The sequence below is a fragment of the Zea mays genome, chromosome 2 (assembly GCF_902167145.1).
Source record: "Zea mays cultivar B73 chromosome 2, Zm-B73-REFERENCE-NAM-5.0, whole genome shotgun sequence".
Classification (NCBI taxonomy): Eukaryota; Viridiplantae; Streptophyta; class Magnoliopsida; order Poales; family Poaceae; genus Zea; species Zea mays.
The window spans coordinates 7,776,155-7,847,041 of record NC_050097.1 but is presented as its reverse complement, the minus strand read 5'-3'; the positions used below and the strand labels follow the sequence as shown (position 1 = coordinate 7,847,041).

The following is a 70,887-nucleotide window of genomic DNA, read 5'->3' as shown; positions in this document are numbered from 1 at the left end:
GGAGCACCGGACTGTCCGGTGCGCCAACGGCTCCAAATCGTCAACGGTCGGCTGCGCCAGAATAGGAAAGAAATCTGCACTGGACAGTGTCCGGTGGTGCACCGGACTGTCTGGTGGTGCACCGGACTGTCCGGTGCACCAGTCGACAGAAGGCAAGAATTGCCTTCCTGGATTGCTCTCAACGGCTCCTAGCTGCCTTGGGGCTATAAAAGGGACCCTTAGGCGCATGAAGGAGGACACCAAGCATTCTTTGATCATCTCTTAGCACCTAGACATCTCTCTAGCGCATTTGATTCATTGTGATAGCAATTTGAGCTCCTCTTGAGTTGAGAACTCCGTGTGTGATCTTAGAGCTCAAGTTGTGACTTGTGTGCGTGTTTGTGCTCGTGCTTTGAGGCTTGTGTGTGTTGCTCTTCCCACTCTTACATCTGTGCTTCTTTGTGATCATCTCATTGTAAGGGCGAGAGGCTCCAAGTTGTGGAGATTCCTCACAAACGGGAAAGAGTAAAGAAAGAAGAACACCGTGGTATTCAAGTTGATCATTGGATCACTTGAAAGGAGTTGAGTGCAACTCTCGTCCATTGGGACGCCACAACGTGGACTAGGCAAGTATTGTACTTGGCCGAACCACGAGATAAATCCTTGTGTCTCTTGTGCTTGTTCTCACTGTGTCAATTGTGGTTCACAAGAGCTCTCTTTAGCCACTTGACTTCATTGTGCTAACACTTAATCAAGTTTGTGGCTTTAAGTTTCAAGTTTTTACAGGATCACCTATTCACCCCACCCCCTCTAGGTGCTCTCAATTGGTATCGGAGCTGTTCTCTTCACGAAAGGGACTAATCGCCCGAAGAGATGGATCCTAAGGGAAAGGGGATGGTGGTCAACGATAAGGAGAAGGAGTCCATCTTCAACGAGCCGAGGGACGACAAAGCCATTGACTCCGGCTCGAGTCAAAAGAAGAAGGACGGGAAGAAGAAGAGGCGAATCAAGAAGATAGTCTACTATGATAGCGACGAGTATTCCTCTTCCCAAAAGGGCGACGAATACGAGGAGAAAAAGAAAACGGTTAACTCGGACTTTTCTTTCGATTATTCTCGTATTCCGCAAAGTTCCAATGCTTATTTGCTTTCCATTCCACTTGGTAAACCTCCTCACTTTGATGGAGAGGACTACGGATTTTGGAGTCACAAAATGTGTAGTCACTTGTTCTCTCTCCATCCAAGTATATGGGAGATAGTAGAAAATGGAATGCAATTTGATAGCACGGATAATCCCATATTTATCAATGAACAAATTCACAAAAATGCACAAGCTACTACTGTTTTGTTAGCATCATTGTGCAGGGAAGAATATCATAAGATGAGCGGCTTGGATAACGCCAAGAAGATTTGGGACACCCTCAAGATCTCACATGAGGGGAACGACGTCACCATGCTCACCAAGATGGAGTTGGTGGAAGGCGAACTAGGAAGGTTCGCGATGATCAGGGGGGAGGAGCCAACTCAAACTTACAACAGGCTCAAGACCCTGGTCAACAAAATAAGGAGCTATGGAAGCACGAGATGGACGAACCACGACGTCGTCAGGCTTATGCTAAGGTCCTTCACCATCCTTGATCCGCATCTTGTAAACTCTATTCGTGAAAATCCTAGGTACAATAAGATGACGCCCGAGGAGATACTTGGAAAGTTCGTAAGCGGGCGAATGATGATCAAGGAGGCGAGATATGTTGATGAGGCGTTAAATGACCCAATCCATGAGCCTCAAACCATTGCTCTAAAAGCAACAAGCAGCAGGGAGGCGCTACCTAGCAAGGTGGCGCAAGTTGAGGCGGCCGGACTAAATGAAGATGAAATGGCCCTCATCATCAAGCGCTTCAAGACGGCACTCAAAGGTCGCAAGGAGCATCCCAACAAGAGCAAGACGAAGGGGAAGCGCTCCTGCTTCAAGTGTGGTAAGGTTGGTCACTTTATTGCTAACTGTCTTGATAATGATAGTGACCAGGATCAAGAAAAGAAGAGGGAAAAGAAGAAGACTTACAAGAAAGCGAAGGGCGAGGCACACCTTGGCAAAGAGTGGGACTCGGATTGCTCTTCATCCGACGACGAAGGACTTGCCGCCTCGGCCTTCAACAAATCATCCCTCTTCCCCAACGAGCATCACACCTGCCTCATGGCAAAGGAAAAGAAGGTATGCACTAGGAATACTATTACATATGCTTCTTTAAGTGATGATGAATCTAGCAATGATGAAATAGACTATGCAAGTTTATTCAAAGGTTTAGATAGAACTAAAATTGATAAAATCAATGAATTAATTGATGCCTTGAATGACAAGAATAGATTGTTATAAAAGCAAGAGGATCTTTTGTATGAAGAGCATGATAAATTTGTAGATGTCCAAAAATCTCTTGCTTTAGAAGTTAAAAGGAATGAAATGCTTTCTTGTGAATTATCTACTTGCCATGAGACTATTTCTAGTTTAAAAAGTGTTAATGATGATGCTAAGCTAGAAGTAGCAAATAGATCTAGTTCTTGTGTAGAACATGTAGTGATTTGCAATAGGTGTAAGGACTTTAATGTTGATGCATGTGTTGAGCACCTTCTATTGCAAAACTAAATGGTGAAGTGGCTAGTCTTAATGCCCAACTTAAGACTAGCAAAAATGAATTTGATAAACTAAAATTTGCAAGGGATGCCTACACTATTGGTAGACACCCCTCAATTAAGGATGGACTTGGCTTTAAGAGGGAAGCCAAGAACTTAACAAGTCATAAGGCTCCCATCTCCGCCAAGGAGAAAGGGAAGGCCCCTATGGCTAATAGTGTTCAAAAGAATCATGCTTTCATTTATAGTGATAGAAAATTCTCTAGAAATGCTTATACGAATTATTCTTATGATTCATATGCTATGCCTGCTTCTAGTTCTTCTATTGTGCATCATATGCCTAGGAGAAATGTTGTTCATGTACCTAGGAAAGCAAGTAATGAACCTTCTACAATTTATCATGCTTGCAATGCTTCCTTTGCAATTTGTAGAAAGGATAAGAAAGTGATTGCTAGGAAATTAGGGGCAAAATGCAAGGGAGATAAAACTTGCATTTGGGTCCCTAAGGCTATTGTCACTAACCTTGCAGGACCCAACAAGAGTTGGGTACCTAAGACCCAAGCCTAAATTTGTCTTGCAGGTTTATGTATCCGGGGGCTCAAGCTGGATTATCGACAGCGGATGCACAAACCATATGACGGGGGAGAAGAAGGTGTTCACCTCCTACGTCAAGAACAAGGATTCCCAAGATTCAATCATATTCGGTGATGGGAACCAAGGCAAGGTTAAAGGACTAGGAAAAATAGCAATTTCATCCGAGCATTCCATTTCTAATGTGTTTTTAGTAGAATCGCTCGGATATAACTTGTTGTTCGTTAGTCAATTATGTAATATGGGGTATAATTGCTTATTTACAGATGTGTCTGTCTTTAGAAGGAGTGACGGTTCTTTAGCTTTTAAGGGTGTACTAGACGGCAAACTCTATTTAGTTGATTTTGCAAAGGAGGAGGCCGGTCTAGATGCATGTTTAATTTCTAAGACTAGCATGGGCTGGCTGTGGCATCGTCGTCTAGCACATGTGGGGATGAAGAACCTTCACAAACTTCTAAAGGGAGAACATGTGTTAGGACTAACAAATGTGACTTTCGAAAAAGATAGACCTTGTGCAGCTTGTCAAGCAGGTAAACAAGTGGGAAGTGCTCATCACAGCAAGAATGTAATGACCACATCAAGACCTCTGGAGTTACTTCATATGGACCTCTTCGGACCTGTCGCCTACCTAAGCATAGGAGGAAGTAAATATGATCTTGTTATAGTTGATGATTTTTCCCGCTTCACTTGGGTATTCTTCTTGCAGGATAAAACAGAAACCCAAGGGACCCTCAAGCGCTTCCTAAGGAGAGCTCAAAATGAGTTTGAGCTCAAGGTGAAGAAGATAAGGAGTGACAACGGGTCCGAGTTCAAGAACCTTCAAGTGGAGGAGTACCTTGAGGAGGAAGGAATCAAGCACGAGTTCTCCGCTCCCTACACACCACAGCAAAATGGTGTGGTAGAAAGGAAGAACAGGACGCTCATTGACATGGCAAGGACGATGCTTGGAGAGTTCAAGACCCCCGAGCGGTTTTGGTCGGAAGCCGTGAACATGGCTTGTCATGCCATAAACCGGGTCTACCTTCATCGCCTCCTCAAGAAGACGTCGTACGAACTCCTAACCGGTAACAAACCCAATGTGTCATACTTTCGTGTTTTTGGGAGCAAATGATATATTCTAGTGAAGAAAGGTAGAAATTTTAAGTTTGCTCCCAAAGCTGTAGAAGGGTTTTTGTTAGGATATGACTCAAATACAAAGGTGTATAGGGTCTTCAACAAATCATCGGGTTTGGTTGAAGTCTCTAGCGACGTCGTATTTGATGAGACTAATGGCTCTCCAAGAGAGCAAGTTGTTGATCTTGTTGATGTAGATGAAGAAAACGTTCCAACGACCGCAATACGCACCATGGCAATTGGAGATGTGCGGCCATAGGAACAAAAGGAGCAAGATCAACCTTCTTCCTCAACAATGGTGCAACCCCCAACTCAAGACGATGAACAGGTTCATCAAGAAGAGGCGTGTGATCAAGGGGGAGCACAAGATGATCATGTTATGGAGGAAGAATCACAACATGACCCTCCAACTCAAGTTTGAGCGACGATTCAAAGGAGTCATCCCATTGACCAGATATTGAGTGATATTAGCAAGGGAGTAACTACTCGCTCTAGATTAGTTAATTTTTGTGAGCATTACTCTTTTGTCTCTTCTATTGAGCCTTTCAGGGTAGAAGAGGCCTTGCTAGATCCGGACTGGGTGTTGGCCATGCAGGAGGAGCTCAACAATTTCAAGAGAAATTAAGTTTGGACAATGGTGCCACGTCCCAAGCAAAACGTTGTGGGAACCAAGTGGGTGTTCCGCAACAAACAGGACAAGCACGGGGTGGTGACAAGGAATAAGGCACGACTTGTGGCAAAAGGTTATGCCCAAGTCGCAGGTTTGGACTTTGAGGAGACTTTTGCTCCTGTGGCTAGGCTAGAGTCAATTCGCATATTGTTAGCCTATGCCGCTCACCATTCTTTCAGGTTGTTCGAAATGGATGTGAAGAGTGCTTTCCTCAACGGGCCAATCAAGGAGGAGGTGTACGTAGAGCAACCCCCTGGCTTTGAGGATGAACGGTACCCCGACCACGTGTGTAAGCTCTCTAAGGCGCTCTATGGACTTAAGCAAGCCCCAAGAGCATGGTATGAATGCCTTAGAGACTTTTTAATTGCTAATGCTTTCAATGTTGGGAAAGCCGATCCAACTTTATTCACTAAGACTTGTGATGGCGACTTATTTGTGTGCCAAATTTATGTCGATGACATAATATTTGGTTCTACTAACCAAAAGTCTTGTGAAGAGTTTAGTAGGGTGATGACTCAAAAGTTTGAAATGTTGATGATGGGCGAGTTGAACTACTTCCTTGGGTTCTAAGTGAAGCAACTCAAGGACGGCACTTTCATCTCCCAAACAAAGTACACGCAAGACTTGATCAAGCGGTTTGGGATGAAGGACGCCAAGCCCGCAAAGACTCCAATGGGAACTGACGGACACGTCGACCTCAACAAAGGAGGTAAGTCTGTTGATCAAAAAGCATACCAGTCTATGATAGGTTCCTTGCTTTACTTATGTGCTAGTAGACTAGATATTATGCTTAGTGTATGCATGTGTGCTAGATTTCAATCCGATCCAAGGGAGTGTCACTTAGTGGTCGTGAAGCGAATTCTTAGATATTTAGTCGCTATGCCTTGCTTCGGGATCTGGTATCCAAAGGGGTCTACCTTTGACTTGATTGGATATTCAGACTCCGATTATGCTGGATGTAAGGTTGATAGGAAGAGTACATCAGGGACGTGCCAATTCTTAGGAAGGTCCCTGATGTCTTGGAGTTCTAAGAAACAAACTTCCGTTGCCCTATCCACTGCTGAGGACGAGTATGTTGCCGCAGGACAGTGTTGTGCGCAACTACTTTGGATGAGGCAAACCCTCAGGGACTTTGGCTACAATCTGAGCAAAGTCCCACTCCTATGTGACAATGAGAGTGCAATCCGCATGGCGGACAATCCTGTTGAACACAGCCGCACAAAGCACATAGACATCCGGCATCACTTTTTGAGAGACCACCAGCAAAAGGGAGATATCGAAGTATTTTATGTTAGCACCGAGAACCAGCTAGCCGATATCTTTACCAAGCCTCTAGATGAGTCAACCTTTTGCAGGCTGCGTAGTGAGCTAAATGTCTTAAATTCGTGGAACTTAGATTGATTTATATCATACATGTGTTTTATGCCTTTGATCATGTTCCTTTATGCATATTGTTGTTTATTTATGGTGCTCAAGTTGTACAAGCACTCCCCGGACCTCACAAGTCCATTTGCAAGTAATGCACATATTTAGGGGGAGATGTGCTACAACTTGACTCTTTGAGACTAACCATGTGTTAGAGCTTGCTTGATTTAGTCTCAAAGGTGGATTGAAAGGGAAAGATGGACTTGGACCATGAAAGACTTCCACTGCACTCCGATGAGAGGGTAACTAACTCCAAGTTCATTTCCATGCTCTTATTGCCTCTTTACTCTAAGTTGAAGATTTTGGTGAGGTAATGAGGTTTAAGGGCCAAAAATGATCCCGTTTTGGTGCTTGATGCCAAAGGGGGAGAAATTAAGGCTAAAGCAAATGGATCAGCTACCACTTGAGAATTTTGAAAATAATAGAGTTAGAACTTCTGTTTTATCAAAATACTCTAAGTGTCTCTTTTTTGTCAAAAGTTGGTCTCTTGTGGGGAGAATGTTTGATTATGGGAAAAAGGGGGAGTTTTTGAATCTTTGATCAATTTCTCTTGGAATACCTCTCTCTATGCCTCAACAAGTGAATTTGACTTAGAGATAGGAAATTGAGTTTGATGCAAAAACAAACCAAGTGGTGGCAAAGGATGATCCAAATATACCAAATTTGAATAAAAAACAATTCTTGTTTACATTTGCATTGATGTTGCACTTCTATGTGTTGCTTTTTGTTGTGTTGGCATAAATCACCAAAAAGGGGGAGATTGAAAGGGAAATGTGCCCTTGGGCCATTTCTAAGTATTTTGGTGATTAAGTGCCAACACAAATGGTTTAAGTATGAAACTATGCCAAATGGTGGAAGAAGTGCAAATCAACACAAAGGTATGATTCTAGACTTAGTACATTGGTTTTTGTGTACTAACATATTTGTCTAAGTGCTAGAATCAGAGAAAAGACAAAAGGTAAAAGAGTTGGCTAACTGCTGTTCAATCTGGGTGCACCGGACAGTGTCCGGTGCGCCAGGCTGGCTCTGGTGAAAAGGCTGCTCTCGGGAATTCGTCGGTGGCGTACGGCTAAAAATCATCGGACTGTCCGGTGAGCCAACGGTTGGCCGAGCCAACGGTCGGCCGCGCAATCCGCGCGTGACGCGTAGCCGAGCCAACGGTCTGATGGGAGCACCGGACTGTCCGGTGGTGCACCGGACTGTCCGGTGCACCAATCGACAGAAGGCAAGAATTGCCTTCCTGGATTGCTCTCAACGGCTCCTAGCTGTCTTGGGGCTATAAAGGGACCCTTAGGCGCATGAAGGAGGACACCAAGCATTATTTGATCATCTCTTAGCACCAAGACATCTCTCTAGCGCATTTGATTCGTTGTGATAGCAATCTGAGCTCCTCTTGAGTTGAGAACTCCTTGTGTGATCTTAGAGCTCAAGTTGTGACTTGTGTGCGTGTTTGTGCTCGTGCTTTGAGGCTTGTGTGTGTTGCTCTTCCCACTCTTACATCTGTGCTTCTTTGTGATCATCTCATTGTAAGGGCGAGAGGCTCCCAGTTGTGGAGATTCCTCGCAAACGGGAAAGAGTAAAGAAAGAAGAACACCGTGGTATTCAAGTTGATCATTGGATCACTTGAAAGGAGTTGAGTGCAACTCTCGTCCATCGGGACACCACAACGTGGACTAGGCAAGTATTGTACTTGGCCGAACCACGGGATAAATCATTGTGTCTCTTGTGCTTGTTCTCACTGTGTCAATTGTGGTTCACAAGAGCTCTCTTTAGCCACTTGAATTCATTGTGCTAACACTTAATCAAGTTTATGGCTTTAAGTTTCAAGTTTTTACAGGATCACCTATTCACCCCACTCTAGGTGCTCTCACAAAGCAACTACACCTCTAGCTTCTCTAATTAATCAACCAAGGGCATCCCATACCACCCTCATGGTTGCACTGTTTTCCTGGGTGGTCTCTCAATGAATAGGTCCTTATGGAGAGGTACTTGGAAAACAGCTCGAGCCCCTATTAGTGCCAAAAGTTCATCATCATATCCAAAATAAAATCATCATATCATAGATGTATCTCGCCATGTTCATTGATTAAAGTAGAGCACTAGCATAAAACTAACCATAATAACCTAGAAGGTAATCAAGGACGAGGTAAATCAGAAAGCTAATCAGTCATTATGTTTTAATTATATAATGCGGGGAAATGAAGTATCATGTGAATATGACATGAATAGTTCAGAGGACACTTACCTTCACCAAAAGATGCTCAGGGTCTTCAACGTCATAGAACTCGAAGAGTTTGATCTCCAAATCATCGAAGCTTGATCGTCAATTACTCGAAGCCCGGAAACATATCACGTCTATTCGCGACACGCAGCGAACATGAACAGGGCATGCGCGTGGGCCCATTGAAAGTCGCCTAGAGGGGGTGGATAGGCGGAAACTGAAATTTACAAACTTTAAGCACACTTCAAGTTGGGGTTAGCATTAGAATAAATATCAAGTTCGGGAGAGAGGGAAAACAAATTAACCAAGAAAATAAAGTGGATGACACGGTGATTTGTTTTACCGAGGTTCGGTTCCAAAGAACCTAGTCCCCGTTGAGGTGGTCACAAAGACCGGGTATCTTTCAACCCTTTCCCTCTCTCAAACGGTCACTTAGACCGAGTGAGCTTTCTCCTTAATCAAACGGGTCACTTAGACCCCGCAAAGACCACTACACACTTAGTGTCTCTTGCCTTGATTACAAGTCACTTAGAGAACAAGAATGACGAAGAAGAAAGCGATCCAAGAACAAGAGCTCAAAGAACACGAGCAAAAAACTCTCTCTAGTCACTAGGAGTTTGGAGTGAATTTGGGACTTGGAGAGGATTTGATTCTTTTGAATTATGTCTTGTATTGATTGCACTAGCTCTTGTATTGAATGAGATGTCTGAAAAACTTGGATGCTTGGAGTGGTGGTGGTTGGTGGGTATTTATAGCTCTCAACCACCACATAGCCGTTGGAGAGGCTGTCTGTTGATGGGCGCACCGGACAGTCCGTTGCGTCACTGGACACTGTCCGGTGCACTAGCCACGTCAACCAACCGTCAGGGTTCTGAAGATTCTGATAATTGGAGCGTTGACTTCATGTCGCACCGGACAGTCCGGTGTGGCACCGTACAGATGTTGTTCACTGTCCGGTGCGCCTCTGACGCCTGCTCTGACTTCTGAGCGCATTGTTCACGCACTATTCACGCCTTTGCAAACGACCGTTGCGCTGGATAGCCGTTACTCCGCTGGCACACTGGACGGACCGGTGAATTATAGCGGAGTGTGCCCTGAGAAACCCGAAGGTGAGGAGTTCAGAGTGTATGACCCCCGGTGCACCGGACACTGTCCGGTGGTACACCGGACAGTCCAGTGCGCTAGACCAGGGTTCTCTTCGGTTTCTTTTGCTCCTTTCTTTTGAGCCCTAACTTTGATCTTTTTATTGGTTTGTGTTGAACCTTTGGCACCTGTAGAATATGTAATCTAGAGCAAACTAGTTAGTCCAATTATTTGTGTTGGGCATTCAACCACCAAAATCATTTATAGGAAAAGGTTAAACCCTATTTCCCTTTCAATCTCCCCCTTTTTGGTGATTGATGCCAACACAAACCAAAGCAAATATATAAGTGCAGAATTGAACTAGTTTGCATAAGGTAAGTGCATAGGTTACTTAGAATTAAACCAATTTATACTTTTATTAGATATGCATGGTTGCTTTCTTTTATTTAACATTTTCGACCACATTTGCACCACTTGTTTTGTTTTTGCAAATTCTTTTGGAAAATATTTTCAGTTTTTTTTTCAAATAGTCAAAGGTATAAGATTGCAAGAAGCATTTTCAAGATTTGAAATTTTCTCCCCCTGTTTCAAATGCTCTTCCTTTGACTTAAACAAAACTCCACTTGAATAAATTCTCCTCTTAGTTTTCAAGAGGGTTTTAATATATACCAATTGGAAATATATTGAGATGCTAGTTTTTGAAAAACTTATACCAATTGAAAATATCATACCAATTTGAAGTATAACACTTAACAAGATACCAATTGAAAACGTTCTTTTGAAAATTTTGAAATTTTTAAGTGGTGGTGGGTCCTTTTGCTTTGGGCTAATACTCTCTCCCCCTTTGGCATGAATCGCCAAAAACGGAGACTTTTGAGAGCCCTCTTTACTTTCTCCCCATTGGTATAAGTAATAATGAGTGAAAGATTATACCAATTTGAGAGTGATGAGGAGTGATGGCGAAGGATAAATGATAGCAATAGAGTGGAGTGGAAGCATTGTCTTCGCCGAAGACTCCATTTCCCTTTCAATCTATTACTTAGTAGAAATACACTTAAAACACATTAGTCATAGCCTTGGTACACAAATAATAAGAATTATGCATTTGTACCAAAGTGAAAGAGATATATGATCAAAGGTATATAAATGAGCTATGTGTGCAATGTTTCAATCAAAATTCCGAGAATCAAGAATATTGAGCTCATTCCTAAGTTTGGTAAAGGTTTTCTCATCTAATGGTTTGGTGAAGATATTGGCTAATTGTTCCTTGGTGCTAACATAAGCTATCTTGATATCTCCCCTTTGTTGGTGATCCCTGAGAAAGTGATACCGAATGTCTATGTGCTTAGTGCGGTTGTGTTCAACGGGATTATCCGTCATGCGAATTGCACTCTCATTGTCACATAGGAGAGGGACTTTGCTCAATTTGTAGCCATAGTCCCTGAGGGTTTGCCTCCTCCAAAGCAATTGCGCGCAACAATGACCTGCGGCAATATACTCGGCTTCGGCGGTAGAAAGAGCTACTGAGTTTTGTTTCTTTGAAGCCCAAGACACCAGGGATCTCCCCAGAAACTGACAAGTCCCTGATGTGCTCTTCCTATCAATTTTACACCCTGCCCAATCGGCATCTGAATATCCAATTAAATCAAAGGTGGATCCCTTGGGGTACCAAAGACCAAACTTAGGAGTATTAACTAAATATCTCATGATTCTTTTCACGGCCCTAAGGTGAACTTCCTTAGGATCGGCTTGGAACCTTGCACACATGCATACAGAAAGCATAATATCCGGTCGAGATGCACATAAATAGAGTAAAGATCCTATCATCGACCGGTATACCTTTTGATCTACGGATTTACCTCCCGTGTCGAGGTCGAGATGCCCATTTGTTCCCATGGGTGTCTTGATGGGATTGGCATCCTTCATTCCAAACTTGTTGAGTATGTCTTGAATATACTTGGTTTGGCTTATGAAGGTGCCTTCTTGGAGTTGCTTGACTTAAAATCCTAGGAAATACTTCAACTCCCCCATCATAGACATCTCGAATTTTTGTATCATGATCCTACTAAACTCTTCACAAGTAGATTTGTTAGTAGACCCAAATATGATATCATCAACATAAATTTGGCATACAAACAAATCCTTTGCAATTGTTTTAGTAAAGAGAGTAGGATCGGCTTTACCTACTTTGAAGCCATTAGTGATAAGGAAATCTCTTAGGCATTCATACCATGCTCTTGGGGCTTGCTTGAGCCCAAAAAGCACCTTTAAGAGTTTATAAACATGGTTAGGGTACTCATTATCTTTAAAGCCAGGAGGTTGCTCAACATAGACCTCTTCCTTGATTGGTCCATTGAGGAAGGCACTCTTCACGTCCATTTGATAAAGCTTAAAGCCATGGTGAGTAGTATAGACAAGTAATATGCGAATGGACTCAAGCCTAGCTACGGTGCATAAGTTTCACCGAAATCCAAATTTTCGACTTCTGAATATCCCTTGGCCACAAGTCGGGCTTTGTTCCTTGTCACTACACCATGCTCATCTTTCTTGTTGCAGAATACCCATTTGGTACCTAGTACGTACAACATTTTGGTTAGGACGTGGAACTAAATGCCATACCTCATTCCTCGTGAAGTTGTTGAGCTCCTCTTGCATTGTCAGCACCCAATCTGAGTCTCTTAGTGCATCCTCTACCCTGTATGGCTCAGTAGAGGACACAAAAGAGTAATGTTCACAAAAATGAGCGACTCAAGATCGAGTGGTTACCCCCTTATGAATATCGTCGAGGATGGAGTTCACGGGGTGATCTCTTTGAATCGCTTGGTGGACTCTTGGATGTGGCGGTCTTTGACCCTGTACTTCTTGATCATCTTCCTTGTATTGATCAACTTCATCTCCCCCTTGATCATTGTCCTCCTATTGAGGTGGCTCATCCTCTTGATCTTCATCTTCATTGTCTTGAGCCTGATCCTCATCTTGAGTTGGTGGAGATGCTTGATTGGAAGATGACGATTGATCTTGTGCTTGTGTAGGCTCTTCGGATTCCTTAGGACACACATCCCCAATAGACATGTTCCTTAGCGCGACGCACAGAGCCTCTTCATCATCTAGCTCATCAAGATCAACTTGCTCCACTTGGGAGCCATTAGTCTCATCAAACACAATGTCACAAGAAACCTCAACTAATCCAGTGGATTTGTTGAAGACTCTATATGCCCTTGTGTTTGAGTCATATCCTAGTAAAAAGTCTTATACAGCCTTAGGAGCAAATTTAGATTTTCTATCTCTTTTAACAAGAATAAAGCATTTGCTACCAAAGACTCTAAAATATGAAACATTGGGCTTTTTACCAGTGAGGAGTTCGTATGATGTCTTCTTGAGGATTCGGTGAAGGTAGAGCCGGTTGATGGAGTAGCAGGCGGTGTTAATCGCCTCAGCCCAAAACTGGTCCGGAGTCTTGTACTCATCAAGCATGGTCCTCGCCATGTCTAGTAGAGTTCTATTCTTCCTCTCCACTACACCATTTTGTTGAGGTGTGTAGGGAGAAGAGAACTCATGCTTGATGCCCTCCTCCTCAAGAAAGCCTTCAATTTGTGAGTTCTTGAACTCCATCCCATTGTTGCTTCTAATCTTTTTGATTCTCAATCCAAACTCATTTTGAGCCCGTCTCAAGAATCCCTTTAGGGTCTCTTGGGTTTGTGATTTTCCTGCAAAAAGAATACCCAAGTGAAGCGAGAATAATCATCCACAATTACAAGACAATACTTACTCCCACTGATACTTATGTAAGCAATTGGGCTGAATAAATCCATGTGGAGTAGCTCAAGCGGCCTGTCGGTCGTCATGATATTCTTTGTGTGGATGATGGGAGCCAACTTGCTTTCCCGCTTGACATGCGCTACAGACCCTGTCTTTCTCAAAATGAACATTGGTTAGTCTCAAAATGTGCTCTCCCTTTAGAAGCTTGTGAAGATTCTTCATCCCAACATGGGCTAGTTGGCGATGCCAGAGCCAACCCATATTAGTCTTAGCAATTAAGCAAGTATCGAGTTCGACTCTATTAAAAACAACTAAGTATAGGTGACCCTCTAATACTCCCTTAAATGTTACTGAACCATCACTTCTTTTAAAGACAGTAACACCTATATCCGTAAAAACACAGTTGTAGCCCATTTTACATAATTGAGAAACAGAAAGCAAATTGTAATCTAAAGAATCTACAAGAAAAACATTGGAAATAGAATGGTCAGGTGATATAACAATTTTACCAAGTCCTTTGACCAAACCTTGATTTCTATCCCCGAATGTGATAGCTCGTTGGGGATCTTCGTTTTCCTCGTAGGAGGAGAACATCCTTTTCTCCCCTGTCATGTGGTTTGTGCATCCGCTATCAATAATCCAATTTGAGCCCCTGGATGCATAAACCTGCAAAAAAATTTAGGCCTTGTTCTTAGGTACCCAAACGGTCTTGGGTCCTTTCACATTAGAAACAAGCACCTTGGGTACCCAAACACAAGTCTTAGAGCCCTTGTGTTTGCCCCCAACATATTTGGCAACTACTTTGCCTGATTTGTTAGTTAAAACATAAGATGCATCAAAAGTTTTAAATGAAATATTAGGTTCATTTGATGCAGTAAGAGTTTTCTTTTTAGGCAATTTAACATGTGTTGATTGCCTAGAGCTAGAAGCCTCATTCTTATATATAAATGCATGGTGAGTAATAGAATGAGATTTCTTAGCATGAATTCTCCTAATTTTGTGTTCGGGATAACCAACAGGATATAAAATATAGCCCTCGTTATCCTGAACCATGGGAGCCTTGCCCTTAACAAAATTAGACAATCTTTTAGGTGCATTGATTTTGATATTGCTTCCCTGTTGGAAACCAATGTCATCCTTGATGTCAGGGCGTCTCCCATTAAAGAGCATGCTTCTAGCAAATTTAAATTTATCATTTTCAATTTCATGCTCATTGATTTTAGCAGTTAATTGCGCTACATGATCATTTTTTTGTTTAATTAAAGCAAGGTGATCATGAATAGCATCAACATTAACATCTCTACATCTAGTATAAATAGTGACATGATTAACAGTAGATGTGAGGGTTTGCAAACATTTAATTCATCTATCTTAGATTTTAGCATCGCATTTTCATCTCTAAGACAGGAAATAGAATCATTGCAAACATTTAAATCTTTAGCCTTTGAAATTAAACTAGCATTTTCATTTTTAAGGCTAGAAATTGATTCATTCAATTTATCAATCTTAGCAATCATTTTCATTTTTAAGACTGACAATTGAATCACTACAAGCATTTAATTTTTCAACCTTAGCAATTAAACTAGCATTCTCAGTTCTAAGGTTGGAAATAGTGTCATGGCAAATGCTAAGCTCCTTAGTCAAATTTTCATTTTTCTCTACTTCCTGAGCATAAGCATTCTTCACCTTAACATGCCTTTTATTTTCCTTAATAAGGAATTCCTCTTGGCTATCCAAGAGTTCATCCTTCTCATGAATAGCGCCTATCAATTCATTTAATTTTTCTTTTTGTTGCATGTTAAGGTTGGCAAAAAGGGTAAGCAAATTATCCTCATCTTCACTAGAGCTACCCTCATCACTAGATGTTGTATATTTGGTGGAGGCTCTAGATTTTACCTTCTTCCTTTTGCCATCCTTTGCCATGAGGCACTTGTGGCCGACGTTGGGGAAGAGAAGACCCTTGTTGACGGCGATGTTGGCGGCGTTCTCGTCGGAGGAGGAGTCGGTGGAGCTCTCATCGGTGTCCCATTCCCGACACACGTGGGCATCGCCGCTCTTCTTATTGTAGTACTTCTTCTTTTCCTTCCTCTTTCCCTTCTTGTCGTCGCCCGTGTCATTGTCACTTGACATAGGACATTTAGCTATAAAGTGACCGGGTTTACCACACTTGTAGCACACCCTTTTGGAGCGGGGTTTGTAGTCCTTCCCCCTCCTTTGCTTGAGGATTTGGCAAAAGCTCTTGATGATGAGCGCCATTTCCTCGTCGAGCTTGGAGGCGTCGATGGGGAGCCTACTTGATGTAGACTCTTCTTTCTTTTCTTCCGTCGCTTTGAATGCGACGGGTTGCACCTCGGGTGTGGAGATGCTGCCTTGCTCCAAGTTGATGATTTGTTTGGAGCCTTTGATCATCAATTTAAAGCTCACAAACTTTCCTATAACCTCCTCGGGAGACATTAGCTTATTCTAGGATCGCCACATATTAATTGAACTTGAGTAGGATTACGAAAAACGAGTGATCTTAGAATAACCTTGACCATTTCATGGTCATCCCATTTGGTGCTCCCGAGGTTGCGCACTTGATTCACCAAGGTCTTGAGCCGGTTGTACATGGCTTGTGGCTCCTCTCCTTGGTTGAGGACGAATCGACTGAGCTCCCCCTCGATCGTCTCCCGTTTGGCGATCTTGGTCACCTCGTCCCCTTCGTGTGCGATCTTGAGGACGTCCCAAATTTCTTTGGCCGTCTTTAATCCTTGCACCTTATTATACTCCTCTCGACACAAGGAGGCGAGGAGTATAGTTGTGGCTTGGGAGTTAAAGTGCCGAATTTGGTCGGCCTCATCCGAATCGTAGTCCTTGTCCCCCACCTTAGGTACCTGCACTCCATACTCAACAATATCCCAAAGACTTTTGTGGAGAGATGTTAAATGGAGCATCATTTTATTACTCCACATAGAATAATCCTCACCATCAAAGGATGGTGGCTTGCCTAAGGGAACGGAAAGTAATGGAGTGCGCTTAGAAATGCAGGAGTAGCGGAGGGGCATCTTACTATACTTCTTGCGCTCATGGCGCTTAGAAGTAGTGGACGACAAGTCGGAGCCGGAGGGCGACGAAGAGTCGGTCTTGTAGTAGACCACTTTCTTCATTTTATTCTTCTTGTCACCTCTCCATTGTGACTTGATGGAGGAATAGGATTCCTCCTTATGCTTGTGGCCGGACTCCCTCGAATGGGTTCTCCCTGAGCTTGCGGACTTGTCACCGCCTGTCACGATCTCCCTCTTGGCGTGATATCTCGACATCACTTCGAGTTGTTAGACTCTAATGAAGCACTAGGCTCTGATATCAATTGAAAGTCGCCTAGAGGGGGGTGGATAGGCGGAAACTGAAATTTACAAACTTTAAGCACACTTCAAGCCGGGGTTAGCGTTAGAATAAATATCAAGTCCGAGAGAGAGGGAAAACAAATTAACCAAGAAAATAAAGCGAATGACACAGTGATTTGTTTTACTGAGGTTCGGTTCCAAAGAACCTAGTCCCCGTTGAGGTGGTCACAAAGACCGGGTCTCTTTCAACCCTTTCCCTCTCTCAAACGGTCACTTAGACCGAGTGAGCTTTCTCCTTAATCAAACGGGTCACTTAGACCCCACAAGGACCACTACACACTTAGTGTCTCTTGCCTTGATTACAAGTCACTTAGAGAACAAGAATGGGGAAGAAGAAAGCTGTCGGGGACCATAATTAGGGGTACCCTCAAGGCTCCTAATTCTCAGCTGGTAACCCCATCAGCACAAAGCTGCAAAGGCCTGATGGGTGCGATTAAGTCAGGGATCGGTCCATCCGAGGGACCCGATCACACCTCGCCCGAGCCTAGCCTCGGACAAGGGCAGCCGACCCCGGAGGATCTCCGTCTCGCCCGAGGCCCCCCTCCAGCGGCGAACATAATTCTGGCTCGCCCGAGGCCCTATCTTCGCCAAGAAGCAACCCTGACCAAATCGCCGTGCCGACCGACCAAATCGCAGGAGCATTTAATGCAAAGGTGGCCTGACACCTTTATCCTGACGCGCACCCTTCAGTCGACAGAGCCGAAGTGTCCGCCGTCACTTCGCCGCTCCACTGACCGGCCTGACAGAAAGACAGCGCCGCCTGCGCCGCTCCGACTGCGGTGCCACTGGACAGAGTGAGGCTGACAGGCAGTCAGGCCCGGCCGCAGGCACCATAGGAAGCTCCGCTTCGCCCGACCCAGGGCTCGGACTCGGGCTAAGCCCCGGAAGACGGCGAACTCTGCTCTGCCCGACCCAGGGCTCGGACTCGGGCTAAGCCCCGGAAGACGGCGAACTCCGCTCCGCCCGACCCAGGGCTCGGACTTGGGCTCACCCCCGGAAGACGGCGAACTCCGCTCTGCCCGACCCAGGGCTCGGACTCGGGCTCACCCCCGGAAGACGGCGAACTCCGCCCTGCCCGACCCAGGGCTCGGACTTGGGCTCAGCCCCGGAAGACGACGAACTCCGCCCCGCCCGACCCAGGGCTCGGACTTGGGCTCAGCCCCGGAAGACGACGAACTCCGCTTCGCCTGACCCCAGGGCTCGGACTCCGCCCTGGCCTCAGCCGACGGTCTCCGCCTCGCCCGACCCAGGGGCTCGGACTCGACCTCGGCCACGGAAGACATACTCGACCTCGACTTCGGAGGAGCCTCCACATCGCCCAACCTAGGGCGCAGACCAGCCACGTCAACAGGAGGCGCCATCATCACCCTACCCCAAGCTGACTCGGGCCACGGGGAACAAGACCGGCGTCCCATCTGGCTCGCTCCGCCAGATAGGCAATGATGGCGCCCGGCATACTCTGTGACGACGGCGGCTCTCAGCCCCCTTACGGAAGCAAGAGGACGTCAGCAAGGACTCGACAGCTCCGACAGATGTTCCTCCGCCAGGCTCCAGCGCTCCTCCGACGGCCACGACATCACACAAACCGGGCGCCAAAATCTCTCCGGCCGCCACGATGGCGTGTACTTAGGGCGCTAGCTCTCCTCCACTAGACACGTAGCACTCTGCTACACCCCCCATTGTACACCTGGATCCTCTCCTTACGCCTATAAAAGGAAGGACCAGGGCCCTCTTAGAGAGGGTTGGCCGCGCGGGGACGAGGATGAGACAGGCGCTCGCGTGAGGCCGCTCGCTCCCTCTCCCGCGTGGACGCTTGTAACCCCCTACTGCAAGCGCACCCGACCTGGGCGCGGGACGAACACGAAGGCCGCGGGATTTCCACCTCTCTCACGCCCGACTCCGGCCACCTTTCTCCCCCCTTCGCGCTCGGCCTCGCGCCGACCCATCTGGGCTGGGGCACGCGGCGACATTTCACTCGTCGGCCTAGGGACCCCTCGGTCTCGAAACGCCGACAGTTGGCGCGCCAGGTAGGGGCCTGCTACGTGTTGACGAACAGCTTCCCGTCAAGCTCCAGATGGGCAGTCTCCAGCAACCTCTCCGGCCCGGGACGGTGCTCCGTTTCGGGAGTCTTGAGTTCATGTCCCTCGACGGCAGCTACGACATGATACTCCTTCCACCGCCGTGCGACAGCGACAATGGCGGCCGACAACCCGCCCGCCGGCGGCGGAATCGACGACGTCTTTCCCGCGTGGTGGAAGAACAACCCTCGAGCTCACCCTGTCCTCTCCCCCGCTGACGGAGGAGGAGGCGGGGCAACCAAGGCCAAGCAGGAGGCAGCGCCTCGTCGGCTGTCGAGCGAGTCGACGGCGCCAGCACCCCAACGGGGGGCGCGTCGGGCATCGACCTCGCGTTCGAGACGAAGACAAGCGTCGTCTCCCCGCGACACGCCAATCTCGAGCAAACGGACGACGCTAGCACGCTCGCGAAAGGCTTGCTGGACGTCACCCTCATACCTGAGACGACGGTGCAGTCAGTCCCCGGCGTGACTTCATCACCGCCCGTCGACCAAGAGGTACCGATCGATTCCCATCTCACGCCCCCTAGATTCAGCCTCGACCCGCCAAGCGACTTCGCTTTGGCGGGCGCTCTCATAGAGGCGACTCCAAACCCTCTGGGGTTTCGTATGCGGTCACCTTGGGACCGGCTGACGGACGTCTCGACCTACGGGCCCTCTGGGTCCGAGGAAGACGACGTGCCCGACTTCTGTTGGGATTTCTCTGGACTTGGCAACCCCAGTGCCATGCGGGACTTTATGACCGCATGCGACTACTGCCTTTCCGACTGTTCCGACGGTAGCCGTAGCCTCGGCAATAAGGACTGCGGCCCAAGCCGCAAATGTTTCCACATCGATCTAGGGGGTCCCTCTGAGGGCAACCATCTCGGTATGCTGGAGGACGGTGATCTCCCTAGGCCGGTGCCTCGCGTTGACATCCCACGGGAGCTAGCTGTGGTCCCCGTTCCGGCGGGGGTCACGACCCACAGCTCGAGCAAATCCGCGGGGTGCAGGCCAGGCTCGACGAGGGGGCAGGAGCACTTGAGCCGATCCGCCGGGACGTCGGGCAGGAATGGGCAGGCCAGCCTCCGGCCGGAGAAATACGTCATCTACCCCAGGGCTTCCAGCACCGCATCGCCGACGATGTCAGGGTCAGGCCGCCACCCGCATCCAGTGGGGTCGGCCAGAACCTGGCTGCAACAGCAATGCTTCTCCGTGCGATGCCAGAGCCATCAACCACTGAGGGGCGGCGAATCCAGGGAGAGCTCAAGAATCTCCTGGAAGGCGCCACGGTCCGACGGGCCGAGAGCTCCACCTCCCGAAGGCAGGGGTACCCCTCGGAACATCATGTCGCGACTTCCTGATTCATGCGGGAAGCCTCGGTCCACACCGGGCGCACGCGCAACACAGCGCCTGCTGCCCCGGGATGCCTCGGCAACGAGCACCATCACCGCGACCGTCGGGCCCACCTCGACTAGAGGGTGCGCCGAGGCTACCACCCCAGGCGTGGAGGACGCTACGACAGCGGGGAGGATCGGAGTCCCTCGCCCGAACCACCCGGTCCGCAAGCTTTCAGCCGGGCCATACGACGGGTGTCGTTCCCGACCCGGTTCCGACCCCCGACTACTATCACAAAGTACTCGGGGGAGACGAGACCGGAGCTGTGGCTCGCGGACTACCGGCTGGCCTGCCAACTGGGTGGAACGGACGATGACAACCTCATCATCCGCAACCTCCCCCTGTTCCTCTCTGACACCGCTCGCGCCTGGTTGGAGCACCTGCCTCCAGGGCAGATCTCCAACTGGGACGACCTGGTCCAGGCCTTCGCCGACAATTTCCAGGGCATGTACGTGCGCCCTGGAAACTCTTGGGACCTCCGAAGCTGCCGGCAGCAGCCGGGAGAGTCTCTCCGGGACTACATCCGGCGATTCTCGAAGCAGCGCACCGAGCTGCCCAACATCACCGACTCGGATGTCATCGGCGCGTTCCTCGCTGGCACCACCTGCCGCGACCTGGTGAGCAAGCTGGGTCGCAAGACCCCCACCAGGGCGAGCGAGCTGATGGACATCGCCACCAAGTTCGCCTCTGGCCAGGAGGCGGTCGAGGCTATCTTCCGGAAGGACAAGCAGCCCCAGGGCCGCCCACCGGAAGATGCCCCCGAGGCGTCGACTCAGCGCGGCGCCAAGAAGAAGGGCAAGAAGAAGTCGCAAGCGAAACGCGACGCCGCCGACACGGACCTTGTCGCCGCCGCCGAGTATAAGAACCCTCAGAAACCCCCCGGAGGTGCCAACCTCTTCGACAAGATGCTCAAGGAGTCGTGCCCCTATCACCAGGGGCCCGTCAAGCACACCCTTGAGGAATGCGTCATGCTTCGGCGCCACTTCCACAGGGTCGGGCCACCCGCGGAGGGTGGCAGGGCCCGCGACGACGACAAGAAGGAAGATCACCAGGCAGGAGAGTTCCCCAAGGTCCGCGACTGCTTCATGATCTACGGTGGGCAAGCGGCGAACGCCTCGGCTCGGCACCGCAAGCAAGAGCGCCGAGAGGTCTGTTCGGTGAAGGTGGCGGCACCAGTCTACCTAGACTGGTCCGACAAGCCCATCACCTTCGACCAAGCCGACCACCCCGACCATGTGCCGAGCCCGGGGAAATACCCGCTCGTCGTCGACCCCGTCATCGGCGACGTCAGGCTCACCAAGGTCCTCATGGACGGAGGCAGCAGCCTCAACATCATCTACGCCGAGACCCTCGGGCTTCTGCGTGTCGATCTGTCCTCGGTCCGGGCGGGCGCTGCGCCTTTCCATGGGATCATCCTCGGGAAGCGTGTCTAGCCCCTCGGACAACTCAACCTTCCCGTCTGCTTCGGAACACCCTCCAACTTCCGAAGGGAGACCCTGACGTTCGAGGTGGTCGGGTTCCGAGGAACCTACCATGCGGCACTGGGAAGGCCATGCTACGCGAAGTTCATGGCCGTCCCCAACTACACCTACCTCAAGCTCAAGATGCCGGGCCCCAACGGGGTCATCACCGTCGGCCCCACGTACAAACACGCGTTCGAATGCGACGTGGAGTGCGTGGAGTACGTCGAAGCCCTCGCCGAGTCCGAGGCCCTCATCGCCGACCTGGAGAGCCTCTCTAAGGAGGTGCCAGACGTGAAGCGTCATGCCGGCAACTTCGAGCCAGCGGAGACGGTTAAGTCCGTCCCCCTCGACCCCAGCAGCGACGCCTCCAAGCAAGTCCGGATCGGCTCCGAGCTCGATCCTAAATAGGAAGCAGTGCTCGTCGACTTTCTCCGCGCAAACGCCGACGTCTTCGCGTGGAGTCCCTCGGACATGCCTGGCATACCGAGGGATGTCGCTGAGCACTAGCTGGATATCCGAGCCGGAGCCCGACCCGTCAAGCAGCCTCTGCGCCGATTTGACGAAGAAAAGCGCAGAGCCATAGGCGAGGAGATCCACAAGCTAATGGCGTCAGGGTTCATCAAAGAGGTATTCCATCCCGAATGGCTTGCCAACCCTGTGCTTGTGAGAAAGAAAGGAGGGAAATGGCGGATGTGTGTAGACTACACTGGTCTAAACAAAGCATGTCTGAAGGTTCCCTACCCTCTGCCTCGCATCGATCAAATCGTGGACTCCACTGCTGGGTGCAAAACCCTGTCTTTCCTCGATGCCTACTCCGGGTATCACCAAATCAGGATGAAAGAGTCCGACCAGCTCGCGACTTCTTTCATCACACCCTTCGGCATGTACTGCTATGTCACCATGCTGTTCGGCTTGAGGAATGCGGGCGCGACGTACCAGCGGTGCATGAACCATGTGTTCGGCGAACACATTGGCCGGACGGTCGAGGCCTACGTCGATGACATCGTAGTCAAGACGAGGAGAGCCTCCGACCTCCTTTCCAACCTTGAAGTGACATTTCGATGTCTCAAGGCGAAAGGCGTGAAGCTCAATCCCGAAAAGTGCGTCTTCGGGGTACCCCGGGGCATGCTCTTGGGATTCATCGTCTCCGAGCGGGGCATCAAAGCCAACCTGGAGAAGATCGCAGCCATCGCCAGCATGGGGCCCATCAAGGACTTGAAGGGCATACAGAGGGTCATGGGATGTCTCGCGGCTCTGAGCCGCTTCATCTCACGCCTCGGCGAAAGAGGTCTACCTCTGTACCGCCTCTTAAGGAAGGTCGAGTGCTTCACTTGGACCCCTGAGGCCGAGGAAGCCCTCGGGAACCTGAAGGCGCTCCTCACAAAGGCGCCTATCTTGGTGCCCCCAGCTGCCGGAGAAGCCCTCTTGGTCTACGTCGCCGCGACCACTCAGGTGGTTAGCGCCGCGATTGTGGTCGAGAGGCAAGAAGAGGGGCATGCACTGCCCGTTCAGAGGCCAGTCTACTTCGTCAGCGAGGTACTGTCCGAAACCAAGATCCGCTACCCACAAGTTCAGAAGCTGCTGTACACGGTGATCCTGACACGGCGGAAGTTGCGACACTACTTCGAGTCTCATCCGGTAACTGTGGTGTCATCCTTCCCCCTGGGGGAGATCATCCAGTGCCGAGAGGCCTCGGGTAGAATCGCAAAGTGGGTGGTGGAAATCATGGGCGAAACAATCTCGTTCGCCCCTCGGAAGGCCATCAAGTCCCAGGTCTTGGCGGACTTCGTGGCTGAATGGGTCGACACCCAGCTCCCAACAGCTCCGATCCAACCAGAGCTCTGGACCATGTACTTCGACGGGTCGCTGATGAAGACAGGATCTGGCATAGGCCTACTCTTCATCTCGCCCCTCGGGAAGGACCTACGCTACGTGTTACGCCTCCATTTCCCGGCGTCAAACAATGTGGCTGAGTACGAGGCTCTAGTCAACGGGTTGTGGATCGCCATCGAGCTAGGGGTCCGACGCCTCGACGCTCGCGGTGACTCGCAGCTCGTCATCGACCAAGTCATGAAGAACTCCCACTGCCGTGACCCGAAGATGGAGGCCTACTGCGATGAGGTTCGGCGCCTGGAAGACAAGTTCTACGGGCTCGAGCTCAACCACATCGCCCGGCGCTACAACGAGACTGCAAACGAGCTGGCTAAAATAGCCTCGGGGCGAACAGCGGTTCCCCCGGACGTCTTCTCCCGAGACCTACATCAACCCTCCGTCAAGATCGACGACACGCCCGAGCCCGAGGCACCCTCGGCCCAGCCTGAGGTACCCTCGGCTCAGTCCGAGGCACCCTCGGCTCGGCCCGAGGCGCCCTCGGTTCAGCCCGAGGTACCCTCGGCCCCCGAGGGCGAGACGCTGCACGCCGAGGGGGAGCAAAGCGGGGTCACGCCTGATCAAAACTGGAAGACCCCGTACCTGCAATATCTCCACCGAGGAGAGCTACCCCCCGACCGAGCCGAAGCTCGGCGGTTGGCGCGGAGCGCCAAGTCGTTCGTCTTGCTGGGAGATGAGAAGGAGCTCTACCACCGCAGCCCTTCAGGCATCCTCCAGCGATGCATCTCCATCACCGAAGGTCAGGAACTCCTCCGAGAAATACACTCAGGGGCTTGCGGCCATCACGCAGCACCTCGAGCCCTTGTCGGAAATGCTTTCCGATAAGGTTTCTACTGGCCGACGGCGGTGGCCGACGCCACTAGAATTGTCCGCACCTGCGAAGGGTGTCAGTTCTACGCAAGGCAGACCCACCTGCCCGCTCAGGCTCTGCAGACGATACCCATCACCTGGCCTTTTGCTGTGTGGGGTCTGGACCTCGTCGTCCCCTTGCAGAAGGCACCCGGGGGCTACACGCGCCTGTTGGTCGCCATCGACAAATTCTCCAAGTGGATCGAGGTCCGACCCCTAAACAGCATCAGGTCCGAGCAGGCGGTGGCGTTCTTCACCAACATCATCCATCGTTTCGGGGTCCCGAACTCCATCATCACCGACAACGGCACCCAGTTCACCGGCAGAAAGTTCCTAGACTTCTGTGAGGATCACCACATTCGGGTGGACTGGGCCGTCGTGGCTCATCCCATGACGAATGGGCAAGTAGAGTGTGCCAACGACATGATTCTACAAGGACTCAAGCCTCGGATTTACAACGACCTCAACAAGTTTGGCAAGCGATGGATGAAGGAACTCCCCTCGGTGGTCTGGAGCCTGAGGACAACACCGAGCCAAGCCACGGGCTTCACGCCGTTCTTTCTAGTCTATGGGGCCAAGGCCATCTTGCCCACAGACCTGGAATACGGTTCCCCGAGGACGAGGGCCTACACCGACCAAAGCAACCAAGCTAATCGAGAAGACTCGCTGGACCAGCTGGAGGAGGCTCGGGACAAGGCCTTACTACACTCGGCGCGGTACCAGCAGTCCATGCGACGCTACCACGCCCGAGGGGTCCGGTCCCGAGACCTCCAGGTGGGCGACCTAGTGCTTCGGCTGCGACAATACGTCCGAGGGCGGCACAAGCTCACGCCCCCCTGGGAGGGGCCGTTCGTCATCGCCAAAGTTCTGAAGCCCGAAACGTACAAGCTGGCCAACAGTCAAGGCGAGGTCTATAGCAACGCTTGGAACATCCAACAGCTACATCGCTTCTACCCTTAAGATGTTTTCAAGTTGTTCATATACCTCGCTCCCACGCAAAGTTTAGTCATCAAGGAAGGGTCAGCCTTGCCTCGGCAAAGCCCGACCCTCCCTCGGGGGCTAAAAGGGGGGAACCCCCTCTGCGTCGAAATTTTCCTCGAAAAAAGATCTTTTCTGCCAGAATGTCTTTCGTGCTTTTCGACTACTTCGAAAGTGGATCCTGAAAACGACGGAGTACACGTAAGCAGCCAAGGCTGACCGAGCCGAGGGACTCCTACGCCTCCGGGATACGGATACCTCACTCATCACCTTCTGTGATAAGTAACTCACGTTCGGATGAGTGATTCCGCAGACCGAACAAGTCTTCACGTTCGAAAGCCCTTCTGCCGGAGCGATTCTTCGAGCCTTCTCGACTGCGTCGGTGATAGAGCCCCATGGACGGGTAAGAGTGCGCGTAAGCGGCAAGGCCGACCGAGCCGAGGGACTCCTACGCCTCCGGGATACGGATACCTCACTCATCACCTTCCGTGAGAAGCAACTCTCGCTCGCACAAACAATTCTGTTACCAACAAAAAAGTCCAGATACTCGAAGCAAGAGGAAAAGAGACGCAGCTTTACAACACGGCGAGGGTGTGTTTTGGCCTCGGCGGCCGCAGAAAACACACGCTACAAATCCGATCCCGCAGGCTCGAATCCGAACAATTGAGGGAGCCGCAGCACCCTCGGCGTCAACAACACCTTCGACGAGGTCCGACCTAGCCTCGGACGGCGACACGGTCCAAGGGTCTCCACTCTGAAGGACAACGTCATCACCAAGCCCGAGCTATCGTCGCTAGGGTCTTCTCCGCGAATCCGGCCCGAGCAGGCGGCTCGGCCGGTCACCCCGGGGCCTCGGCCAGCTGTCCTCCGAGGACATCAGCCCGGCCCGAGGCCTCGGCAGATCAATTCCGGCGTCGGTCCCGCTAACGGACGACCCGGCCAGGCTCCGGCCGACCAAGTCTTCTTTTCGAGCCAACTCTGCCTCTGTTCACGCTGACACCGCTACCCCTGGCCTCGGCTCATCGAAGGGCGGCCGAGGGGTTCCTCTAACTAAGCAAGGAAGCCTCGGACAACAAGGCTGACCAAGCCGAGGGACTCCTACGCCTCTGGGATACGGATACCTCACTCGTCACCTTTACACGGGGCGACTCACGCTTGGTGAAGCGGTTCAGACAACCAACAGGCGAGTCTTAGTGCTCGAAAATGAGGAAAAAACATGGCTCCGTGTCGAAATTACATACATGTTCAGGCCTCGACAGCCACAATGAACAAAAACACTGGCACTCAAAGTGCCATTACAAACGGAACTCCGGTTCCACCTTCGCAGGTACGAACAACCCCACTCGAGGGGGGGCCTGCGGAGCAACAGAAGACCGACGAACGGCGTGCCGTCACCTGCTCCAGCAGCGGCGACGACGACTACTTCTGCTCCAGGGGGCCAAACAGCGGCAGCGATGACCTCAGGGCGGATGCTGCTGCCAGGAGGCCCCCGCCCATGCCCAAACACGTGAGGCAAGGACGGGCAGAAGGTCGTAGAGTCGGAGGTCGGTCCGTAGGCGGCCCCGGCTATCTCGTCGGCGGAAGAACCTCTTCCAGCTGTCGTGGCGGAAGTCGGCGCCGAGAGCGGCTCCGAAGCCACTCGGGTCCGAGAGCCAGGCACGCGGCAGCTGCCAGCGCCACGGACAGCAATCGCCCTTCCCCCCGATCACTGAGGGAAGGAGCGGGCCACCGCCCACGTAGGGGCCGACCCCAACTCGGCACACTCCCCTCCCCAGCCTTGGTGATGAAAATCCTTGAGGCTGAGGGAGGGGCAGAGGCCGTGGCCCGGTTTGCTTTCCCCCGCCATCGAACTGGAGGTCACCATCTTGGGTGACCGCCGGCGGAGGGGTGCAACCAGGCTGCATGATGAAAATCCTTGAAGCCGAACGATGGCTGAAAGGTACCAACTCCCACGGAGTTGCGTTCCTCCAACGGCAAGGCGGAAAGACTGCGGGTATCCCCCATCCGGGGGCTTGGAAGGTGGAAAGGCACGATGCATAAGGGAGCGCGAGACATGGTCGCCTTTCAAGGGGGTCACCCTCCTTTTAAAGGCGACTCTCCCTACTTGCGTCCCCAGCCGTCGGGGGCTGAGTCTTCTCCAACACGCTCCAAGGTCCTCCCCCTACAGCGCGGGGACTGGGTCCCACACGTCATGCAAGCCGGCCCAGAGCAGAAGAAGCCAAACCGCCGCGCGCGGTGCATGCAACCGCCCAGCGGTTACAAGCGGCTCTCCACTTCTGCCCAGACCAGCGGGCGAAAGGGCGGGCAGCCATGCAGGCGGAATGCAACCGCGCCAGGTGGGCGCACTTCTCCGACTTCCAACATGCCCAGCATGGAGGCCCAGGCCCACGCGTCATGCAACCGGTGCGCCGGATGCTTCGTGCAAGCAACTGCACCGCCACTCGCGCCACTACCGCGCCTCCTCGACTGCGGAACCAATACCGCGACTCGAGGCGACCCAGCGCACGACCTAGCAGCGCCAGCCTGGCGCGACGGTCAATGCGGCCAAAAACGGGCCGGCAGTAATGGCGGTGGCAGGCGGGCAGGAGCAGCGGTCACGTCGTCATCCAAGCTTACGTCCCATCCGGGGGCAGTGAGGGAACCCTCTCTCACGGCGTTAAGACGACGCGCCCGTGTTCCGTTCCTCGAATGGCCTGCGCACGCGCAACGGCCGCCCCGCGAACCACTCGCCCCGTCGCATTAACTCCGTGGCGGGACATGCGGCGCCTCTGGCAGGAGAAACGAGCGACGCTTCGCCTTCGCCATAATGACCGCGTCAAAAAAGGTACGCCGCGTCGTTCGATTTCGTATCCTTTTCCTTTTTTCCTCTTTCTCTCTCTTACAACAGGGACCGGGAAAGGGGGATACCCCAAAAAGGATCCTTCCCCGTGAAGGAACCAGGCTCCGAGCCTCTCTACTGATCAGAGGTTCGAAGGCTGGCCCCTCGGAAGGGTTCAACAGCCACCTCAGAGCGCGTGGGCTCCACACCCACTACTGGTCAGAGGTTCGAAGGCCGGCCCCTCGGAAGGGTTCAACGGTCGCCTCAGGCTACTCGGGCTCTGCGCCCACTACTGATCAGGGGTTCGAAGGCTGGCCCCCGAAGGGTTCACAGCCGCCTCAGACACAGAGCGAGGGATGACCATGGGTACGTTCGATACATAACCAAGGCTCGGGCTGTGCTCCCGAGGTACCCTAGGACATTTCCGAGACCAGCGGGAACGATCTTGTAACGGAATCCCATCAGAGGGAGGCATCGAGCCCTCGGACCCCGTCGACAGGAGACCGGGTCCGGCAGATCACCCGCAGGTACTTTTGGACGCGCCTGTGGGCCTCTAGCCGACCCCTAGCAAATGGGGCACGGACGTCCGCTCGGATTACCCGCCAGCAGCTCACCGGAGACACCATGTTCGGCGCCCACCGAGGGCAACATGGCGCTTTCCCCCCTCCTCCTTGCGGAAAGGCGACGCAGGGGCGTATGTAAAAAAGTCGAGTATGTCCCTGATCGTCCTCTCGCCCTGTGCAGAGGCTCAGGGGCTGCTCTCGCAAACCCGGCTCCGGCCAAACCGTTAACAGCGTCAACATACCAGCCCGAGAACTTGGAACCCGACTGTGCACCCGGGCTACGGCCAGCTCGCATGAGGGAACGACCAGACCAGCCGAAGCATTACGCGAGGCATTAAGACCTCGGAGGAGTCAAACCACTCCTCCGAGGCCTCGGGGGCTACACCCGGCGGGTGCGCTCGCGCGCACCCGCTGGAACAAAACGCAACCGAGAAAGGCTGGTCCCCTTGCAAAAAAGTGCGACAAAAGCCTCCAAGCGAGTGTTAACACTCCCTTCGAGGCTCGGGGGCTACTGTCGGGGACCATAATTAGGGGTACCCTCAAGGCTCCTAATTCTCAGCTGGTAACCCCCATCAGCACAAAGCTGCAAAGGCCTGATGGGTGCGATTAAGTCAGGGATCGGTCCATCCGAGGGACCCGATCACACCTCGCCCGAGCCTAGCCTCGGACAAGGGCAGCCGACCCCGGAGGATCTCCGTCTCGCCCGAGGCCCCCCTCCAGCGGCGAACATAATTATGGCTCGCCCGAGGCCCTGTCTTCGCCAAGAAGCAACCCTGACCAAATCACCGTGCCGACCGACCAAATCGCAGGAGCATTTAATGCAAAGGTGGCCTGACACCTTTATCCTGACGCGCGCCCTTCAGTCGACAGAGCCGAAGTGACCGCCGTCACTTCGCCGCTCCACTGACCGGCCTGACAGAAAGACAGCGCCGCCTGCGCCGCTCCGACTGCGGTGCCACTGGACAGTGAGGCTGACAGGCAGTCAGGCCCGGCCGCAGGCACCATAGGAAGCTCCGCTTCGCCCGACCCAGGGCTCGGACTCGGGCTAAGCCCCGGAAGACGGTGAACTCTGCTCCGCCCGACCCAGGGCTCGGACTCGGGCTAAGCCCCGGAAGACGGTGAACTCTGCTCCGCCCGACCCAGGGCTCGGACTCGGGCTAAGCCCCGGAAGACGGCGAACTCTGCTCCGCCCGACCCAGGACTCGGACTCGGGCTAAGCCCCGGAAGACGGCGAACTCCGCTCCGCCCGACCCAGGGCTCGGACTTGGGCTCAGCCCCGGAAGACGACGAACTCCACTCCGCCCGACCCAGGGCTCGGACTCGGGCTAAGCCCCGGAAGACGGTGAACTCCGCTCCGCCCGACCCAGGGCTCGGACTTGGGCTCTGCCCCGGAAGACGACGAACTCCGCTTCGCCCGACCCTAGGGCTCGGACTCCGCCCTGGCCTCAGTCGACGGTCTCCGCCTCGCCCGACCCAGGGGCTCAGACTCGACCTCGGCCACGGAAGACAGACTCGACCTCGACTTCGGAGGAGCCTCCACATCGCCCAACCTAGGGCGCAGACCAGCCACGTCAACAGGAGGCGCCATCATCACCCTACCCCAAGCTGACTCGGGCCACGGGGAACAAGACCGGCGTCCCATCTGGCTCGCTCCGCCAGATAGGCAATGATGGCGCCCCGCATACTCTGTGACGACGGCGGCTCTCAGCCCCCTTACGGAAGCAAGAGGACGTCAGCAAGGACTCGACAGCTCCGACAGCTGTTCCTCCGCCAGGCTCCAACGCTCCTCCGACGGCCACGACATCACACAAACCGGGCGCCAAAATCTCTCCGGCCGCCACGATGGCGTGTACTTAGGGCGCTAGCTCTCCTCCGCTAGACACGTAGCACTCTGCTACACCCCCCATTGTACACCTGGATCCCCTCCTTACGCCTATAAAAGGAAGGACCAGGACCCTCTTAGAGAGTGTTGGTCGCGCGGGGACGAGGACGAGACAGGCGCTCGCGTGAGGCCGCTCGCTCCCTCTCCCGCGTGGACGCTTGTAACCCCCTACTACAAGCGCACCCGACCTGGGCGCGGGACAAACACGAAGGCCGCGGGATTTCCACCTCTCTCACGCCCGACTCCGGCCACCTTTCTCCCCCCTTCGCGCTCGGCCTCGCGCCGACCCATCTGGGCTGGGGCACACGACGACATTTCACTAGTCGGCCTAGGGACCCCCCGGTCTCGAAACGCCGACAAAAGCGATCCAAGAACAAGAGCTCAAAGATCACGAGCAAAAAACTCTCTCTAGTCACTAGGAGTTTGGAGTGAATTTGGGACTTGGAGAGAATTTGATTTTTTTGAATTATGTCTTGTATTGATTGCACTAGCTCTTGTATTGAATGAGATGTCTGAAAAACTTGGATGCTTGAAGTGGTGGTGGTTGGTGGGTATTTATAGCTCTCAACCACCATATAGCCGTTGGGGAGGCTGTGTGTCGATGGGCGCACCGGACAGTCCGGTGCGCCAGCCACGTCACCCAACCGTTAGGGTTCTGAAGATTCTGACCATTGGAGCACTGACTTCATGTCGCACCGGACAGTCCGGTGCGGCACCGGACAAGTGTTGTTCACTGTCCGGTGCGCCTCTGATGCCTGCTCTGACTTCTGCGCGCACTGTTCACGCTTTTGCAGACGACCGTTGCGCTGGATAGCTGTTACTCCGCTGGCACACCAGACAGTCCGGTGGCACACCGGATGGTCCGGTGAATTATAGCGGAGTGTGCCCTGAGAAACCCGAAGGTGAGGAGTTCAGAGTGTACGACCCTTGGTGCACCGGGCACTGTCCGGTGCGCCAGACGAGGGTTCTCTTCGGTTTCTTTTGCTCCTTTCTTTTGAACCCTAACTTTGATCTTTTTATTGGTTTGTGTTGAACCTTTGGCACCTGTAGAATATATAATCTAGAGCAAACTAGTTAGTCCAATTATTTGTGTTGGGCATTCAACCACCAAAATCATTGATAGGAAAAGGTTAAACCCTATTTTTCTTTCACCCATGAAGGTGAATTAGTTGACAAACACATGTTTAAGGTCCGTTTGTTGGAGATGATGATGTATTCATAGTCCTAAAATAAATCAAATTGGGCCCAAAACAATATTTAGGACTCATTCTTGGAGTTGCTCTAACTTTCCCCAGCTAAAGTATCACTTTAATAACTTTTAGTTTTACGTACTCACGTGAATGACACCACACTTTTTTCCGCTCAGACTATGTTTGATACTCTAGTATTCACTCATATACACATGAGTTGAGATGGATTGAGATATAAATTAATTTAATTTACACCCAATCCCCTTCAATCCATATAAATTGGGGGTGAATATTAGCCGAACAGATCACGTCTATTTGCGACACATGAACAGGGCATGCGCGTGGGCCCATGAAGGTGAATTAGTTGACAAACACATGTTTAAGGTCCGGTTGTTGGAGATGATGATGATGTATTCAGAGTCCTAAAACAAATTAATTCGGTCCCAAAACAATATTTAGGGATCAAATTTAGGACTCCTTCATGGAGTTGCTCTAACCTTCCCCAATTAAAGTATCACTTTAATAAATTTTAGTTTTACATACTCACGTGGATGACGTCATACTTTTTTTTTCTCAGACTATGTTTGATATTCTAGGATTCACTCATATACATATGAGTTGAGATGGATTGAAGTATAAATTAATTTAATTTATACCCTAATTCCCTTCATCCCATATATACTGGGGTGAATATTAGCCGAACAAGCCAACCGGTGCCCGCGGGTTTGTCTTAGCTTCACCAACGCAACACATACCATTGCTAGAGCACTAGATCCGTACAACATTTTTTAGCAACAATAAGCTAGAGTCAGACTCTGGTTTTCTAGCTATCGAAGTCATCGAGACTTCAAAGTGCAGGGCCAAACAATGATGGTTGATGTTGCTATCCAGGTCTGTTGGCCAGAATTATTTGTATTCGTTTATGTTGTCATATCATGCTATCTGACCTAACCCAGGTTCTGATTTATACTTATCCCTTTATATAATTTGAATTGTTGTCTGCACATTTTGAACCGAATGAGCACTGTTTTGCAACTGTTTTGCATGTTTCTTTCTGAGGCGAACAATAAAATTTTGAATCTACGATTTGAATTGGCAGGAGCAGGACCAATAAACTCACTCAGTACTGAGAGCACACTACTCAGTAATTCCTACTTACTGGAATAAAAATTACCACTCTAAGAATATTAAGTGCTCACAACTAGTTCAGAAGTATCGTTTAACAAATAAAAATATCTTTGAGAAAAAAGCAATCATCCACGAAAAAAACCTAGAATTTGCAGATTCCTACTAAAACTTCACAAAAAACCTTAAACTTAGCATACAGTCCAACCACCACCTCTATCATACCCAACGTATATATTTTTTGTCACATCTCACATGGTACACTATTTCTCATGCGAAGAATTTGGAATGCTAGAGGCTTTACTTTTCTTTCTATTGATTAAAAAACATTGAACAGAGAAAAACAATGGGTTACGCTTTTCTTTCTCTTGCTTAAACATTGGAAGAGAGAAAACCAAATGGTTACGCTTTCACTTCCTAACGGCGTAAGGTATATTTACGTCTTCATGTGGCGGATGCGTACTACCGTCTCCGCACGCCAGAACCCCAAAACCCCAGCGGCCAGCAAAAGCAGCGGCGGCGCGGCCAGGGACCGACGTACCCGCCGCGAGAAGCTCCGGTTGGCACCCCAACGGCATGGATGCTAGCAGCGTCAGCCCGTGCGATCTAGACAGGGAGTTTGCGCTCCAAATCGCTCAGCTCCTCGCCACGCCTCCTCTCCAATCAGCCCAGGTTCTTGCTTTCTTTCTGGCCCCTTCTGTGCGACTAGCCTGTTTGCTTGAGAATCCCTTGATTGAACAGTCTCTTGGCATCAAAGCTGTTACTTTGGTCGAACCTTTCCGAATCCAGGCTTTTCATGGCGTTGGCGTTGTTGGTGTGGTATCTTAGGCTTTGATAGCGTTGGTACAAAATTATGCGAGAAATGCTATATCTGGGTGTTAACATCAGTGCGAGTATCAGGTAATGAATATGCTGCCTTTTGTTTCTTCATCAGGAATACTATGGTGAACTCATACGGTCCAAGAAGCTTGATGGCATTAGAGTGAGCTACAGTGGCAAGCATGGGAAAGGTATCCGTTGCTGAGCTATAATTTAGAGGGCAGCCACTCAGCCTGATCTGGTTATGTAAAATTGGCATAAGGTAAAAGCTCCCATTTTCAACAAACCGGTTCTTTCAGGTGTTTATGCAAATAGGGACTTTGGTGAAGACGACCTTGTTCTGAAGGACCAAATGTTGGTCGGTGCTCAGGACAGCCTTAACAAGGTTATCCCATTTGATCGAAAGTAAATAATCCATTGCGCCGTTTATTTGAAAACTAACTGGCTGTTCCGGTTTCTATGTGCCTTTTTGCAGATTGACTGTGTTGTGTGTAGTTACTGCTTCCACTTCATTGGTTCTATAGAGTACCAAATTGGGCGTAGATTGTATTTGCAAAGCCTTGGTGGTAGTGGTGATGGCACTACCGAGAGACACTGCCATGGGAGTGATGTTGGGTCAAGTACTGGCTGTTCCGGTGCATCAAATGGAAATAGCAATGCTGTGCCACAAGAGGTCCTGTTGTCACTTATGGATGGTAATACGCTGTTGCCTTTAACCGATCAGTTCTGTTTGCCACCAGTTGTTGCTTGCCCTGGTGGATGTGAGGGAGAACTCTACTGCAGGTTTGTGTTCCTAATAATTTGTGAATACTTCTTGATTTGCGAGGTGGCACCAGAGATGATTATATAGGCCTGAAAACTAACTTCTCTTGGCACAACATATGATATCTGTTTCTCCTCACTATTTCTTCAGACCTAATTTCCGTGTACAAAACTTGTGACTATAAAAATTACTCTTGTTATTTCTTGGATATTTCGTTTAAATATAACCTTGAGAAGAAAACTTGGTTAAGTAATATTGCAATTTGTACAGCCAATCATGTGCGGATTCCGATTGGGATTCTTATCACTCTTTGCTGTGTGCTGGATCCAAGACTGAACCATTGCGGAAATCTGCCCTTCAGAAATTTGTGGGGCATGCTAATGGTAAGCCAGCACTAAATATTTATGGTCTGCATCATTATGGCACAATGTCCAGCTTCCACTTTTCATTTAAGTTGGAAACCTATTTTCTGATGATAGTTGTTCTTTATTTCAGAAACCAATGATATTTTTTTGGTTGCTGCCAAGGTAAGTGGCAGAAGTATGCATACTATATAGTATGTTTGCATCCAAAGATCAGTCTAATTTACTATATTTGTTTCGCATTTCTAATCTTGTTCAAGTGATATCTTCTTTTTATATTTTAAAATTGCAGCTTAGTCTTGGTCAAATGCACATAGAAATTTGAGCATCAGACTTAAGAGTTGATATCAGTCGCCAATATTTGTCAAAACTGTGAACCTGCTATAGACCAATGCACCAAAACAGATCATTTCATGATAAGACGATTATATGAATTTCATGAGGCTAAAAAGAGCAAACAAAAAAATCACTCTTTGTCTTCTGGCCTCTAGGTTGCAATCCAATAACACTTCTTGATTCTCATTCACAAACATCCGCTTTTATATGTCAGGCTATCACTTTCACCTTGTTGAGATATAGGAAACTCAAAAGACAGCATGTGTCTCATGAATCAAGCTCTTCGCTCCTCTTGGAAGCATGGAAACCACTTTCAATGGGCTTCAAAAAGAGGTAACAAGAATGAGCTTGTGTGACTTTTCCCCAGACAACCTGGAGTGATTACTTGTTGAGTGCATCACTAAGAAACAGTGTTGCATGACAGCTGTTGTTGAGCATGATAATTGTTGTTCAGTTTTTGTGTGCGTAGTAACAATTCAATGAAATAGTATAACCTGCAAACTTTCTTTAACAGTCAATGACATTCTCATGGCATGACTTGAACCTTTATTCTTCACAATTTGCCAGCTAGAAGGCTAGTTCTGGATGGCTTTCATGTGCCTTGATGGGAGACATTTGTTGTGTTGTGACAAAATCACAAAAATCCGGTTTATCTAGTACAAACTTGTGAAAGCAAAACTTATGCTTGCAGATGGTGGGAGTGTGTTGCTTTGCCTGAAGATGTTGATTCCAGTGAAGAAGAATTGTTTAGACAGCAGATAAGGGATCTGGCGTTTACGGTAATTATGCAGCAGATAATTCACTTTATTGGACATCATGAAACTATTAGTTCACATCCTACTGATCGAATTGTACTCTGGCCACTTCAATGGAGCATCTTTTCCATTAATGTATCAATTTAATATATTGTACGGCCAAAATAATAAATTATACAATAACATATAAATGAATTGAACTTATTCTGCTGTGATGTATCTATTCAGTCACTGACATGCTGATTGTATTTTGCAGTCACTGCAGCTTCTCAAGGATGCAATCTTTGATCCTGAGTGTGCGCCTTGTATCCTTTTCAGTAGTCCACAGACTTGTTCGACATCTATAGGTTTACTTGACATTATTTTCTTATCCATTTTTGAAGTTTCCTTAACAATGGTCTAGTGTTTTCGCTTGACATCTATGGCCATATAATTGGCATGTTTGAGCTGAACAATCTGTAAGTGGATTTATCTATTTATTTTAATGCTGATGGACATGCATGCGATGTCATTATTTTATTTGCACCTATAATGAGCACGAATACCTGTTCTGCATTTGACATCATAATATCTCAAAATGCTCTCCTCTCTTTTGTTGCAGTGATTTAGTTGTCGCATCACCAGTTGAAGACTATTTCATATACATTGACGGTCTTCCAGAGAGCGACAAGGTATGTTCATGGTTGGCCAAAGTTTCGGTTGTTTTTAATCTGAAAAGAACCCAGTCGTTTGTAAACCTGAATTGCACTCTGCTCTAGGAGGAAGCAGAGAAGGTGACAGGGCCATTCCTAGATGCTTTAGGAGAAGACTACTTAGTTCCGTGCGAGGGTATGCACAGCCCCTTCTGCAGTACTTGTTATGTACCTATGCTTGCTCAACTGTATAAATTATTGTCCCTAATGATTTCTCGCTGGCAGGAACGGCATTCTTTCCTCTGCAGAGCTGCATGAACCATTCATGCCGTCCAAATGCTAAAGCATTTAAGAGAGACGAGGTGAGTGCATGCATTTTTTTTTACCATTTCATTTTTCATGCCGATTTGCCGTCAGTCAGCAAGGCAGATCTGATCTGTTGAAATACCGCCGTAGGACAAGGATGGCCATGCAGTGATAATTGCCCTTAGGCCCATCAGCAAGGACGAAGAGGTATCCTGTTCTTTGGTCAAATCGTTTCGATTCTGCAACCAAGGCGAGAACTTCGGCTACGGCTAGGCTGTGTTGCACCTGTCCTAACGACCTGACGATGAACTTTCCAGATTACCATCGCCTACATCGATGAAGACCTTCCTTACGAGGAGAGGCAGGCGCAGCTTGCAGATTACGGGTTCACGTGTACATGCTTGAAATGCCAAGAAGAGCGACCGGTCTGAAAGGACAAATATGTTTGAATTTTGCGGCATTCAGCCTATGTCACTGGGTAGTTTTGAAAGCTCGCGAGAAGTGAGTGCACAAAATGATGTTTGTTTTCGGCTGTAACTTGCAAAAGTTTTGTTGTTGTCCAATGAATATGAATAGTGACGAACAGACGATCAGTCGTCGTAACCAGCAGCCTCATGGGACTAACACAACCACAAGAGCGAATGGCAATAGCAGCAGGTTGACACTTGCAACTATTTTGGTTATACTTGTACATTAACACAACTGGCTGATTCGCCAAGTATGCTAGTATTACATTTGTCATCTCCCTGCATAGATTATGGGGGCACTGCATATCGCACAACAACGTGTACATAGCACAGGCTTTTACACATGGTACAGGAAAAATGAGTTCCATCACTCGAGCCGAGCTGACGAAAGAAGGAAAAAAAAAACAATGATGTCCTCCGTTCTCACTAAGCCGCTGCCAACACTTCGCTGGATGGAGTTTGACCTGCAGGTAAAGAAACTATGGAAATTAGGGTATTAATTCTTCTGGAGTTGCACGCAATCATCATCTTGGATCTTCTTATATTGTTTATAAGTGTTCCACGTTAACAGATCATCATTAAGACACAACATATCAAGACAGATCATCATTAAGACACAACATATCAAGGCGCGTGTGCTCTACTATACCTCTATCTCTGGTCTAGGCCTCCAAAATATTGTTCCAGGCTTGGAGCGCTGAAGACATTGGATGCTGTTCTTTCCGGTCGCTGCGGTGAAATGTGCAGTTGATATTTGATAAACCTCTGCAGGGCAAACAAACATACCGATGAATAGCAAATCAAAGACTATGTCAGTGGAGTGTCCGTGGGTGCGGCTGTTTGTGTACTTACAGCTAATTGGTGAACGATTTCAGGACTTGTGTCGATGTGCCAATCAGGTTCGAGTTGCCGAACGAAAGATGTGCGGCCGTTATCTGTACTACAGAAGAGAACCTGCAGATTTTAAGAGATGTTAGGTTACATATTTACATGGCAAACAACATGTTAGAGTCCCATTTAGGGTTTGAGGTTCTTCCCATGTAATAACTACTCTCTCACCCCTGTGTAATGGGTCAGATCCAGTTAACTCAAGTCTATTAATACAACACTCATCCTTAAGACAGGGTTAGAGTTTCCCACATGCTAGGTTTATTTTTTTTGACCTCCCTCCTAGCCGCCAGCCCCCAGCCGCAGGCTCCTCTCCCTCCTTGCCGCCGTCGGCCCCTTCCTACTCCTGCCGTGGCGCTCTCGCCGCCGCTCTGCCCCCACTACCGGCCGCTGGTCCTCCTGCAGCGGCGCCCCCAGCAGCCGCCCCGGCTCCTCTGCTGCAACGCCTGCCACCGTTCCGTCCTAGCCGCGGCGCCCCCAACCCCGCCTCCGCCATGGCCGACTTCCCCATCGGCACGTCCCCATCGGCGACCACCACCAACGCCGCGGGCCTGGGTGCAGCAACCGCCGCCGACACCACAGCCCTGGTCACGGTCACCCAGCAGCTCGCCGCCGGGGGTCTCCCCGCTGGCCATGGCCTCTTCCCCTCTACCCGCAGTAGCGACCGCGTCGTGGACAGGGTCCCCTACGTCGCCGGTCTCGCACCTCTCCCCGACAACCTCTCACCTGTGCAACAACGCCCCCGTCAACCCCCGCCGGGCTTCACCCTCGCTGCTCCCGCACCGATGGCCCCCGCTACCGACTCCTTGTTGGTCGCTGCCATCGCTACGATCCAGGCCACCGTGGCTGCCTCGCAGGAGCGTGAGCGCGCCGTGTCCCTCGCCCTGGAGCAAGAGCGTGCCATGGGCGCCGCCCTGACCGCACAGATGGCCACCACACAGCGCCTCATCCTCGGCCACCCTTCGGTCGCCCAGGCGGCTCCTCCGGTCACTCCTGAGGCTCCCTTAGCCTCTGGACTCGACGCTGACCACATCACCGCTCTCCACGCTCAGGCCGCCGGGCTGCACAACATTCGATCCCTCGTGTCCATCGTGTTGGACCTGGCATCCTCCCACTACCCTCGTTGGTGGGGGCAGGTCCTCTCACGCTTCGGCGGTATGCTCTCGCCGACCATGTCCTCGCCGACCTCGTCGACCCGCCGTCTCCATCCTGGTGCCTAATGGACAGTGTGGCGCTCTCGTGGCTCCACGGCACCATCACCGTCGAGCTACAGGACATCATTTGTGATGAGGCGAACACGAGCCGACAGGCGTGGCTCGCCCTCGAGGAACAGTTCCTCGAGAACCAGGACGCTCGGGTACCTCGACGTCCAGTTCCACCATTTCTCTCAAGGGGATCTCTCCGTGGGGAGTACTGCCGCCAAATGAAGGGCATGACGAACTCCCTCCGCGACCTCGGCGAGCCGATCGCCGACCGTACCTTGGTGTTGAACCTTATGCGTGGCCTCAGCCTCCGCTATGGCCACCTGAAGGCTCTCATCAAGAGGACCGTGCCCTTTCCCACCTTCGATGTCGTGCGGAGTCAGCTTCTCCTCGAGGAGCTCACCATGGTGACTAAGGCACCCACTCCGGCTCCGACCCTCTATAGTGCTCCTCCCGGCGGTCAGGCGCCCTCCGTGGGGCAGACCCCTCGTCCTCCGTCGACCGAGCCCCTGCCTGCCGTCCTCCCGTGGCCCCTGCGGCTCCTCGTGCGGCTTCCACCGTCGCCCGAGGTCGTCGCCCCCGCAAGGGCGACCGCGGGGGTGACGGCCAGGCGTTGTCATCATTCTACAACCCCTGGACCGGGACCATCTCCATGTGGTCGGGTCAGGCCCCAAGTGTCTCTCGTCCTCCAGCGTCGGCTCTCCTGACAGCGCCTCCCAACGGCGTGCCTCCGATGCCTCCCTATGGTGTGCCACCGACGTCGCCAGCTCCGCCCCAGCTCCCGCCCTCGGGGACCCCCACCTCGACTCCTTGGTCCCCGCTAGCTGGAGGATGGGACCACGCCTTCCTCGACGCCGCTTTCAGCACCATGGTGATGGCCCCACCCTCCTTTGACTAGGTCATCGACTCCGGTGCTTCCTATCGCACCACCCCACTGCAGGCACTCTCTCTCGCTCCCACCCCTCCATTCCTCCCATCCCTCCTCAATCGTCGTTGGCAACAGTTCCACTCTGCTGGTCACCTCAGTAGGTGTCTCGGTTCTCCGTGGGCCGTTTTATCTCAACGACGTTCTCGTAGCCCCACACATCACACATAATCTTCTTTCTGTTCGTCGGTTCACCACCAACAATTCTTGTTCCATTGAGTTTGACCCCTCTGGGTTTTTTGTGAAGGATCTGGCCACCAGGACCCCCTCGCCTGCTGTGATAGCGCGAAGCCACTCTACACGCTCTGACCTTCCAGCATCGGCGCATCTCCGCCTCCTGTCCTGGTCTCCACCACCTCCACCACTTGCCATCGTCGTCTCGATCTCCAGGACCCAACGTCATGACCAAGATTACCAGCAGTTTAGATCCTTCATGTAGTAGGGGCATTTTGAGGGTCTCTGTCATGCTTGTCAGTTAGGCCAACATACTCGTCTCCCATTTACTACTTCTCGGGCTGAGCAAGCTTTTGACTTGGTTTATTGTGATCTCTAGACCTCCCCTGTACTCAGCCTATTTGGTTATAAATACTATTTGGTGATTTTGGATGATTTTTCCATTTTCTTTGGACTTTTCCAATTCGGTTAAAGTCTGACACGTTCACCACCCTCACACACTTCTTTGCCTGGGTATCCACCCAGTTTCGTCGCCCGGTCCATGCCCTGCAGTGTGACAATGGTCGCGAGTTCGACAACCACGTCTCCCGTTCTTTCTTTCTCACTCATGGCGTTCAGTTGCGTCTCTCGTGCCCCTACACCTCTGCCCAGAACGGCGGGACCGAACACATGATTCGCACCACCACTAATATGATTCGTTGCCTTCTCTTCCAGGGTCTCTCCCTGCCAGCTACTGGACAGAGGCCCTGCACATCGCCACACACTCAACCGTCTTCCCTCGAAGGCGGTAAGCCACCCTACTCCCCACTTCGCCCTATACGACACAACCCCCTCCTATGACCACCTTCGCGTGTTCGATTGTGCCTGCTATCCTAACACTTCCGCCACCACTCCCCATAAGTTGTCTCCTCGCTCCACTCACTGCCTCTTCCTTGGCTAGTCCCCTGATCACAAGGGGTATGGCTGTCTTGACCTCGTCTCCCACCGCACATCATCTCTCGTCACGTCGTCTTCAACGAAGGTGTGTTTCCCCTTGCTGGCCCCTCCCCACCCACCGATCTCGCCTCCCTCCTTGAGTCCGACACGGTTCCCCCTCACCCAAGGCGCCTCGCCTTGCGCCGTTGCCTGCACCACGTGCCACCTCGACGCCTCCGCTCGCGCCACGCGCAGCCCCGTCGACCCTTCCTGCGCCAAGCGCGGCCCCGTCGACGAGCGTGGCTCGCTTTGCTGACCCCGCCCTCGTCTACCACCGTCGCGTGCGTGCCACTCCCTCGGCGCCCACTGACCCGGGACCGTTGACGAGCGTGGCTCGCTTCGCCGACCCTACCGTCGTCTATCACCGCCGCGGCTCCAGACGTCCCAGCGGCCCGCTCCGAGCCGCTTGCGTACCACCCGGTCGTCATCCACCGCGACCCCAGACACGTCCACCCCATGGTGACTCGGCGCACCGCTGACGTTCTCCGCCTTGTCGACCGACTGATCCTAGCAGCTGATACGACTACAACTCCTCCGGACGCATCCCCGGTCCCGTCCTCCGTTCGCATCGCCTTCGCTGACCCACACTGGCGTCGGGCTATGGAGGAGTATGTGGCTCTACTGGCCAACCACACTTGGGACCTAGTGCCGTGTCCACCGGGCACCAATGTGGTCACCGAGAAGTGGCAGTGGATCTTTCGCCACAAGCCGACCTCAGACGGCTCCCTCGACCGCTACAAGGCCCGTTGGGTCCTTTAGGGCTTTACCCAGCGCCCCAGAGTGGACTACGATAAGACCTTCAGCCCTGTCGTCAAGTTCGCCAATGTACGCTCTGTCCTCTCCCTCGCCCTTTCTCGGAACTGGATGATCCATCAGCTTGACGTCAGGAATGCCTTCCTCCATGACACTCTGACAGAGACTGTCTACTTCAGCCAGCCCACCGGCTTCGTTGATGCCGCTCGTCCGGATCTGGTCTGCCAGCTGAACCGCTCACTGTACGACCTCAAGTAGGCGCCACAGGCATGGTACAGTCGCTTCGCCTCCTACTTGGCCTCCATCGGCTTCGTCGAGGCCAAGTCGAACACGTCCCTGTTCATCTACCGACGCGGCGACGACAACGTCTAACTTCTGTTCTACGTCGACGACATTGTGCTCACGACAACCATCGCCGACCTTCTACAGCGCACGATCGTCGCCCCTCTGCAGGAGTTCGCGATGAAGGACCTGGGGCCCCTCCACCACTTCCTCGGCATCACCGCCGAGCGCCGGCCTTAGGGTATCTTCCTCCACCTGCGCCAGAATGCCATCGACATCCTGGAGCAGGATGGCATATCCGACTACAAGCCCTACTCCACACTTGTCGATACTCAAGAGAAGCTCTCTGAGGACGACGGGCCCCCGGTCGCCGACGCGACGTCCTACCGGAGCCTCACGGGCGTGCTCCAGTACCTCGCCTTCTCCAGGCCCGACATCGCCTACGTCGTCCAGCAGGTGTGCCTGCATATGCACACCCCGCGGGAGCCCCACCTGACCGCCCTCAAGCGAATCCTACGCTACCTCCGTGGCTCCCTCAACTACGGACTGCTACTCCGACCATCCCCGACGTCAGAGCTAGTCGTCTACACCGATGCTGACTGGGCTGGCTGCCCCGACACGCGCCGACCCACATCCGGTTATGCCGTGTTCCTAGACGCCAACCTCGTCTCTTGGGCCGCCAAGCGACAGCCCGTCGTATCCCGCTCCAGCATAGAGGCCGAGTACCGCGCCGAGGCCAACGACGTGGCTAAGGCCTCCTGGCTGCGCCGTGGCTGCGCCAACTCCTCAACAAGCTCCACATCCCCCTGCAGCGCGCCACCCTCGTTTACTGCGACAACATCAGCACGGTCTACCTCTCCACCAATCCCGTGCAGCATCAGCGCACGAAGCACGTGGAGATCGACCTGCACTTCGTCCGCGAGCGTGTCGCTGCCGATAACGTTTGGGTTCTCAGCGTCCCCACCACGCTGCAGTTAGCCGACATCTTCACCAAGGGGTTACCGTCGAGTGTATTTTTAGACTTTCGATCCAGTCTCAACATCTGGACAAGATAGAGTTGCGACTGGGGGTAGGGTGTTAGAATCCTGTTTAGGGTTCTCCTCGTGTAATTACTCTCTCACCCTTGTGTAATGGGCCATACCCAGTTAACTCAAGTCTATTAATACAACACCCATCCCTAAGACAGGGTTAGGGTTCCCCACACAACCGATGGTTGTAAGCAAATACTAGAATAACAATCAGTTGTTGCTTGCAGCCTACCTTATCTTTTATCAAGCCGCCACCAGCAAAAAGGCCAGCCTCACTCAGGGCCGATAAAACCTTTCCCTGCAGAAATCATTCAGATTCTAAATTTCGTACATATAGAATAACACAAACACTATGAAATCGAAAACCGTAGACCGAAGAGCTATTGGTTCGTGTGCTCCCATATTATCAAAAGGAGAAGAATATTGCTATGTGCACTTGCCTCGCTTTCGTCATCAAGGACGCACTCCATCAAATACACATCACAAATTTTTGCAATTTCTAGGAGAACCTCCACCACGGAAGGCTTCACTGTGACATGGTTCTGCAAGAAGATATAAATCCATTAGTTGACTAGTGAAGTTAGTTTTGGCATCAATGCAACGGCATCACAGCCCCACCTGAAGCTCCTCTGGAGCTGTTTCTTCCAAAATCACACCAAGCAAGCGGCATGTGAACTGAAAACAAAAAAAAACATCCATCAATATAGCATTACTCTATAAATCTGATAACTGTCGTGAGGAAGAAGCTATAGCGGAGTACCCTTCGTCCTCCACTTAGCTTATGCTTGACAAGCTGCTCAAGAGTCAGCTGCAGAAGAAACAATCAACTATCAAACCGGAGAGTTCTAGCAAAACAGCTGCACCATCTCAGTATTTAACAAATGAAAATCAAGCAATACATTTACTGGTTGGAACAGCTGGTTGACTGCTTCGTGTGCTCTTGAATCTGCTGATGAACAAGCATCTGTTGTGGTTAAAGCACCTGGTCGCGATCTAGTGCTGGTGTTGCTTGACGATGGGGCAATCCTCCTACGAGGCCTCGGAGGTTGCTCTTGAGGACCTCTCAACATTTTCCAGGCAAACAGAAGTGTGATCGAGATTGCAGCAAGTGTAGTAAGTGAACGGAGCTTCTGAAGCATGGCCACGAAGAAATTCAGTAATTCTTGTGATGGGAGCTCAAATTAATACATCATAAACATGCAAGTTGTACATTTGTTTATGTGTATCTACAAAAATAAGGCATGGACTTTTTTACAAAGCAACGTTGCCTTCAATAAACGATCAGCCTAGATGTCATAGATGCTAGATTTATCAAGGGAACCACGAACCAACAAGAGCATTTTCTTCGGCTATACGATGTTAAAAGAGCTATTGTACAATGCTGTCAATCAAGACAACCATATCAAACACATCAAGTGCATGTGTCGTGCAATTCAAACTGTTGCGGTACAAATATGTAGTGTTGCAAGAAAAATGCTGCGGACCTTTTAAAAGATGGAACCAAACACATCAAAATCACAGGGGCACACTAATCACCTATCCTTCCGCCAAACATGTTCACGTTAATCAAAACTTGGGGGCATCTCTGGCATTGAAACACCGAAAATTAAGAGCTACGCAGCAACGTATACATGTGGGGCTACATGTGGACCCGCGACAGCAAAAAGAAGTGCATTACCAAATCGACGATGATTAGGAACCTAGAATTTTACCCCAGAACAGCACAACACTACCTAGACAATAGTAGTAAAAAAAGCCTTTCCCAAACAAGGCGACGTTTTTGGGCGACCGGACCCCACAAATCCCCCGCATCGAGGCATGGACCGGCCAAAAAAGGCGTCAACAGGCGGCAGGGGTATCACAGATCCGAGCGCGAACCTGGCGATCGAGGTCGAAGGGCAGGCGATCAGCGTAGCGAGCGAGGGCGTCCACGAGGCGCCTCACCAGATCGGCGAGCTCGTCATCATTCCCGGCCACTGCCCCTGCCACCGGGGCCGACGCCGACGCCATCGCCGCTGACGAGAGGAGAACAGGGTGGGCGGCGGGGGCAGCGGAAACCCTAGGAAAGCGCGCACACCGGTGAGCGGGAGGACAGGGGGTGGGGTGCGAGATGCCCCGCACCACGACGAGGGTCGAGGAAGAAGAGGAGAGAGAGTTTTTGCTTTGCGGGAACTTTTTTTTCAGAGTTCAAGGGTAGAGGAGGCGCGCAACTTGCAGTAGAGGGCCTCGGGACAGCGAGTATTTTTAGAGACTCCCCAATGGTCTAGGCCTATTTGTAGTTTTCCCTTTTTGATTTAGCCCTCGTTTAGATCAAAGTATAATTTCCCGAATCCTATGTTTTTATGTGTTTTTAACTAATTTTTATAAAATTCCTGCGTTTCAAAGGAGCCCTACTCAGGGGCGGGCCCATTGAATTCAAAGGTATTCAAATGAATACCCATTATTTTTGGCAAAAAACTTTAATATATATACATGTATATAGTGTATATGCATGGATAGAAAATAAATCAATAAATAAAGGAATTCTGTTAATTTGGACCAAAACATCTCCTTCCTACTTCTCATACCTAACTAACCTAATAGTTTGTCGTGGACCATGAGGCCCAACGGAGCGACAAAGTCTACCTTAGTACCTCACGGCGAAAAAAAATTCCCAAACCCTATCTCCAAACCCTATCAGATGCGCCAGCCACCAAGTCATGGTCACGTCTTGCAGCCCCACGTGCCATGGAGACACCAGCACCTCCGTTGCGCCATTGTGGCTCCATAGTGCAGCTAGGTACCTAGACTTGACCGGATAATTGTCATTGTGTTGCATCTGGTTGCGCCATTGTGGCTCCGCAGTGCAGCTAGGTACCTAGACTGAAGCGTCCCGATCCTTTGGGACTCAAATGTGATACAATTACTAGTCCCAGGAGGCTAGTAATCACATTCATTACTTCAAATAGTTACAGAGTCTGAATAATGTTATTACAATACCGGGGATACAAGCTCGAAAGTGAGCCGAAACAAAATAAAGCGCAGTGGAAGATAAAATAGCCCAGGCCACAGGCAGAACTGGGTGAAGACACAGCCCCATCAATCAAGCATAGCAGAAAAGAAGTCTTCAGCTGCTGAAAAACATAAATAAATCTGGGTGAATACACTAGGTATTCCGCAAGCCCACCCGGCTCCCGTAAAGAGAAAGTGACCTATATTGTACATGCTTATTGTGGTGGAGTTGAAGTCACTCATACTTTTTCAGAGAAAGGCAGTACTCAATAGTTAGGGTTTTCCCAAGACAATAGAAGTAACACTTGCTTGACCACCACTGAGCTTCCCGCTCCCGTGGCACTACTTTCTTTCCAGAACATACACACACATTTCCCTGTTCCCAGTTGTAGTAGAAAACACTAATTGTCATACCATACCAGACTCGTCCATACCAGTGGACACGGACTATTCGAATAGGGTTAGACTCTGCGCAGAGGGGTACACTTTACCCACTAGTCCGGCTCTGCGATCTCATGGCCAATGAGACCCGAATCCGAAACTCTTTCCTTCCTTGTACGTCCGAACCTTAATGGTTATACCGGAAGGAGTCAGGCCACCACCATGTCCAAACCAGACAAAACATTCCCCTTCCTTATCCTCCCGGTGCTACCCCAGCCTTCATAACCCTAGGGTGGGACCGTACGAGTTCAGATTGAGTGGCTGCCCACACAGCCTCGAGTGGTTGTACTTTTTGGGAGTACAGGTAATGAAAGATGACAAACCGGTCCTTATATGAGAGGACGATCCTTCTGCTCACGCCTAAACCAGCTGAGCCAACACCTTAGGCCCTCCCCTAAACCAGGGAGTCCCTGATCATCCCACTTCACTAGGTGATGAGGGTGAGTACCCTTCATCGCACTCTTTTTGGAAAACATTTCACTTATACCCCTTTTTACTTATCCCATATCTTTAATCGAAATAATAGTTAATGCGGGCTCTCTCATGCTTACCATGCGATTCGATTCCCATCCCATAATCCAGGCATAGGCAGTGGTAGAGAGAAATAGGTAAATAATGCATCAAGGGAAGGATGGACTTGCCTTCGTCGAAGCTTTCCTGGCACAAAAGGTTAATCTCGGAGGGGTCGGGTTCCTGCCCTTCTTCCGGAGCTAAGAGTTCCGGAGGATCGGATCCCTCTTCCGCTAATTAAACATAGCCAAAAACAATACATCAAACATGGTGACCTTTGTGGAGTGTGCAAATTGTTATACTTTATTATTTTTGTGCCCTAATAATTTATTTAAGCTATTTTTGGTGCATAAAATATCAGCATATAAGTATATATGGGAAAATGGGAAAAGAAATGGGAAAACAAAAAGAAAAAGGATTTCCTTTCCTTGTGGGCCGGAGGGATTTTTGGCCCACTTGGGCGCGGGCGCTCGCGCGGGCGAGGCTGGCGGCCCAGCTGGCCCAGCGGTGCGGGGGAGACGGGGGGGGGGGGGGGGGGGGGGGGGGGGGGGGGGGGACGGCGTGGAGGCGCGGGCCCACCAGCCAGGGAGAGGGGAGGGGGCTGACGGCGTCGGCGACAACGGAGGGGGAGGGGCTCGACCGGGGTTCGACCGGCTGAAAGGGAAATGTGCCCTTGGGCCATTTCTAAGTATTTTGGTGATTGAGTGCCAACTCAAGTGCTTAAAATGTGAATTTATGCAATGGATGAACAAAGTGCAAATCAAGAGCAAAGGTATGTTTCTAAGTCTTAGTACATTGGTTTTGTGTACTAATATACTTGTCTAAGTTTTGGAAACAGGAAGAAAAAGAAAAGGAAAAAGGTGGCTGTGTACAGCCAAGGGGCTGTTTCGGTCTGGGGCACCGGACTGTCCGGTGGTGCACCGGACAGTGTCCGGTGCGCCAGGCTGCCTCGGCCGAACAGGCCGCTCTCGGGAATTTGCCGACGGCGTACGGCTAAAATTCACCGGACTGTCCGGTGTGCACCGGACTGTCCGGTGAGTCAACGGTCGGCCGAGCCAACGGTCGGCCGCGGAATCTGCGCGCGACACGTGGTCTGGCCAACGGTCGGAAGGAGGCACCGGACTGTCCGGTGTGCACCGGACTGTCCGGTGCGCCAGATCTGCAACGGTCGGCAACGGTCGGCTGCGCTGTTTATGGAAATAAATCGGGCACCGGACAGTGTCCGGTGTGCACCGGACTGTCCGGTGCGCCCGACGACAGAAGGCAAGATTGGCCTTCTGGATTTGCTCTCAACGGCTCCTAGCTGCCTTGGGGCTATAAAAGGGACCCCTAGGCGCATGGAGGAGAAAAAAAAGCAACCTTAGAGCATTCTTGATCATCCACACTCAGTCTTTGCGCATCCGATTGTCATTCTAAGTGATTCGAGCTCCGTTCTTGTGAGAACCTTGAGATAGTCTTTTGAGCTCGACTCTTGGCCGTGTGTGTGCGCGTTTTGCTGTGGATTTGTGTGTGTTGCTTTCCTCCCTTACTTCGTATTTCTTTGTGAATCTCAAGTGTAAGGGCGAGAGACTCCAAGTTGTGGAGATTCCTCGCAAACGGGATATTGAAAGAAAAGCATAACACTGTGGTATTCAAGTTGATCATTGGATCACTTGAGAGGAGTTGAGTGCAACTCTCGTCCGTTTGGGACGCCACAACGTGGAGTAGGCAAGTTTTGTACTTGGCCGAACCACGGGATAAATCATTGTGTCTTCTCTGTGTTGAACTCCTTGTGATTATCATATTGTGCAAGATCTTCTCTCTAGCCACTTGGCATTAACTGTGCTAACACTTAATCAAAGTTTTGTGGCTTAAGTTTTGAAGTTTACAGGATCACCTATTCACCCCCCCTCTAGGTGCTCTCAATTGGTATCAAAGCCGTTCTCTTCAAGAAAGGGACTAATCGCCCGAAAAGATGGATCCTAAGGGGAAGGGAATCGTGATCAACGACAAGGAAAAGGAGTCCTTCGTCAATGTAACGCCCCGAATTTTGCAGTTGAATTTTTTTTCTTTTCTTTACTCGCCAAATTCGGGCGTTACCTTTTCTTTTTCTTTTTGCCCTCGCTAGACCTTGACTTTTTCCAAAGCTAGCGGGATTCGGTTTGGAATTCCCGTGTAAAGAAAAACTCTAAAAAAATACTTTATGTTGTTTGATGCACCATGCCGAGCTATGCATTCTTTGATTGTTTGAAAGTGCAAATGCATTCATCTAGGAAGATCAGATTTCGAAAACAGGGAAATAATCTTTTCTTTTTCTTTCTCTTTCTTTCTCTCTCCCTCTTCCCCTTTCCCTCTCTCCCGCGCCATGGGTTCCTTGGCCGGCCCAGCCGCCCCTTGGCCGGCCCAAGCCCCCTGCGCGCCCCCCTCTTGGGCCTTGGCAGGCCCAGCCGCCCCCCCACCTCCCCTTTTTTTTCCCCAATTCCCTCTCCCTCTCTCTCTCCCTCTCATTTTCCCTCTCTCTCCCTAAGCCGCCGCCCCTACCCCTCTGCCCTAACCGCCGCCGCCCCCTGCTCGGCCGCCGCCCTCGCCGTCGGCCGCCCATCGCCGGTGAGCCCCCCCCCTTTCCCTCTCCTCCCTCCCTCTCCCCTCTCCCCTCCTCCCTCCCCTTGGCAGCCCAGCCGCCCGGCCGCGCCCAGCCGCGCCCCCGGCCGCGCCCAGCCGCGCCCCCGGCCGCGCCCAACCGCGCCCCCGGCCCGCCCTGGCCGCGCCCTCGACCGCCCCTGGCCCCTGGCCGCCCGCCAGCCGCCCCCTGCCCGCTGGTTCGGCCGCGCCCCTGGCCGGCCCAGCCGCTCGCCCAGCCGGCCGGTTCAACCGCCCTAGGGCCGGTTCAACCGCCCCCCCTGTTTTTTTATTTTTTTTATTTTATTTTATTTACTTTCTGTGATCATAATTACCTTATTTTGGGTAGACTAATCATGGTTCATGCTATGGAAATGAGAAGTTTAATTTAGAATTTTGTTGCGCTAGTTGATTCATTTAGTTAATTGTTTATCCCGTGCAATGTTAATCAACTTAAAATGATTAGGTTCCCACTAGTGCATATAACAGAATTCTTTTGTTAGGAACCTATTGAAACTAGAGTGCATAATTTAACTAATCATTAGTGCATAAACTTTAACCCCCTGCGAGACCCTTTTCCCGTTTCTTTCTAACCATAACAAATGCAATGTCAAATGTCATACTTGATGCATATTCGCTTTATTTGTTCCCTTGTATGGTGTACTGTTCTTTTGTATTAAATATGTGGATGGATGTATGTATGTTTGCGCTCGCATAGAGAACGATCCGGTCGAAGAGCCCGAGGAATTCGCAGGAGAAGCCCCTGAGCAGCAGTCGGTTGGTGGAGGCAAGTGTCCTTTGACCTATCTCTGTCCTAATCATTCTTTAATTCACCTCCCGCATCACACATTTATACCTAAGGATTGACTAGCTTTTTGTTATCCATGTCCTTGTTTACCTATTTGGGTCGGATTATTACTGCTTAGTTTGATGCTATTGCTCAACTTTAATCAATGAACATGATGTGGTTATCTATGATACGCTGTTTTCCCGTTCTTATTTATGATTATACTTGTGGCATTTAAGGGGACTCGAGCGGTTTCTCGAGTGCCTCTCCGTAAGGACCTGTTCAATGGATGACCGCCCGGGAAAAACAGTGCAACCATGAGGGTGGAATGGGGTGCCCTTAGCTGAATAATTAGAGGATCCGGGGTGTAATTCGCTTCGCCGTCGTGCCGTCAATGGGGCTCGGTGTATGCGGCTCGCTCTGCCAAGGTTGATTTGTCCCTTGGGGAGGAGTGCGGTACATTTAGGAAACCTAACGGGTGGCTACAGCCCCGGGGAATCTTTGTAAAGGCTTCGTAGTGAATCCTTGGCCATTCACCTCGGGAGTGAATAAGGGTCTTGCAAGCCCGGGCCAGAGAGGGAATCACGGCTTGTGGGTAAAGTGCACAACCTCTGCAGAGTGTTATGAAACTGATATATCAGCCGTGCTCGCGGTTATGAGCGGCCAAGGGAGCTCCAGAGATTAGTGATACTTGATCAGAGATACTTTGGTACAGGTGACAATGAGATTGATGGTTCTGATTACGATTATGGTATTGGTAAGTGGTATTCTTTCCGTTTGGAAAGGATACATTGGGCTAATAACTTGGGTTAATGTTAAAACCTGGCTTTCTACTAGTAAGTAATAACCTGACCAACTAAAAGCAACTGCTTGACTTATCCCCACATAAAGCTAGTCCACTACAGCCAAACAGGATACTTGCTGAGTATGTTGATGTGTACTCACCCTTGCTCTACACACCAAACCCCCCCCAGGTTGTCAGCATTGCAACCACTGCTCAGGCGAAGATGAAGCTGTGGAAGGAGACTTCCAGGAGTTCCAAGACTACGACGAGTTCTAGGTGTGGGTTAGCGGCAACCCCCCAGTCGGCTGCCTGTGAAGGCCGCGTTATCTACGTTTCTTTTCGGCACTTTGATTTATTGTAAGAACTATATGGACGTCTCAGACGTATGATGTAATCGACTATTTCCCTTATTAATACTATTTTGAGCACTGTGTGATGATGTCCATATTATGTAACTACTGTGTACGTGAATAACTGATCCTGGCACGTACATGGTTCGCATTCGGTTTGCCTTCTAAAACCGGGTGTGACATAAGTGGTATCAGAGCCAGGCTGACTGTAGGACCGCTAACCTAGAGTAGAATGGTCGTTCTAAGGATTATAGACCTCTGTCCCTACCTTGACTTTGATATCTCTTCAAAAGTTGGTCCTACCGACCAAACCTATGTTCTACTATATATTATACCTTGCTAAAAAATTGTGTTTCATTCTGATCCTTCATTTACTTATTACTTGCTGGTCATATTAATTCTGTTCTCACCCTTTTGCTTGCGATGTCTTTTGTAGATGGCTCGACTTAGACACACTGCACGAAAGTCCGTCATCCCCTTCTTACCCTCCCGCCTTGCTGAGCGTCCGCTTCGCCGTCCCGTGGCCGGACAGTCCAGCCACTTGGAGAGACTACACCACCGCCTGCGTGAGGAGCAGGAACGTCGACGACAGGAGCAGCAGGGCTCTTCTTTCTCGCTCCACCAGGAGATAGAGTCTGTGAGGAGCTGCTCTCCTGTGCTTCCTCTAGAGGCGCCCCCTGCACCACCACTGGGCGCCCCAGCTTCTGGAGTAGCTGCTGGAGGAGACCCAGACGACGGAGATGGCGACGACAGCTCGAGCCACGACACCGACTTCTCTGCTAACCCTGAGCCGGAAGGATGGGTTGCTCGACCCATCACTCGCGACGCTGCTCGCGGGTGTCACTTCCACGATGCGCTCGACACCCTGCTACGTCGGGCATTTGACCGGCATACTTGGTCCGTCGAGTATCGCTGTGTGGTCTACCAGCATAGTCGCGGGGTCTACCCGGACCGCTGGGAGGCGACTTGCTTGGTGCGCTGCCCGGAGGACAGTCTCCAGGGTGCAGAGGCCTGCTCAGAGCACTATTCTATCTCTGAACGGGACTCAGCTGAGGCAGCCATGCAAGATGCTGCACGGCGTGCGCTTTCGCACTACTGCTCGGTTTTCGGTGGGGCAGCTGACGGTCTTGACCTGAAGTATTACCCCCGCCGTCCATCTGGCAGCACAGGAGGCGTGATTGTCTCACCTGTCGGTGAGGGCAATCCTAGGTTGAGCAGCACAGTCAACCTAGCCGCCGTGCTAAACACGGAGCTGGACCATGCATTAGACGAGCTGAGTAGGGCTCGTGCTGAGATCGCCCTGCTGCGGGCTGAGCGCGCGGAACGTCGTCATCTGGATGGTGGTTCCCCCGCTCCCGTCGGGACTCAGCACCCGTACCGCTCACCTCAGCGTGGACACCAGCCTTATGGCAATCCCGACTGCAAGACCAAGATAAATCTAGAACCATAGATCGCTAGAGTTGGATCTTGTAATTAATACGAAATATATGCATAGAAGCTTCAGTCTTAGCGTTAATCTCGGTCTTAGTTAGTCTTAGTTAGACAGGGTAGTTTGCTATATCCTGTGCATTTATGTTTGTCATGATGAACTATGTTTGGTTTGGATCTTTGTAATGATTGTCACCAGAGTGTGGGTATCCCCTGCATTTTGGTTTACATATTATGTTAATGGAGTTAGTTATATAGTTGGGAAACCTTTTATTCCACTTTCCTCTTGATCTGAGAAGCTGTGTGGTCTGTGTTGGAGATCAGTGAAGATGCTCACCTGCTCAGTGCTGTTGAAGAATTCTATACTCTTTTCTTATGCTGCAAGATTTGCCAGATCAGTTCTGATGTGTGGTTGCATTCTGCAGATGTCAGAGAACAGGCGCAGAGGAGGAAGGCGTGCTCAGCAGGAGCAAGCCGGTCAACAAGATGAGGCGCCCCAGCAGCAGCAGCTGCCACCCCCGCCCCCGATGTCGATCGAGCAGATGTTTCTGATGCAGACTCAGGCAGTTCAGGCCATCGGTCAGACTCTGGCCGCCATTCAGCAGCAGCAGAAGCAGCAACAGCAGCAAGCACCACCCCAGCCTCAGATGCCTTAGATGCCCAGAGACAAGCGTGCTGAATTCATGAGAGGTCATCCCCCAACGTTCGCTCACTCTTCTGACCCCATGGATGCTGAAGATTGGCTGCGCACTGTGGAGCGGGAGTTGCATACCGCTCAGTGTGATGACAGGGAGAAAGTCTTGTATGGTCCCCGTCTGTTGAGAGGAGCAGCCCAATCATGGTGGGAGTCTTACCTCGCCACCCATGCCAACCCCGACACCATCACCTGGGAAGAATTCAGAGGTAGCTTTCGTCAGTACCACGTGCCTGCAGGTCTGATGACAGTGAAGAAGGAGGAGTTCCTGGCCCTTAAGCAAGGGTCATCATCTGTCAGTGAGTATCGAGACAGGTTTCTGCAATTGTCTCGCTATGCTCCTGAGGATGTCAACACTGACGCCAAGCGACAATACCGTTTTCTGAGAGGCTTGGTTGACCCCCTGCAGTATCAACTGATGAATCACACCTTCCCGACATTCCAGCACCTGATTGATAGAGCGATCATGACAGAAAGGAGGCGTAAGGAGATGGAAGATCGTAAGCGCAAGATCAGTGGACCCCAGCCTGGAAGCAGCAGCCGCCCTCGTTTTTCAGGCAATCAACCTCAGCAGTTCAGGCAGAACCAGCGTCCACCTCAGCAGCGTCAGCAGCATCAGCAGTTCCAAAGGCAGTATCCTCAGCATCAGTACCAGAACCGTCAGAGCAATCAGTCAGGAGGTCAGTTTCAAAGGCAGAATCAGCAAGCACCCCGTCTTCCTGCCCCAGCAAACCAGCAGAACAGTCAGGCAGCACCAGCTCAGGTTGGAAACAGGGCATGTTTCCACTGTGGAGAGCAGGTCCATTGGGTGATGCAATGTCCGAAGAAGGCAGCCCAGCAGCAGTCAGGCCCCAATGCCCCAGCAAAGCAGAATGTGCCTCAGCCTGGAGCAGGCAATCGCTCTCAGCCGCGCTATAATCATGGAAGATTGAATCACTTGGAGGCTGAAGCAGTTCAGGAGACCCCCGGCATGATAGTAGGTATGTTCCCAGTCGACTCCCATATTGCAGAAGTGTTATTTGATACTGGAGCAACACATTCTTTCATTACTGCATCATGGGTAGAAGCACATAATCTTCCAACTACTACCATGTCAACCCCCATTCAAATTGACTCAGCTGGTGGTAGAATTCGAGCTGATAGCATTTGTTTAAATATAAGTGTGGAAATAAGGGGGATAGCGTTTCCCGCCAACCTTATAGTAATGGGTACTCAGGGAATAGATGTCATCCTAGGGATGAATTGGCTAGATAAGTATCAGGCAGTTATCAGTTGTGATAAAAGGACGATCAAGTTGGTGTCCCCACTAGGAGAGGAAGTGGTGACCGAGTTAGTCCCGCCTGAGCCAAAGAAAGGAAGTTGTTATCAGATAGCTGTTGATAGCAGTGAAGCAGACCCAATTGAGAGTATCAGGGTTGTGTCCGAATTCCCAGATGTGTTTCCAAAGGATTTACCGGGTATGCCACCAGAGCGGAAAGTTGAGTTTGCCATAGAGCTTCTTCCTGGAACCGCCCCCATCTTTAAGAGAGCTTACAGAATATCCGGACCAGAGTTGGTTGAGCTTAAGAAGCAGATTGATGAGCTGTCAGAGAAAGGTTACACCCGGCCAAGCACCTCGCCTTGGGCCGCCCCTGTCCTATTTGTGGAGAAAAAAGATGGCACCAAGAGGATGTGCATCGATTATCGAGCTTTGAATGAGGTCACGATCAAGAACAAGTATCCCTTGCCCAGAATAGAAGATCTGTTCGACCAGTTGAGAGGAGCCAGTGTGTTCTCCAAGATTGATCTGAGGTCAGGTTATCATCAGCTCAGGATCCGACCTTCGGACATTCCGAAGACGGCATTCATTGCCAAGTATGGTTTGTATGAGTTCACAGTGATGTCTTTTGGTTTGACCAATGCACCAGCGTTCTTCATGAATCTGATGAACAGTGTATTCATGGATTACCTTGATAAGTTTGTGGTGGTATTCATTGATGACATTCTGATTTATTCCCAAAACGAAGAAGAGCACGCAGATCATTTGAGGATGGTATTGCAGAGATTGCGAGAGCACCAGTTGTACGCAAAGTTGAGCAAGTGTGAGTTCTGGATCAGCGAAGTCCTGTTCTTGGGTCACATAATCAACAAGGAAGGATTGGCTGTGGATCCGAAGAAAGTGGCAGACATTCTGAACTGGAAAGCGCCAACGGATGCTCGAGGAATCAAGAGCTTCATTGGAATGGCCGGATACTATCGGCGATTCATTGAAGGGTTTTCGAAGATTGCGAAGCCAATGACAGCGTTGCTAGGCAACAAGGTTGAGTTCAAATGGACCCAGAAATGTCAAGAGGCCTTTGAAGCGCTAAAAGAGAAGTTGACTACATCGCATGTCCTAATCTTGCCTGATGTGCACAAGCCCTTCTCGGTGTATTGTGATGCTTGTTACACAGGTTTGGGATGCGTGTTGATGCAAGAGGGAAGAGTTGTGGCTTACTCGTCCCGACAGCTGAAGGTTCATGAGAAGAACTACCCAATCCATGATCTAGAGTTGGCAGCAGTGGTTCACGCACTGAAGACATGGAGGCACTATCTGTATGGACAGAAATGCGATGTTTACACAGATCACAAGAGTCTGAAGTACATATTCACTCAGACAGAGCTGAACATGAGGCAACGAAGATGGTTAGAGCTGATCAAAGACTATGAGTTGGAGATTCATTACCATCCAGGCAAAGCAAACGTAGTGGCAGATGCTTTGAGCAGAAAGAGTCAAGTCAATCTGATGGTCGCTCGCCCGATGCCTTATGAGTTGGCCAAGGAGTTCGACAGGTTGAGTCTCGGGTTTCTGAACAATTCGCGAGGAGTCACAGTTGAATTGGAACCTACCTTGGAGCGAGAAATCAAAGAAGCGCAGAAGAATGATGAAAAGATCAGTGAGATTCGGCGATTGATTCTAGATGGCAGAGGCAAAGATTTTCGAGAAGATGCTGAAGGCGTGATATGGTTCAAAGACCGCTTATGTGTTCCCAATGTCCAGTCTATTCGAGAGTTGATCCTCAAGGAAGCTCATGAGACAGCCTATTCGATTCACCCTGGCAGTGAGAAGATGTATCAGGATCTGAAGAAGAAATTCTGGTGGTACGGAATGAAGAGGGAAATCGCAGAGCATGTGGCTAAGTGCGATAGTTGTCGAAGAATTAAGGCAGAGCACCAGAGACCAGCTGGATTGTTGCAACCGTTGCAGATCCCTCAGTGGAAATGGGATGAAATTGGTATGGATTTCATAGTCGGATTGCCTCGCACTCGAGCCGGCTACGATTCTATTTGGGTAGTGGTGGACCGTTTGACCAAGTCAGCCCACTTCATACCTGTCAAGACCAGCTACAACAGTGCAGTATTGGCGGAATTGTATATGTCTCGGATCGTTTGTCTTCATGGTGTGCCAAAGAAGATAGTGTCAGACAGAGGAACGCAGTTCACCTCTCATTTCTGGCAGCAGTTGCATGAAGCCTTGGGCACGCATCTGAATTTCAGTTCAGCTTATCATCCACAGACAGATGGCCAGACCGAAAGGACCAACCAAATTCTTGAGGACATGTTGAGAGCCTGTGCGTTGCAAGATCAATCCGGATGGGATAAGAGATTGCCTTATGCAGAGTTTTCCTATAACAACAGTTACCAGGCCAGTTTGAAGATGTCACCATTTCAGGCGCTCTATGGAAGGAGTTGTAGAACTCCGTTGTAATGGGATCAGCCTGGAGAAAAGCAAGTGTTTGGGCCAGACATTTTGCTTGAAGCCGAAGAGAACATCAAGATGGTCCGAGAGAATCTGAAGATAGCGCAATCGAGGCAGCGAAGCTATGCAGACACAAGAAGAAGAGAGCTGAGTTTTGAAGTCGGAGACTTTGTCTATCTGAAAGTGTCACCGATCAGAGGAGTCAGAAGATTCGGAGTGAAAGGCAAGCTAGCACCCCGCTACATTGGTCCGTACCAGATCCTCTCAAAGCGTGGAGAAGTGGCCTATCAGCTCAGTTTGCCCGAGAATTTGTCTGCTGTGCATGATGTCTTTCATGTGTCTTAGTTGAAGAAGTGCTTGCGTGTGCCAGAAGAGCAGTTGCCAGTGGAAGGTCTTGAAGTCCAGGAGGACTTGACCTACGTTGAGAAGCCAGTGCAAATCCTTGAGATTGCAGACAGAGTCACCCGAAGGAAGACCATCAGAATGTGCAAAGTCAGATGGAATCACCACTCTGAGGAAGAAGCAACCTGGGAGCGTGAAGATGATCTAGTGGCCAAGTACCCAGAGCTCTTTGCTAGCCAGCCCTGAATCTCGAGGGCGAGATTCTTTTAAGGGGGATAGGTTTGTAACGCCCCGAATTTTGCAGTTGAATTTTTTTTCTTTTCTTTACTCGCCAAATTCGGGCGTTACCTTTTCTTTTTCTTTTTGCCCTCGCTAGACCTTGACTTTTTCCAAAGCTAGCGGGATTCGGTTTGGAATTCCCGTGTAAAGAAAAACTCTAAAAAAAAATACTTTATGTTGTTTGATGCACCATGCCGAGCTATGCATTCTTTGATTGTTTGAAAGTGCAAATGCATTCATCTAGGAAGATCAAATTTCGAAAATAGGGAAATAATCTTTTCTTTTTCTTTCTCTTTCTTTCTCTCTCCCTCTTCCCCTTTCCCTCTCTCCCGCGCCATGGGCTCCTTGGCCGGCCCAGCCGCCCCTTGGCCGGCCCAAGCCCCCTGCGCGCCCCCCCTCTTGGGCCTTGGCAGGCCCAGCCGCCCCCCACCTCCCCTTTTTTTTCCCCAATTCCCTCTCCCTCTCTCTCTCCCTCTCATTTCCCCTCTCTCTCCCTAAGCCGCCGCCCCTACCCCTCTGCCCTAACCGCCGCCGCCCCCTGCTCGGCCGCCGCCCTCGTCGTCGGCCGCCCATCGCCGGTGAGCCCCCCCTTTCCCTCTCCTCCCTCCCTCTCCCCTCTCCCCTCCTCCCTCCCCTTGGCAGCCCAGCCGCCCGGCCGCGCCCAGCCGCGCCCCCGGCCGCGCCCAGCCGCGCCCAGCCGCGCCCCCGGCCCGCCCTGGCCGCGCCCTCGGCCGCCCCTGGCCCCTGGCCGCCCGCCAGCCGCCCCCTGCCCGCTGGTTCGGCCGCGCCCCTGGCCGGCCCAGCCGCTCGCCCAGCCGGCCGGTTCAACCGCCCTAGGGCCGGTTCAACCGCCCCCCCTGTTTTTTTTATTTTTTTTATTTTATTTTATTTACTTTCTGTGATCATAATTACCTTATTTTGGGTAGACTAATCATGGTTCATGCTATGGAAATGAGAAGTTTAATTTAGAATTTCGTTGCGCTAGTTGATTCATTTAGTTAATTGTTTATCCCGTGCAATGTTAATCAACTTAAAATGATTAGGTTCCCACTAGTGCATATAACAGAATTCTTTTGTTAGGAACCTATTGAAACTAGAGTGCATAATTTAACTAATCATTAGTGCATAAACTTTAACCCCCCTGCGAGACCCTTTTCCCGTTTCTTTCTAACCATAACAAATGCAATGTCAAATGTCATACTTGATGCATATTCGCTTTATTTGTTCCCTTGTATGGTGTACTGTTCTTTTGTATTAAATATGTGGATGGATGTATGTATGTTTGCGCTCGCATAGAGAACGATCCGGTCGAAGAGCCCGAGGAATTCGCAGGAGAAGCCCCTGAGCAGCAGTCGGTTGGTGGAGGCAAGTGTCCTTTGACCTATCTCTGTCCTAATCATTCTTTAATTCACCTCCCGCATCACACATTTATACCTAAGGATTGACTAGCTTTTTGTTATCCATGTCCTTGTTTACCTATTTGGGTCGGATTATTACTGCTTAGTTTGATGCTATTGCTCAACTTTAATCAATGAACATGATGTGGTTATCTATGATACGCTGTTTTCCCGTTCTTATTTATGATTATACTTGTGGCATTTAAGGGGACTCGAGCGGTTTCTCGAGTGCCTCTCCGTAAGGACCTGTTCAATGGATGACCGCCCGGGAAAAACAGTGCAACCATGAGGGTGGAATGGGGTGCCCTTAGCTGAATAATTAGAGGATCCGGGGTGTAGTTCGCTTCGCCGTCGTGCCGTCAATGGGGCTCGGTGTATGCGGCTCGCTCTGCCAAGGTTGATTTGTCCCTTGGGGAGGAGTGCGGTACATTTAGGAAACCTAACGGGTGGCTACAGCCCCGGGGAATCTTTGTAAAGGCTTCGTAGTGAATCCTTGGCCATTCACCTCGGGAGTGAATAAGGGTCTTGCAAGCCCGGGCCAGAGAGGGAATCACGGCTTGTGGGTAAAGTGCACAACCTCTGCAGAGTGTTATGAAACTGATATATCAGCCGTGCTCGCGGTTATGAGCGGCCAAGGGAGCTCCAGAGATTAGTGATACTTGATCAGAGATACTTTGGTACAGGTGACAATGAGATTGATGGTTCTGATTACGATTATGGTATTGGTAAGTGGTATTCTTTCCGTTTGGAAAGGATACATTGGGCTAATAACTTGGGTTAATGTTAAAACCTGGCTTTCTACTAGTAAGTAATAACCTGACCAACTAAAAGCAACTGCTTGACTTATCCCCACATAAAGCTAGTCCACTACAGCCAAACAGGATACTTGCTGAGTATGTTGATGTGTACTCACCCTTGCTCTACACACCAAACCCCCCCCCCCCCAGGTTGTCAGCATTGCAACCACTGCTCAGGCGAAGATGAAGCTGTGGAAGGAGACTTCCAGGAGTTCCAAGACTACGACGAGTTCTAGGTGTGGGTTAGCGGCAACCCCCCAGTCGGCTGCCTGTGAAGGCCGCGTTATCTACGTTTCTTTTCCGCACTTTGATTTATTGTAAGAACTATATGGACGTCTCAGACGTATGATGTAATCGACTATTTCCCTTATTAATACTATTTTGAGCACTGTGTGATGATGTCCATATTATGTAACTGCTGTGTACGTGAATAACTGATCCTGGCACGTACATGGTTCGCATTCGGTTTGCCTTCTAAAACCGGGTGTGACAGTCAACGAGCCAAAAGATGACAAATCCAACGACTCTGGCTCGGGCCACAAGCGCAAAGATGGGAAGAAGAAGAAGACAAGGCGCATCAAGGAGATCGTCTACTACGACAGCGACGAATCCTCTTCTTCTCAAAAGGACGATGACAACGACTACAGGAAGACGGTCAATTCGAATTTTTCATTTGATTATTCTCGTATTCCACATAGTTCGAATTCGCATTTGCTTTCCATTCCTCTTGGCAAACCTCCACACTTTGATGGGGAGGACTACGGATTTTGGAGTCACAAAATGCGTAGTCATTTATTCTCTCTCCATCCAAGCATATGGGAGATCGTAGAGAATGGAATGAAATTTGATAGCTCGGATAGCCCTATGTTTATTAATGAACAAATTCACAAAAATGCACAAGCTACTACTGTGTTGCTAGCCTCTTTGTGCAGGGACGAGTACAATAAGGTGAGCGGCTTGGACAATGCCAAGCAAATATGGGACACCCTCAAGATTTCTCACGAGGGGAACGACATCACCATGCTCACTAAAATGGAGTTGGTGGAGGGCGAGCTTGGAAGGTTTGCAATGATAAGGGGCGAGGAGCCAACCCAAACATACAACCGGCTCAAGACCCTTATCAACAAAATAAGGAGTTATGGAAGCACGCGATGGACGGACCATGACGTCGTCCGACTATTACTAAGGTCCTTTACCATTCTTGATCCTCATTTGGTGAATAATATTCGTGAGAATCCCAGGTACACCAAAATGTCGCCCGAAGAAGTCCTAGGAAAATTCGTCAGCGGGCGAATGATGATTAAGGAAGCAAGGTACGTGGACGACGCCTTGAATGGACCAATCAACGAGCCGCAACCTCTTGCTCTCAAAGCAACAAGAAGCAAGGAGGTGCTACCTAGCAAGGTGGCACAAATTGAGGCGGCCGGACTTAATGATGAAGAGATGGCTCTCATCATCAAACGCTTCAAGACGGTGCTAAGAGGTCACAAGGGGCAGCCAAGCAAGACCAAGACAAAGGGGAAGCACTCATGCTTCAAGTGCGGTAAGATTGGTCATTTTATCGCTAACTGCCCCGATAACGATAGTGACCAGGAACAGGGGAACAAGAGGGAAAAGAAGAAGAACTACAAGAAGGCCAAGGGCGAGGCACACATTGGAAAGGAGTGGGATTCGGATTGCTCCTCCGACTCCGACAATGAAGGACTCGCCGCCACCGCCTTCAACAAGTCATCCCTCTTCCCGAATGAGCGTCACACATGCCTTATGGCAAGGGAGAAGAAGGTGAGTACTCGAAACTCCACTTATGCTTCTTCTAGTGATAATGAGTCTAGTGATGATGATGACATAGACTATTCATGCTTATTCAAGGGTTTAGATAGATCTAAAATAGATAAAATAAATGAATTGATTGATGCCTTGAATGATAAGAATGTGCTTTTAGAAAAGCAAGAAGATTTGTTGTATGAAGAACATGACAAATTTGTAGAAGCACAAAAATCACTTACATTAGAGATTAAGAGAAACGAAATACTTTCTTGTGAGTTGTCTACATGTCATGATTCAATTGCTAGTTTAAAGAGCAAAAATGATGATTTAAATGCTAAACTAGAAAAATCTAGCAAAACAACATCTTGTGTAGAACATGTTGAGATTTGCACTAGGTGTAAAGATTTCGATGTTGATGCCTGTAGTGATCATTTAGTTTCAATTTCCAAACTAACTGAGGAATTGGCTAGTCTTAATGCTCAACTTAAGGCTAGCAAAAGCGAATTTGATAAGCTAAAATTTGCAAGGGATGCCTACACGATTGGTAGACACCCCTCAATTAAGGATGGACTTGGCTTCAAAAGGGAAGCCAAGAACTTAACAAGCCATAAGGCTCCCATTCCCGTTAAGGAGAAAGGGAAGGCCCCTATGGCTACTAGTGCTAAAAAGAACCATGCCTTTTTGTATCATGATAGGAAAAATTCTAGAAATGTTTTCAGAAATTATGATGCTTTTGATTCACATGCTTATGATTCTTATGCCATGACTGCTTCTAGTTCTTCCTATATGCATGGTAGAGATATGCCTAGAAAGAATACTATTCATGCTCCTAGGAAAGTAGTAAATGAATCTTCTACAATTTATTGTGCTTTAAATGCTTCCTTTGCTATTTGTAGAAAGGATAGGAAGATAGTTGCTAGGAAGTTAGGGGCAAAATGCAAGGGAGACAAAACTTGCATTTGGGTCCCTAAGGAAATTGTGACTAACCTTGTAGGACCCAACAAGAGTTGGGTACCTAAGTCCCAAGCCTAAATTTGCCTTGCAGGTTTATGCATCCGGAGGTTCAAGCTGGATTATTGATAGCGGATGCACAAACCATATGACGGGGGAGAAGAAGATGTTCACCTCCTACGTCAAGAATAAGGATTCCCAAGATTCAATTATATTCGGTGATGGGAATCAAGGCAAGGTAAAAGGATTAGGTAAAATTGCAATCTCAAATGAGCACTCAATTTCTAATGTGTTTTTAGTTGAGTCCTTGGGATATAATTTGCTATCTGTTAGTCAATTATGCAACATGGGGTATAACTGTCTATTTACAAATGTAGATGTGTCTGTCTTTAGAAGAAGTGATGGTTCACTAGCTTTTAAGGGTGTATTAGACGGCAAACTTTATTTAGTTGATTTTGCAAAAGAAGAGGCCGGTCTAGATGCATGCTTAATAGCTAAGACTAGCATGGGCTGGCTGTGGCATCGCCGCTTAGCACATGTGGGGATGAAGAACCTTCACAAGCTTCTAAAGGGAGAACACGTGATAGGTTTGACTAACGTGCAATTCGAAAAAGATAGACCTTGTGCAGCTTGTCAAGCAGGTAAACAAGTGGGAGGAGCACATCACAGCAAGAATGTGATGACCACTTCAAGACCCCTGGAGCTGCTGCATATGGACCTCTTCGGACCCGTCGCCTATCTGAGCATAGGAGGGAGTAAGTATGGTCTAGTTATTGTTGATGACTTTTCCCGCTTCACTTGGGTGTTCTTTTTGCAGGATAAGTCTGAAACCCAAGGGACCCTCAAACGCTTCCTCAGGAGAGCTCAAAATGAGTTTGAGCTCAAGGTGAAGAAGATAAGGAGCGACAACGGGTCCGAGTTCAAGAACCTTCAAGTGGAGGAGTTCCTTGAGGAGGAAGGGATCAAGCATGAGTTCTCCGCTCCCTACACACCACAGCAAAATGGTGTGGTAGAGAGGAAGAACAGGACGCTAATCGACATGGCTAGGACTATGCTTGGAGAGTTCAAGACCCCTGAGCGTTTTTGGTCGGAAGCCGTGAACACGGCTTGCCACGCCATCAACAGGGTCTACCTTCACCGCCTCCTCAAGAAGACGTCGTATGAACTTCTAACCGGTAACAAACCCAATGTATCGTACTTTCGTGTATTTGGGAGCAAGTGCTACATTCTAGTGAAGAAGGGTAGAAATTCTAAGTTTGCTCCCAAAGCAGTAGAAGGGTTTTTGTTAGGTTATGACTCAAATACAAAGGCGTATAGAGTCTTCAACAAATCATCGGGTTTGGTTGAAGTCTCTAGCGACGTTGTATTTGATGAGACTAATGGCTCTCCAAGAGAGCAAGTTGTTGATTGTGATGATGTAGATGAAGAAGATGTTCCGACGGCAGCTATACGAACCATGGCGATTGGGGAAGTACGGCCACAGGAACAAGATGAACGAGATCAACCATCTTCCTCAACTACGGTGCTACCCCCAACTCAAGACGATGAACAGGTTCATCAACAGGAGGCGGATGATCAAGGGGGAGCACAAGATGATCATGTGATGGAGGAAGATGCGCAACCGGCACCTCCAACCCAAGTTCGAGCGATGATTCAAAGGGATCATCCCGTCGATCAAATTCTGGGTGACATTAGCAAGGGAGTAACTACTCGATCTCGATTAGTTAATTTTTGTGAGCATTACTCCTTTGTCTCTTCTATTGAGCCTTTCAGGGTAGAGGAGGCCTTGCTAGATCCGGACTGGGTGTTGGCCATGCAGGAGGAGCTCAACAACTTCAAGCGCAATGAAGTTTGGACACTGGTGCCTCGTCCGAAGCAAAATGTTGTGGGAACCAAGTGGGTGTTCCGCAACAAACAGGACGAGCACGGGGTGGTAACGAGGAACAAGGCTCGACTTGTGGCAAAAGGTTATGCCCAAGTCGCAGGTTTGGACTTTGAGGAGACGTTTGCTCCTGTGGCTAGGCTAGAGTCAATTCGAATCTTGCTAGCATATGCCGCTCACCATTCTTTCAGGTTGTACCAAATGGATGTGAAGAGCGCTTTCCTCAATGGGCCAATCAAGGAGGAGGTGTACGTGGAGCAACCCCCTGGCTTCGAGGATGAACGGTACCCCGACCACGTGTGTAAGCTCTCTAAGGCGCTCTATGGACTTAAGCAAGCCCCAAGAGCATGGTATGAATGCCTTAGAGATTTCTTAATTGCTAATGCTTTCAAGGTTGGGAAAGCCGATCCAACTCTCTTTACTAAGACTTGTAATGGTGATTTGTTTGTGTGCCAAATTTATGTCGATGACATAATATTTGGTTCTACTAACCAAAAGTCCTGTGAAGAGTTTAGCAGGGTGATGACGCAGAAGTTCGAGATGTCGATGATGGGCGAGTTGAACTACTTCCTTGGGTTCCAAGTGAAGCAACTCAAGGACGGCACCTTCATCTCCCAAACAAAGTACACGCACGATCTGCTAAAGCGGTTTGGGATGAAGGACGCCAAGCCCGCAAAGACTCCGATGGGGACCGACGGACACACCGACCTCAACAAAGGAGTCTCGAAGGAGAATTGAAAGGGAAAAGGTGGACTTGGATCATGAAAGACTTCCACTGCACTCCGATGAGAGGGTAACTTATTCCAAGTTCATCTTTAGACTCTTATTGCCTTTGTATTCTTATTGAAGATTTTGGTGAGGCAATGGGGTTAATGGGCCAAGATTGATCCCGTTTTGGTGCTTGATGCCAAAGGGGGAGAAAATAAAGGCCAAAGCGATAAATGGATCAGCTACCACTTGAGAGATTTTGAAAATAGTAGAATAGAGTTTTTGTTTTATTAAACTCTTTTATTGTCTCTCTTGTCAAAAGTTGGCTTCGTATGGGGAGAAATATTGATTATGGGAAATAGGGGGAGTTTTTGAAATCTTTGATCAATCTCTTTCGGAATGACTCTTTTTATGCCTCAATATGTGTGTTTGACATAGAGATAGAGATTTGAGTTTGATTTCCAAAAACAAACCAAGTGGTGGCAAAGGATGATCCATACATGCCAAAATTGAGTCAAAATCAATTTGAAGTTTATTTGAAGTGATTTCGCACTTGTTTTAGTTGCTTTATGTTGTGTTGGCATAAATCACCAAAAAGGGGGAGATTGAAAGGGAAATGTGCCCTTGGGCCATTTCTAAGTATTTTGGTGATTGAGTGCCAACTCAAGTGCTTAAAATGTGAATTTATGCAATGGATGAACAAAGTGCAAATCAAGAGCAAAGGTATGTTTCTAAGTCTTAGTACATTGGTTTTGTGTACTAATATACTTGTCTAAGTATTGGAAACAGGAAGAAAAAGAAAAGGAAAAAGGTGGCTGTGTACAGCCAAGGGGCTGTTTCGGTCTGGGGCACCGGACTGTCCGGTGGTGCACCGGACAGTGTCCGGTGCGCCAGGCTGCCTCGGCCGAACAGGCCGCTCTCGGGAATTTGCCGACGGCGTACGGCTAAAATTCACCGGACTGTCCGGTGTGCACCGGACTGTCCGGTGAGTCAACGGTCGGCCGAGCCAACGGTCGGCCGCGGAATCTGCGCGCGACACGTGGTCTGGCCAACGGTCGGAAGGAGGCACCGGACTGTCCGGTGTGCACCGGACTGTCCGGTGCGCTAGATCTGCAACGGTCGGCAATGGTCAGCTGCGCTGTTTATGGAAATAAATCGGGCACCGGACAGTGTCCGGTGTGCACCGGACTGTCCGGTGCGCCCGACGACAGAAGGCAAGATTGGCCTTCTGGATTTGCTCTCAACGGCTCCTAGCTGCCTTGGGGCTATAAAAGGGACCCCTAGGCGCATGGAGGAGAAAAAAAAGCAACCTTAGGGCATTCTTGATCATCCACACTCAGTCTTTGCGCATCCGATTGTCATTCTAAGTGATTCGAGCTCCGTTCTTGTGAGAACCTTGAGATAGTCTTTTGAGCTCGACTCTTGGCCGTGTGTGTGCGCGTTTTGCTGTGGATTTGTGTGTGTTGCTTTCCTCCCTTACTTCGTATTTCTTTGTGAATCTCAAGTGTAAGGGCGAGAGACTCCAAGTTGTGGAGATTCCTCGCAAACGGGATATTGAAAGAAAAGCATAACACTGTGGTATTCAAGTTGATCATTGGATCACTTGAGAGGAGTTGAGTGCAACTCTCGTCCGTTTGGGACGCCACAACGTGGAGTAGGCAAGTTTTGTACTTGGCCGAACCACGGGATAAATCATTGTGTCTTCTCTGTGTTGAACTCCTTGTGATTATCATATTGTGCAAGATCTTCTCTCTAGCCACTTGGCATTAACTGTGCTAACACTTAATCAAAGTTTTGTGGCTTAAGTTTTGAAGTTTACAGGATCACCTATTCACCCCCCCTCTAGGTGCTCTCACCGGCGGTGAGGATCCACGGCGGTTCTCCGCCGCCGGTCCGGTTTTGCGACGGGGAAGCGGTGGCGGAGCATGAGTGGAAGATGAGGATCACAGGGGCGGGGCTAATTTCGCCTGCGGGGGCCTAGGGCGGCCGGTCCGCGGCACGGTGGCGGGCTTCCGCGACGGCGAAGCCGCCGGTGAGTTTTCCGGCCGAGATAGAGTGGGGGAGGTGGCGTGTCGTGAACGTGGAAGTGTGGCGGAACTCTTGGCACTATTTAATTGAACGGAAGGTCGCCAGGGAGGGAGAGGGAAGCTTACCGGAGCGGTGGAGGGAAGCACGGCGGCGCTGCTAGCTCGATTGAGCTCGGGGAGGTGTGGAGGAGGAGGCCGGGGCTGGTGTGGAGTGCTTGGGCTCGGCAGTCCCTTTTATAGGCACCCGGGAGGGGGAGAGGGATGGAGGGGACGGCGAGCTCCGACGAGCTTCCATGATGGCGGGCATGGAGCAAACGGCGACGAGACGGCTCGGGCAGGCTGAGGATGAGGAGACGGCTCGGGCACAGTGGCGGGGTTGTCGCGGAGGGGCTGGCGAGCATTAATGGTGAGGCGACGAGGTGAGGGGTGCTCGGCGGCGATCTCGCCAGGGAGGGATGGGCGAGGGAGAAGGAGCTGACAGGTGGGGTCGGGCTGCGAGTGAGAGAGGGCCGCGAGAGAGAGAGAGAGGGGCGGGGCGCTGACGGGCGGGGTCGGGCTGTCAGCGGGCGGAAGTGGCGCGCGGTGTGGGCCGCCTGGGCCGGAAAGAGAGGGGAGGGAGGCGGGCGCGCGCGAGTTGGGCTGGAAGTCGGCCCAGCCGCGAGAGGGGAGAGGAAATTCCTTTTTCTTTTCTTTTTCTAATTCTTTCCTTTTTCTTTTCTACTTTTTGAGTCATTTTGTTTCTTTTTCTCTTAACAAAAATTCTCTAAATGATCTTGGTGATAAATGTGGTCTATGTGAGGTGCTTCAAATCATTTTAAGTATGCAAATGATTGGGTGACCTAGGGGTAGGGTTAGAGAGAAGAATAAAACCAAGGGGGGGGGGGAATTAGGGGGGGTTAGGGTTTCAAACCTGGGTTGGGATTTTGGGATGTTACAAACCTACCCCACTTAAAGGAATCTCGCCCTCGAGATTTAGACTGGATTTGGGAAAAGGTAAGTGAAAGTGCATTCATCCCTTTTGTGGTTTTTGGTGATTTGGATAACAACACATTTAAAGGTCTAACAAGTTTGCTAAGTGTTGAACAGGGAATTCAGTATGATGAACATACTTGAATAGTGTATAATGATCAGTGAACAAAGTTCAACACAAGGTCAAATAACCAGTGAGACAATGCAAATGGATATAATATGGTCTCTATATTGGTTTGAATATATGGACAAGTCCTGAGAAATCACTATGCATAAATATGATCATAATAGAGGTTGAAGTGATTAAGAGGATTGGTCAAGCCAAAGTGAACAAGATATGAGGAATCGTGAATTGGCTTGACCATATTACTATTAGTCCATATATGAATATATGAGAATCAAACTAGAGCTTGATTGATCTTAGCAGTTATATCTAGATGACATTCAAGCAAGGTTCACAATATTGAAGAAATGATTCTCTCAATGGATGCTCAATAGGATGTGACTCAAGAATGGCTTGATAGGGTGAAGATAGCAAGGAAAGGGCTTCGAGGAACTAAGCGAAGGTGAAGGCCAAGCGATGGCTTGTAGACCGAGGTACCATGGCTAAGGTGAAGAAGAGAGTACTTGCACTAAGTCGATGAACTAATCAGCTATGAAGAGTTACAACATGTTGATGCATCAGTAAGGTGACTTGAAGCCATGATTTGAACTCATATATGGTGAAATGGCACAAGTCATAGGCTCGATTTGTGTTTGCTTCAAAAGGTGAGACAAAGATGTTTGTGATCCTTATGAAGCAACACCATGGAGAAATCACACTTGAGACACCAATGACTCAAGGAGTTTACTTAATTATATTTTATTTAACTTGAGTATAGGAATCGTCGTACTATCAAGGGGGTCCAAAAAGAAGGTTGGTGTTGGTACTAAAGCTCAAAAATCCTTGATCCAAAACTTCCATTTTACCCTTGTTAATCCTTAGTGAAAGTATGTAGTACAACCTTTTAAAGTCTATCTTGGCCAAAATTGCTTTTTGGAAAAACAGGTTCAACCGGTTTTAAAACAGGTTCAACCGGTTTTTGCACTGTTCACCCTTTTTCAAAATACTGGTTCAGCCGGACACTCAACCGGACACTCAACCGGTTTTTGTCTGGTGGAAACCGGTTCAACCGGTTCTAAAACCGGTTCAACCGGTTTTTGTACTGTTCACTTTTTTCTGCCAGTCTGCTGTGTCAGCCAAAAAGCTGTGCGCAACTTTTTGAAAACCGGTTCAACCGGTTTTGGGACCGGTTCAACCGGTTTTTGGGCAGAAAAGTCAAAAACAGCTAGTTTTCGAGCCCCACCTATATATACTCACTCCTACCTCTCTCCCCACAGGAGAGCACGCACAAAACTTCATTCCCAACCTGAGAAACACCTCCCACTCTCTCTCACACACCTCTTGCCTCTCCCATTTCAAATCTTTGGAGAGAAATCTTTGAGTGAGTTTGAGAGCTGCGGTTTTTGTGCTTCATCTCCAAATCTCTCTTACTCTTCTTGATTCGAGCTTTGGTACTACATCGAGTTCTTTGTGGATTCATTAGTCTTGGAGCTTCTAGCTCCTAGACGACTAGGTGTCTCTTGTGAGTCTCCAAATCTTGTGGAAGACCACAAGAAAGTTTGTATTACCCGCTCGTTTGAGCAAAGATTATTGTGTGGGCTTGACCTTTGTGGTCGGCAAAGGGAGGATTAGGGTTG

General features: G+C 50.1%; 2 protein-coding genes across 3 annotated transcripts; one reads left to right on the top strand and one right to left on the bottom strand.

The window, feature by feature from the left end:
- The first annotated feature begins 33,539 nt into the window (after window positions 1-33,539).
- On the top strand, window positions 33,540-37,634 carry LOC100283168 (MYND finger family protein). Its single transcript, NM_001156070.1, has 15 exons — window positions 33,540-33,732; window positions 33,995-34,070; window positions 34,179-34,264; window positions 34,355-34,662; window positions 34,913-35,025; window positions 35,138-35,169; window positions 35,555-35,673; window positions 36,032-36,119; window positions 36,352-36,400; window positions 36,499-36,553; window positions 36,697-36,766; window positions 36,854-36,923; window positions 37,013-37,089; window positions 37,184-37,240; window positions 37,351-37,634. The coding sequence occupies exons 1-15, from the start codon at window positions 33,637-33,639 to the stop codon at window positions 37,462-37,464; spliced, it is 1,410 nt and encodes a 469-aa protein (NP_001149542.1). The 5' UTR covers window positions 33,540-33,636; the 3' UTR covers window positions 37,465-37,634.
- Window positions 37,635-37,667: 33 nt separating this feature from the next.
- Window positions 37,668-45,962, bottom strand: LOC100276441 (Peroxisome biogenesis protein 22). 2 transcript variants are annotated; one of them, XM_020547593.3, is made up of 9 exons: window positions 45,606-45,962; window positions 44,627-44,857; window positions 44,488-44,535; window positions 44,346-44,402; window positions 44,168-44,269; window positions 43,960-44,025; window positions 38,353-38,454; window positions 38,150-38,265; window positions 37,668-37,979 (listed from the first exon to the last, which is right to left on the bottom strand). In XM_020547593.3, the coding sequence occupies exons 1-8, from the start codon at window positions 45,735-45,737 to the stop codon at window positions 38,152-38,154; spliced, it is 852 nt and encodes a 283-aa protein (XP_020403182.1). In that variant the 5' UTR covers window positions 45,738-45,962; the 3' UTR covers window positions 37,668-37,979; window positions 38,150-38,151. The 2 variants fall into 2 exon arrangements, with proteins under 2 accessions (XP_020403182.1, NP_001143704.1); NM_001150232.1 differs by having other exon boundaries at window positions 37,671-37,964; window positions 45,606-45,909.
- Window positions 45,963-70,887: the final 24,925 nt, after the last annotated feature.

Excerpts from the sequence above, each read along its gene's own strand:
- LOC100276441 (XM_020547593.3), bottom strand. The coding sequence starts at position 45,737 with ATGGCGTCGGCGTCGGCCCCGGTGGCAGGGGCAGTGGCCGGGAATGAT. Across the intron at positions 44,403-44,487 it reads AGCTAAGTGGAGGACGAAGG|TTCACATGCCGCTTGCTTGG; the intron begins GTACTCCGCTAT and ends TTTTGTTTTCAG. Across the intron at positions 38,455-43,959 it reads GCGGCTTGATAAAAGATAAG|GTTCTCTTCTGTAGTACAGA; the intron begins GTAGGCTGCAAG and ends TAAAATCTGCAG.
- LOC100283168 (NM_001156070.1), top strand. The coding sequence starts at position 33,637 with ATGGATGCTAGCAGCGTCAGCCCGTGCGATCTAGACAGGGAGTTTGCG. Across the intron at positions 35,674-36,031 it reads TCAATGGGCTTCAAAAAGAG|ATGGTGGGAGTGTGTTGCTT; the intron begins GTAACAAGAATG and ends TTATGCTTGCAG. Across the intron at positions 36,767-36,853 it reads GTCTTCCAGAGAGCGACAAG|GAGGAAGCAGAGAAGGTGAC; the intron begins GTATGTTCATGG and ends ACTCTGCTCTAG.